This window comes from Ursus arctos, unplaced genomic scaffold (genome assembly GCF_023065955.2).
Source record: "Ursus arctos isolate Adak ecotype North America unplaced genomic scaffold, UrsArc2.0 scaffold_26, whole genome shotgun sequence".
NCBI lineage: Eukaryota > Metazoa > Chordata > Mammalia > Carnivora > Ursidae > Ursus > Ursus arctos.
Window position 1 is genome coordinate 11,092,994 of NW_026622941.1, and position 72,089 is coordinate 11,165,082.

Consider the following 72,089-nt stretch of genomic DNA (forward strand, 5'->3'; position numbering starts at 1 on the left):
TTTTTAATAAATGAAAGTTAAAAAAAGATAAGCTAAATTATCAGAACTGCCAAGGCAGCAGACATTTAGAGTTAATACTTACACAGTTAATGAAAACTCTAGGGAATGCTCTTTTCATCATTTTTCAAGGAAAGTTAACCAAACAGATTTTATTCATGTACCATGTATTTTATTTAATTTTATCTACCAATTACATTAATTATTGCATAAATTATAGAAAATTTAGGAATTTACAGAAGACCAAAATAAGAAAACAAAAATCATCTATAGTCCCACTATTTATGGATAAAAGACCTATCCATCTAGTTTACATATAAATATAATCAAAACAGATTAAGCCACATACCTCTGAATCTATACATATCTATTTTAAAATTTAACTTGAAATCTATGTAGAAACACATTAACAGTAAGTAGTTGAGTGTCACAAATATGCACAATCTCAATTTCTCCTTCATTCCTTTCTGTGTTTTTAATTTTAGGTGAGTGAAACTGTTTTATTTTATAATCAGACAAAAAATGGATTTATGATCAAAAGAATATGTATCAATAAAGCCAAACAAAATTTTTGTAAAAATAGCAGAAGATAAATCATAAAGGGAAACAAATGGGTTTAAGTGCATATAAATTACAAACATTTCCCCAAACACCAAAAACTAAGTTATTCACTAAACAGCAAATTAAGAAAAAAAGATCATAATACATATATGGCATAATGTTAATATATAAAGTATCAAAATTAGTAAGAAACATCATAAGGCATGAAAAAATAGAAAGAAAACAAATGAACAATTCCCAAAAATTATATCCCATTGGTTAATAATTCTGTACAAATGCTTAACCTCATTAGTAATCAAATATATGCAAGTTGAAAAGATCTTTTGTGATCAAAGTAACAACTGTAAGCATAATAATCTTGAATGATTTTGAGATTGAAATTAGGATGGGTTATTTTTTTCACTATCAAAATATTAGTTTACTATTTCTGCTGGGCAACTTATCAATTCTGCAAGGAATTCATGAAGTTCTTCCATACTGGAATTTTTCTTAAAAAATAATTTCAAATATTGCACTCTCTATATGCTAGTCATATTGGACCTTCAGTTCCTGCAATACCCTCTACTCCTTCTTGCTTCAACACCTATGCACATGCATGTTTCCCATCCCAAATCTCTCCTGCTCTGCCCACCTTACTCTTAGGCATTATTCAGATCTCAAAAACAAAAACAAAAACATTTCAACTTCAGGGGCACCTTCTCTTTTCCCAGGACCAAGTCAGATCATTTGTTTAGCACCCTTTAGTTTTTCTTTCCCAACTCCATAAATATAATTGTTTAAGTTATTACTTGCTATTTATTTGCTTTTCTACTAGAATATCTTATTCCTTATGCTAGCCTCTTGTTCAGTACTACATCCTAGCAGAGTTAGTGTTCAGAAACTATTTGAATTATAATTCAGAAACTATTTGAATTAAGCCCTATTTAGAAATCTTCTAGGCCTCAGGCAGTAGAATAAGGTCAATGCACTTTTGCAAGTAGCCAAAATAGGTTACTTGGTTCACATTCAGGGTTGGACATAAATATTCCCTTCAAAAATCAGCATATGAAATATTGAAATATTGAAAAATGTCTGTGAGTGTGAGTTTGTGTGTATGAACATAAATATGTCTAAAGCAGAACATCTCCTACTTCATACTGAGTCACCCCGGGTTCAGTCTTGTGTCCCTCAGCATAATTCAGTGACCGTGTTGAGTCCTTTGGATCTGTACTTCTAGCAGAGGCTTTGCCCAACTCCAGTTGGCTCATGATTCTACTTCACCTCCAATCAGTGGGTTTGAAGAATATAAAGACTCCTTCATCAGTGCTCTGATCTCCTGGCCCCCATGTAGACTCTGACTCCTAGCTATTTCCTACAGAACTCTCTATATAGCAGAAGATAAATCATATCTTGTAGTAGCTATGGCTACTACACTAAACACATGCCAATTACAAACAAATTAAGATTTAAACAGTGAAAGCAAAAGTGACCTTTTAAAGAATTAAAATTGCACACTCAAAAGATGCACCTCTATCTCTGACTCTTAGAACCATGTTCTAAATATCAAGACTGATTACAATTCCCTTTGTCTGGCTTTCTGTTTCTACAGGTCTTCTTCGTGAAAGGCTGTCAGTGGTTCAGGGAAGTCAGGTAAAGCACAGTGCAAACTCTTGTTTTAGGTGCTTATTCTCACCATCATGACCTTTACAGTGAAAATAGTCTCCAAGCTGGTTTTCCTCTAGGAGGTGTGTGGGAAGAAGAAATCACAAGGTTGGGAAGCTGACCGAGCCACTGAATTGTCATGTTGAAGGGTGAAACTTCCTAGAATGTTCGATAACACAGTTACCACCAATGCAAGTGTGCGTGGTGCAAGTACAACAGATCTTCAGGGGCTTCTTCACTAGATTATTCTCCTAGAACATCCATTTCTCCCCACACGCGTCTGTGCAGCTGTGAGAAGTCTCCCCACCTCACAGCACTTGAATTGCTGCAGGGCCCTCAAAGAGGCTTGCTTTAGCTTGCTGTTTCCTAGAATTAGGATAAATGAGTGACCCCAGGGATAGATGGCTGTGGTCACCATACCAGAAATAAACAGCAATTTGTTTTCTGGCAGAGTGAAACATGATATTTCTATGGCAATGCCTATAAAATACAAGATAAAGAGGATGATAAAAGATATCAAAACTTTCATTGCTTTCACATGCGCTTCTGTACTGGGGTCTCGGGGTCCAGTGACATTCAGTTGCATGCTCCTGTTGTGTCTCCAAAGGGAAATGATTAACAAGAAACATGTAATCAGGCACAGTGTAAAGAGAAGAATGACTCCTAGGTTGAGCAAAATCTGCTTAGTAAAGAATTTACTTCTCTGCATGTGGAGGTTCCAAGTTGCATTTCCACTCTTCATTCTACTCTCATTAATAATCTCCACAATTTGTGGAAAAGTAAATAACCATGAAATAAACAAGGATCCCATCAGAAGGTGAAGAACCTTATTGATTCTACCCTTCAACCAGAGAAAAATATGGTGGGAAAAATTTGCTATCTTCAGGAAATAGAAGACACTGAGGCTGGTGGCAAACCAGATACTTGATTGATTGAAAATTACCCATAAGTAACTAATATAATCAATTAGGTTACCAGAGGAATACATATCTGGAAAGAATATCTTTGTAAGTCCATCTGTAATTATTATCAATATCAAACAAATTCTGGAAGTAGCTAAACCAGTGAGAATAAAGCCAATCATAGAAAACTTTTTGTTCTTCACACAGTCAATACAGTTGACAAGTCCAATAAATCCATTCCCTAAAACGCCCAGTATTGATTCACTAACTGCTATAAAAATGAAGAGGCCTTCCAGTATGCTTAGCATATCTGCCGATTCCTAATATTGCTTCTGTTACATCTATTTTAGATTACCTGTTGCAGAATGAGACAAATGTTGGCTGCTTGAAGGAAGAATTATTTTCTTCTCTCTCATTACATAAAGACTTAAAAGTGCCCTAATAATGCCTTGTGATGGAATCTCAAATGTCTTCATGGGAACCACCTCAGTTTCATCTATAACTTAGCTTGTCTGGAGAACGTGTGTCCAGACTGAATGCCTACATATAATTTGTTAAGATGTAAATGAAAGTTTCTGTTTCATGGATGTCACTTGTCCTCCTGAGGCTATTTTGCATTTGTTAGCCTGACTTGTGGAGTAGGAGTGTCAAACGTATACCCACAGGAAACAAAACACAACAGAAACAAAAATCGGACTTCCTTTTTTAAAATACCAACCATAAAATCATCATTTATGTTGTATTTATGACAGTTTAAATACATATAAAGGAACAATAGTTTATGCAGGTGGCAAACTAACTTAGCCATTGTAGACACTTCACTCTGAATAATTAAAGGCATAAACATATTTTTGTCCTTTTCCTGATAATTCAGGCAAAACACATTTCAAGTTTCAGTATAATGAGGACAATAGATTATGACTCGATTATATAGAAACACAGAACAATTGCCACTTTGTGTTGGAAATGGACTGACCCAGCAGGCATAAAATCAGTAAGGACATAGCTGGAACTCAACAACACCATCAATCAACAGGATATAATTGACATATATAGACTACTTCATCCAACAACAGCAGATTATGCATGTTTCTCAAGCCCACCTGGAAATTCATGAAAATAGACCACCTTCTGAGCCACAAAGTTCACCTTAACAAATTTAAAGAGTAAAAATCATACAATATCTGCTTTCAGACCAGAATAGAATTCATAATCAATAACAGAAAGAAACTGGAAAATCCCCAAATACAGGGAGATTAAACAACACATTTCTAAAGAACATGTGGGACAAAGAAATAATCTCAAGATAAATTTAAAATACTTTGAACCAAAGAAAAATGAAACCACAACTTACCAAAATTTGGGGGATGTGGGGAAAGTAGTGCTTAGAGGGAAATGTATAGCATTGAATGCATATACTAGAAAAGAAGAAAGATCTAAAATCAATCATCTAAGCCTCTACCTTAGGAAACTAGAAAAAGAAGAGTAAGTTCAATCCAATAAGCAAAGGAAAAGAAACAATAAGAATTCGAGCAGAAAACAATGAAATTGAACACAGAAAATCAACAGACAACAATCAATAAAACAAAATGCCACTTCCTTGAAAGGTCATTAAAATTCATAAGCTTCTTAGGTCAACAAAGAAAAAAAAAGAGAGGACACAAATTACTAATATCAGAAATGAAAGGGTACATCACTACTAATGTCAGAAAGGTTTTTTATAAAAATCAAAATGAAATCTGAAGAGTAGAGAATTTGTTTTTAGTTAGCGTTGCTGAAGTTATGATTTGATTTTTATATGAATCAGAGTACCTACAGTTAAGACACAATGACTCAAACTCCCTATACACACATTCTGTCATAGATACAGATTTTTTTAATTAAATTTGAGCTACCAGGAAAATTTCCAAGGCAGTTCATCTTCATTTGACGCGTTTTGATATGAGACAGTTATTCTATCAACAAACATTTATAATTGCTCTGACATTATCAGATGCTATATAGGGATGTTCTTAGTACTAGGTGAACTCCTACTGAGAGCATTTTCAGTTTGTGGAGGAGGTTTGTTTCCCGTAACACCACCAAGAAACTCTCCAGACATCAAGAGTTCTATAATTCAACTCAATTGTCACACTATTTACTAGGAGATGTCGTCAGATTCCATAGGGTCAAGTCTCAATCCTAGATGACTACCTCCCTCCGCCCCCACTTCAGACACTAGTCACTAGCCTAGGCTGTTACCTGTGCCTCTGAACTAACTATAAATCAGAGAGCTTCTCATAACCTCCTCCTTGGATTTGATTAACTTACTAGAGCAGCTCACAGAACTCAGAGGAATATTTTACTTACTATATTACCAATTTATTAAAAAAGGATATGACTCAGGAACAGCTAGATGGAAGAAATGCATAAGGGCAAGGTTTATAGAAAGGGTGCAGAGCTCCTGGGACCTCTCCAAACGGGCCACTGTCCCTGCACCCCCAGGTGTTTACCAAACACTGAATCCTGTCCTTTGCAGATAGAGAATAATGATTAACACATGGGAGTGCTTCTTACATTATTTGAAAAGATAACATTTATTAAGCAATAAGTTGAACTCTGGGTTTTTCTCAATTAGTAATTAAGAACATTAATAGATTCAAGTGACCTTGATGATGAAACAGTTCTTGGACAGTAAATAAAAATTTTAATCAAACATTATTTTCAATTACATTATTAATATAAGTGCTCTAAAATGTTACTACTATTAATAATAACTAGAATTCTATGGACTATGCCAGAATCCAGAACTATCTGCTTTGGTTAGATGCTCAAATTCTTTGATAAAATATGAAATGTAGCATACTACTCTGCTTATATATTTTTTCTATTAAGTGTGTGGGAGAAGAGTAGCATATAATTATTTCATTTAGTTTTCTTATAAAAATGTGCAAAAATAAAAATATATTTGCTTGAGTCTGTATAAGGAAACAATCTATACACAAAACAATTAAAAGTAATTATTTCTGGAGTTGGGCTTCAGAGATTTCAGTTAGGGTTTATTCAAATTTACACTGAAGATGCACTTCCAAAAATATAAAAATGCCATAATATTGTAATGTAAAATAAATATGTATTTTTGTCTTCCATCCATGGTTCCTGGTTCACAGTTCCCAAAACCCTCAGAATTTCCTAAGCAATAAGAGCAGTGGAATCATCTCACATTCTAATATATAGTCTCATGTCCTCAGTTCCTGAAATGGCTTCAGAGCCATAAAGGAGAAATGAGTGTCCTGTTTTTCATAACAAGCCCCTCTCAACCACAACTGAGATTATGTAAAGGAGGTTACTTTGGAAAGCCCGTGAGGATAGGGGCCAATTGCAGGGAATCAACCAGAATTAGAGGGTTGAAACTTTCAGTCCCATCCCCTGATTTCTGGGGCAGGGGGATTGGAGATGGAGGTGGAGTCAATCACCAATGACCAATCATTTCATCAATTATGCCTATGTAGCGAAGCCTCCAGACAACACCAAAAGGATGGGGTCTGGAAAGCTTCCAGGCTGGTGAACCAGAATGCTTCCCTGTACCAGTGCCGGGTCCCAAATTCCACAAGGACAGAAGTTTCTTGTTCAGGACCTCATTCTGCATATCTCCCCATCTGACTTTTTATTTGTATCCTTTAATACCCTTTGTAATAAACTGGTAATCTGCTGAGTAAACTGGTTTCCTGAGTTCTGGTGAGCTATTCTAGCAAATTAACAGCCCTGGAGATGGGGATCATGGAAACCCCTGATTTATAACCAGTTGGGTCAAAGCACAAGTAAAAACCCAAGCCTGAGGCCGGCATTTGATTGGCAGTCTGGTGGTACTGAGTCCTTAGTCCATGGGACCTGATGCTGTCTCTGGGTAGAGAGTGTCAGAACTGAATGAATTACTTGATGGTGTAGGAAACCTCTCCCCCAACCACACACACAGTGGGATCAGGTGTCAGAAGCACTAAACACATATGCACAAGATTTTTCATAGGAGCATTGTTTGTAATTGCAAAATTTTGGAAACAAATATAAACATAAGAACCTAGTTGAATCCATTCTGGCACTATGAAGCTTTGAAAAAGAATAAGAAATAATTTTATAAATGGATGAAGCAATTTCTTACATATTATGAAATAAAAAAGGAAAGTGCAAACTACCATTTATATAAGAAATAGGGGAAAAGGTAATATGTACCTAGCTGTTTATTTTTTCTTTTCTTTTTTAAATTTTTTATTTTAAGTACACTCCATGCCATACATGGGGCTTGAGCTCACAACCTGGAGATCGAGTCCCGTGCTCTAAGGACTGAGCCCGCTGGGTGCCCCATATTTGTTTACTTTTTCAAAAATACAAATAGGAGGGGCAGTCCCCACAGCCCAGATGTGACCTGAGGAGGCGGTCCGGGTGGTAGGGCAGCCCCCTCCCGGCTGCCAGATAGCGGCGGACCAGCACCCCGGCCCGGACTGCGCCCCCCACTCCGCTCACCCCAGACGGTCACCCCCGCCCCCCCCCCACCTCAGGACAGCGACACACACATCTCAGACTCCTGCCCTTCATCCCCAGGACCTCTTCCATTCAGGCAGAGAGCACACACACCCCTGTCCTCCGCTCCTGGCCCTGGCGGAGGTGGTGCCCAGGAGAGCCACAGGAGCGCGCCTGGGGCAGGCGGCTTGGGGTCAGCTCCCTTCGCGTTGATCTTGGGGGCACACTGAAATCTGTCCATTCCTTAAAGCCTGGTTTCCTGTCCTTCCTCTCCACTGCTGAAATCACCCCCAGGCCCAGTGAATGTGGACCACCTTGGAAAGATCAAGAATTTTCCAAAGTTGGTGCAACATTTAAATCAATTTATGAGGGATGCCTGGGTGGCTCAGTTGTCAAGCCTCTGCCTTCGGCTCAGGGCATGATCCTGGTGTTCTGGGCTGGAGCCCCACATCAGGCTCCTCTGCTGGGAGCCTGCTTCTTCCTCTCCCACTCCCCCTGCTTGTGTTCCCTCTCTTACTGGTTGTCTCTCTCTCTCAGTCAAATAAATAAATAAATAAAATCTTTTTAAAAAATCAATCAATTTATGACTATGTCACACCTGCCATCCATTGGTGAACCACTGAACTGAGTGAGGGTGAAGGAGCAGAAGCCTATTCCTTGATTTTCACACAGCTTGTGGGGCTCTTTGCTTTTCCAAAACATTTAAAGCAGCATAATTAAAAAGAGCAAGTGAAACAAACAAAATACAAATAGGAAGAAGAAACAAGAAATAAGTGAAATTGATTACCTATAGGGGGTGATTTAAAATGAGATGGAAGTTATGGAAAGGGGATTACACTATTATCAGTGTGCCTTTTGTATAGTTTTGAGTCTTGATGCTAATGTTTTAGGCAGTAAAATAAAATAAGGGCTGGAGGAAAAAACCTAAAGCAAAATGCAATTAAAATACAGCCCTTACTTTTTCAAATTAATAATATAACCAACACTGAAGGGGAAAGAAGAGAACCAACCAAAATAACTTTTTTTTTCCAAAATAACTTTTGAACATATTTTTGGCTATATGTCCTCATATAGGCATACATGAACTGTAAAGAAGTACTGAAGTGTAGTTAGTACTCTTCCTTTTTCTTTCTTGCTCTTTTTTTCTATCTACAAGTGGTATACGTTAGCAAATCTGAAACTACTTTCAGTGTATTTTAGGATTGAACAAATGAGTATATATACTGAAAAAAAAAGGAGAGCCGTGTTTTTCATTGTGAAAGATAGGATTTATAACATGGAAAGAATAGTCTGTATTTTTTAACTGGATTAGAGACACCGGTATAGATTCGTCATAAACATACATATATACAGAAAGACAGACACATGGAGAGAATAATAGGGGTGTATGTGTGTATGCAACCAAAGCTTGGTTTTTAAATACACTTCTACATTAAAAGAAATCAGGACTTCCTGGAGAAATAGTAAATCCAGGGCGGGATTAGAAAAAATATGAAATGAACCTAAAATATTTTGTTATGCAAGAATGTAAGGAAATACTAAAAGCATTACGGGGACATGTCAAAAGGACATGACAAGAGTCAACTTGAAGTGGTTTTTACTTGACAAATCTAGACCAGTGCAGGCATTAAAATAAATCATGATAGTAATAGGTAATAATCCATTGAATAAAATATGAATCTACATTATACAATATGTCCATTGAATAAAATATGAATCATGCATCTATTTTATATATAAATGCATATTTATTCATATAAACAAATGAATAAATAAATGGGTGATTTCAAGTAAGTATTCCTTATGAGGCAAAATAAGTGTTCTTCTAACTGCTTATTAAGAGTGTATGACAGGTATATGGAAAACCCAAAAGAAGCCACTCCCAAACTATTAGAAGTTATAGAGCAATTCAGTAACGTGGCAGGATACAAAATAAATGCTCAGAAATCAGTTGCATTTCTATACACGAATAACGAGACCGAAGAAAGAGAAATTAGGGAATCCATCCCATTTACAATAGCACCAAAAACCATACGTTACCCTGGAATTAACTTAACCAGAGACGTAAAGGACCTATATTCTAGAAATTATAAATCACTCTTGAAAGACATTGAGGAAGACATAAAAAGATGGAAAGATATTCCATGCTCATGGATCGGAAGAATTAACGTAGTTAAAATGTCCATGCTACCCAGAGCAATCTACACTTTCAATGCTATCCTGATCAAAATACCGAGGAAATTTTTCAAAGAACTGGAACAAACAGTCCTTAAATTTGTATTGAAACAGAAAAGGCCCCAAATCTCCAAGGAACTGTTGAAAAGGAAAAACAAAGCTGGGGCCATCACAATGCCGGATTTCGAGCTGTACTACAAAGCTGTGATCACAAAGACAGCATGGTACTGGCACAAAAACAGACACATAGACCAATGGAACAGAATAGAGAGCCCAGAAATGGACCCTCGGCTCTTTGGGCAACTAATATTTGATAAAGCAGGAAAAAACATCCGGTGGGAAAAAGACAGTCTCTTCAATAAATGGTGCTGGGAAAATTGGACAGCTGCATGCAAAAGAATGAAACTTGACCATTATCTCACACCATACACAAAAATAAACTCCAAATGGATGAAAGACCTCGATGTGAGACAGGAATCCATCAAAATTCTAGAGGAGAACATAGGCAACAAACTCTACGACATCGGCCAAAGCAACCTTTTTCATGACACATCCCCAAAGGCAAGAGAAACAAAAGATAAAATGAATTTATGGGACTTCATCAAGATTAAAAGTTTCTGCACAGCCAAGGAAACAGTCAGAAAAACTAAGAGGCAGCCCACGGAATGGGAGAATATATTTGCAAATGACACTACAGATAAAGGACTGGTATCCAAGATCTACAAAGAACTTCTCAAACTCAATACACGAGAAACAAATAAACAAATCAAAAAATGGGCAGAAGATATGAACAGACACTTTTCCAATGAAGACATACAAATGGCTAACAGACACATGAAAAAATGTTCAAAATCATTAGCCATCAAGGAAATTCAAATCAAAACCACACTGAGATACCACCTTATGCCAGTTAGAATGGCAAAAATAGACAAGGCAAGAAACAACAATTGCTGGAGAGGATGTGGAGAAAGGGGATCCCTCCTACATTGTTGGTGGGAATGCAAGTTGGTACAGCCACTCTGGAAAACAGTGTGGAGGTCCCTTAAAAAGTTAAAAATTGAGCTACCCTATGATCCAGCCATTGCACTCCTGGGTATTTACCCCAAAGATACAGACGTAGTGAAGAGAGAAGGGCCATATGCACCCCAATGTTCATAGCAGCAATGTCCACAATAGCTAAATTGTGGAAGGAGCCGAGATGCCCTTCAACAGATGACTGGATTAAGAAGTTGTGGTCCATATATACAATGGAATATTACTCAGCTATCAGAAAGAACGAGTTCTCAACATTTGCTACAACATGGACAGCACTGGAGGAGACAATGCTAAGTGAAATAAGTCAAGCAGAGAAAGACAACTATCATATGATTTCTCTCATCTATGGAACATAAGAACTAGGATGATCAGTAGGGGAAGAAAGGGATAAAGAAAGGGGGGATAATCAGAAGGGGGAATGAAACATGAGAGACTATGGACTATGAGAAACAAACTGAGGACTTCAGAGGGGAGGGGGGTGGGGGAATGGGATAGACCAGTGATGGGTAGTAAGGAGGGCATGTATTGCATGGTGCACTGGGTGTTATACACAACTAATGAATCATCGAGCCTTACATCGGAAACCGGGGATGTACTGTATGGTGACTAACATAATATAATAAAAAATCAATTAAAAAAATAAATAAATAAAATAAAATAAAATAAAATAAAATAAAATAAAATAAAATAAAAAAGAGTGTATGACAGGGTACCTGGTTGGCTCAGTCAGTAGAGCACGTGACCCTTGATCTCAGGATCTTGAGTTCAAGCCCCACACTGGGCATAGAGCTTACTTAAAAAAATAAAATAAAAGTTGAAAACTTTTTTAAAAGAGTATATGTCAAAAGACCCTTAAATATAATGTCTCCTTTATACACATTAACAGTATATTTAGAAGACTACCTGTTAACAACTTGATTCTGGTATATTTTAAGAAATAGAGTCACTTCTTCTCTTCCCTCTCTCTCCTTTACATTCTCAAAATCCATACTAAAGACTCAGCTTTATACAGTCAGCCCTTTGTTTCCCTCTGTGTGGGAAGCTCTTAGTTCTCGAAAGACATGCAGCTGCTTCCTGGAGAATAAAATCTTCAACATAAAATGAAGATTTCTACCAAGTGCTGTCTTCTTGACTCCAAGATTTATAGCACCATCTGACATTAATCAGAAATCGTACCATTTTGTGGTGCCTGGGTGGCTCAGTCAGTTAAGCATCTGTCTTCGGCTCAGGTCATGATCCCAGAGTGCTGGGATTGAGCCCCACCTCTGGCTTCCGGCTCCATGGGAAGCCTGCTTCTCCCTCTGCCTGCCATTCCCCCTGCTTGTGCTCTCTCTCTCTCTGTCAAATAAATAAATAAAATCTTTTTTAAAAGAAAGAAAGAAAGAAAGAAAGAAAGAAAGAAAGAAAGAAAGATCTGACCATTTTTCTATCATGCTCTTATCTTGGGAGGATGACATAAGAAAATGGCAAAGTCTGCATTTTTGTGTACAACATAGTGGTCTTCTCCATATTAGCAGCATGGTTCTGATTTTTACTGGAGGACTCCTCCTTAAGGGTCAACTATTAGGTAGGATTTTGCATTATGAATATATAGATATTGTAAAAATAATCGAAACACTTTTTCATATGTTTACCTTTCCAGTCATGACTTGTAAAACAACTATTTCCAAGAAATTAATTGCTTTATTGCCCTCTTATCATATTTTCCCTCTTTCATGTCTATACTTTATGCCAGCAAAAGACTCAGATCTAAACAAAGAGCATTTGTCTTCATTCTCTATTTAACTTTTTATCATGAAAAATTTCAAACATAAACAAAGGCAGAGAGGAAGATACAATAAGTCCCATCACCTACTTTCAGCAGTTACCAATGTATGACCACTATACCCTTACCCATCCCACTCCCTGTGGATTACTTTGATATTATTTTGATATGATAGTTCCACATGCCTCAAGCTACACACTATGCTATTACAATAATTTCCAGCAGTAGTACCTGGCTGATATGAAAGGATTATAACAGCTTCAATGAATTCTAGACTATTTGATTTCTGCAGTTACATCAGTAGCAAAAATACTCTCAAATACAGTTTATTGCAAAAGATTATCAAAACATGAATTAAATGGCTAAATCTGTATTCCTCCAGAAACAAGGTGGTTATCTAGAGGAATTAAATAGTTTTAGGTAAAAGCACATTAATATGACATTAATATCCCTGAATGACAGTTTATATCACAGATCCATATTGGCCTCTGACATTTGTGAATGACTCAGTGTTAGTAATAGTGATTTTCAGTTTGTCTTGGAATATTTTTTTCTACTTAGCTTTTTCTCTCTGCCATATTTTATTATACCCACCTGTTCAATTTTGATTACCTGTGTTTAATTTTTAACATCTCTCTTCTCTAGGTCTGTGTGAGTGGAATGTGACTTACACAAACATACACAGATGTTCTAACAGCTCAGAGAGGTGACAGTTCCTCTTGATAGATGATGATAGATGATAGAGAGATGATAGATAGATGATAGCTTGATAGATAGATGATTAATAGATAGATGATAGATAGATAGATAGATAGATAGATAGATAGATGATAGAAAGATAGATAGATGATAGATTTTTGGGGGGGGGGTCCAGTTACTAGCTTAGAGGTCTGTTCAGGTCTAGGAAGAATTTAAATGATACTCAGTGAGAGACTGCATATATGAAAGGAAGAATCCAATGAAACAAGGAAGATTACACAGACTTCTTGCTGAGTTCTCTGATAGGCCTATCGATATAGCTGAAAGTGCCTTTCCTTTCAAACCAGGCTTTAAGTGCCAAAGAATCCCCAAGATTTTCCTCATTTGGCTGTTTCCAAAAATCACAACATATGCATGACCTGAAGGGTGGGGAATTCTTATCATACAACCAAATATCCAAACCAAGTCAGCTTGTTCTGTAGCAAAAAATGTCCCCAAAATGTCATTAAAAAGGCAAACTGATACAGCACAAAGAAAACAAGAAAGAAAAAGTTAGTTTTTGCCACTGTGAAATGGGTTTTCACGCTGGGTCTCTGGAATCCCTGACGAGCTCAATGTGCTTCATGTGTTTCCACAAAAAAAATAAAAATAAAAAAAAATAAAGGAGCAACAGAAAAAAGAAAATCAAGGAAAGAGAGACAGGAGGGAGGAAACTGGAGGGGCCAAAGCCAGGCCACCCCCCAGTGTGCCACTTTGGCATAATGATTATTTTAAATAAAAGTTACTAAAGAAACAAGCAGTGCAATAACACTCAGACCTTCCTCCATTTCCTTGAAAGCAGAAAATGAATCTCCCAAATAAAAAATATTCCCCCTGCGCTAAAGTAAAAACACATCCTTATCACCAGAGATAGGGACTTTAAAGCTGAGAAAGCTGTAGAAACAAACTTTTTTTTACTCATTTACGACTTCAGCCCAAATCCTGTTTAGAATTACTTATTAATTAAAACTCCCAACACCTGTTCTTGTCCTGTGAAGTTCTTCACAAATTTATTGTTTTTTTGTCTAAATTGTATAAAAAACTACCTGCTTTGGTCATTTCTTTAGGTCCCAATTTCATTATTGGGCTTCTATGAGCATGTAAACTTTATTGTTGTTGGGTTTTTTTTTTTCTGTTAATCTGTCTCACATAAATCTAATTCTTAGTCTAGCTGGGAGAACTTGAGGGTAAAGGAAGAATTCTCCCTCCCAAGAGGCCCAATAGTAAAGATAATCCTATAATTTAAATTTTTGTTTTTATTCGCATTGAACATCCCAGTTATATTTCTCTCCCTCCCTCCCTTTTTCTCTCACTTTCTCTTTGTTATTGTTTTTGGAGATGATATCAGAAGACATCAAAACTATATGGCAAAGGAAAGCTTATGAACAGGAAGGTCGCAGATACCAACAGAAGGATGAAAACTACCTCATTAATTCTCCATTTTAGCCAAAGGGAAAGTGAATAGGAGAAATCGGCAATCTTTAGGGGGAAAAAAGACAGTGAGACAAGTAGCTAACCAAGTGCTCAAGTCAGCATTCAGACACAAGTTAGAGTATGGTTTCTTTCCATAGTAACAAGGATCTTCTGATACAATAGCATTGAAAATAAATTGACGATTGTTAGCCACAATTGACTAATTCTTTCAAAGGCCAAACTAATAAGAATAAAGCCAATCAAGCATAACTTTTTATTTCTAATCCAATCAATGCAATTTGGGAGTCCAATGAATCCATTCCTTAAAATATCTATTACAAATTTCCCCTGTGTTACAACCATGAGAATTTTCTCCAATGTCTTTGACATGGCCATAAAGAGAAAAGTCTGATCTACAGTTTGTTGACTAATCTCCAGATGATTTACTAGATTAGGATATAGGTTTTGTTTAATTATACAATAGTATTCTACTTTTCTCCTCTATTGTGGCTCTTCTTAGCTATGAAGCCCAGTAATCTGCAATACGACTGTGGAATCATTCTCTACAACAGCCATTGAACATTTCCCACCAGCTCTGCTAAGGATATCCAGTCTTGGTCCAGATGTCAGCTAGAAACTGTAACATCCTATGTAAAGAGATGGTTGAAAGACCAGATTCTCCTTTGCTAATATGTAAATAAAGGCATAGATTAATTTTCACTCTTTTGAATAAAAAATTCCTCTCTTCTCTCAAGGAACTGCTTCATTTGATTTACAAAACTAAATTGTGAAATAGGTACCTCTGTTAAATAACAAAAAGTCAACTGAGTAAATGTGAAGATCTGTTGGCTTTATGAATCAATTCATGAATCAAACAAATAGAGGGGAGCTCCAAAGGACTACAGAAAAGGAAACGTTTTTAAAGGTAGAGAGGGAGCAGAAAAAAAGATATTATTAACAAAGAATCCATTGTTTTAGGCAAGGTCACCCTCCTAAGGGGAATGGAAATTTACTATTAGTAAATTTCCTAGTGCTGACCAGGAAATTCCCATATCGATTGGTTCAAGGCTACATTTCTGGGGGGGTTGAAACTTCAGTTAGGTTGGGTATTAAGTCTTGGTTTATTGACTTGTGGCCTTAACCTAAGTGATACCGTTTTGGACTTGTGGTTTTCTTTTTCACATCTCAAACACGGATTTTCACCACATTAAAATATTTCCACATGTAGGTAAAACTAGCAACCTCGGCATTACTGATTACTACCCACTCACAGTGCCGGTCACTGTGTTACAGAGTAAGGTACAGGGTTTGAAATCTTCGGAAAACTTGCAATCTAACCTCAGTATCATAATTCCCAAAGAAATGTTTTTGTTTTTTTGCTTTTTGGTAAAGATGTAGGCCTTTCAGGTCATCTGTCAGTAGCATTACAAATACTTTTTTTAAATGCTAAGTCTTTGCATGAAACATTAGTACCCAAACTATACATGCTAAAACTGAACTTCTCTTGTTTCTTCAAAAGCTTTCTTGGGAGTAGAGAAGAATCTTCAATTTTTTTTTTTTTATTCTTGAGAGAATAAGGGGACAAGGGAAAAAAGAGAAATGTTACCTAAAGTATGGAAATTTTTCCACAGAATATTAAGATTACTGTATGTTGGCAAACATGCTTAAAAACATGTAGCTAGGGGTACCTGGGTGGCACAGTCGGTTGATGGTCCATTTCTTGATTTTGGCTCAGGTCTTGATCTCAGGGTCGTAAGATCGAGCCACTAGTTGGGCTCCACACTCAATGTGGAGTCTGCTTAAGACTCTTTCTCCCTCTTACTCTGCTCCACCCCACCGTGCTCTCTCTCTCTCTCTCTCAAATAAATAAATAAAATCTTTTTAAAAAATGTGTAACTATATTTAGAATTTTCTATTGGTTATATTTCTGCTTAAAATACAAAATGCATGAGGGATATCTGTTCTGACCATTTGAAATTAACTAGAAAAATATTTTGATTTTTTGATGTCTTCAATGCAGTTGAACCAATAGTAATTACATGCCATTCCTATCCCTACCTTTCTGACTTAATTAGAAAATTAATAGTAAGAAGATTCAAATAATGACATAACTAACCCAAGGAGATCCTGTGAGATCCTGTTCTGGAGGCAGGAACATGTAAAGGTAGTCCTGCAAAGAAGCAGCTAGTTAGTTAGCTAGTTTGCTAGTTAGATGATGCGTTGGGACTAATTGAACCTTGGCGCTTCGACCTCTAAGAACAAACAAATCTACTGTAAAGGAGAGCCCAGCAACAATCCATAGACATGATCCAAGGAGAGTTTTATCATCATGCCTGTTGCTAGCAAAACACATTCAGAAGAGAGATGCACAGACCTTAATCATTACATGCCTTAAGGACTAGAGATAAAATAAGAGAATAATAGGGTATGGATGACACCCCCTTTTTCCCTGCACTGTCCAGTGTACCCAAAATAAATCTTTTTCTTTTATATTGTCCAGTGTTAAATTAGTCATTCCATAGACTAAGGAGAATTCACAAAGGCTAGTTCTTAATTTCTCAAACAAATCCAGCATCAATTCTGCAATTATAGCCCTAAATCTTTTGTAGGTCATCTAATCACAGAAGCCAGAAATCTGTGCCAGCCTGATTTTACTTTTAGTCACTACCAAATCCAGTCAATTTTATGATCTTAATAGCTCTCAAATCTATCCCCTTTTCACCAAGTCTGTGGCTACTATCTTAGTTCAGACCCTCATCATTTTTGCATTGTTCACTCTACTTACAATCTTATCCTTTTGTAGCAATTCTTGCCATTAAGTATGTAGAGATTCTTCCTTAGTGAAAACCCAGTCATTATTTTCAGGATAAATGCATCAATATTTTCATACTTTATTGCCAGCACTCATCCCCTTTCTGATTCTTGCAGACAGTGTTTTAGATACAATTCCTTCTGGAAAACTGTCCCTCCTCATCTGAACTTGGATTTGGTGTCCTTTTTTATCATCCTGTGTCTCTCTAATTATAGCATTTTTTGATGCTTTATTATGACTGCTTTCTGGACTGTAGCCTTCTGGAAGGAAGAAAAATTCTAATGTTTCATTGTCAAAATCCTCTTAGTAAATGCAAAACCTGACAAATAGTAAACGTTCAGTAAATATTTGCTGGACTGGAAAAAGAACAATCATAGAAAGTTCTAAAAGTACATAAAAATAGAAAAAAATTTGGGGCTCCTGGGTGGCTCAGTCAGTTTAAGCATCTGCCTTTGGCTCAGAGCATGATCCCAGGGTCATGGGATCGAGTCCCACATCATGCTCGCTGCTCAGCGGAGAACCCGCTTCTCAGCTCCCTCTGCCTGCTGCTCTGCCTCCTTGTGCTCTCTCTCTCTCTTTCTCTGTCAAATAAATAAATAAAATATTTTTTAAAAAATTAATAAAAATTAAAATACCAATAATGTGTTAATGTTTACACTGATTTTCTTCCAGTATTTTAATATTTAACTCATATAATCATACTATTTTTGCAATGCTGAGGTCTAATTTTTAATTACTAGTTTTAGAAGTTAAGGCCTTTTGTAAATTTCGTAAACTCTTCAAAACAATGATTCTAAGAGCTTCATAACATTACATCAAAGGCAATGTAATATTTTTACTTCAAGTAATCCCTTATTATGGGATACTTTTATCACTTTCTTTTTCTACTTTATTTTTTCTATTATATACAATACAGCAATAATTATCTAAGAACATGTAAATATTTCTCCACTTAGATGAAACTTCAACACGTGGGATTATGAGTTTAAATGTGTAAGCATTTTTAGGTTTTCTGATCCATATTTTTCAATCCAAATTGTTATCAGCCTATCCAAAGTATTACCACTAGTTAATAAAAAATATTTAATTTGAAAAGTGGAACATGGCGTTTTCCATCATGATGTGTCTGTTTATATTCACAACTTGCTTATTGGGGGAGGCTTAGTGGTTTTCTCAGGTATTTTCATCAGTTTCTCCTATATTGGAGTTATAGGCATATTTCCTGTATTCTGTATCAATCAGGCGATCAATCTCAGTTGTTATTTGTTTTTTAACTCTAGAAGTTAAAAGAGAAGTCATTAGTGTATATTTTAAAATTTGTCACCAAATGGAATATTGATCAACAACTATACTCTTCCCCTTCCAGACAAAAAGTCTTTAATGTCTCTTTACTCACAAACTCTTTATCCCACGATTTCTACTGTTGCAATAAATTGACACTTAGTTCCAGGTTATGACTATTTTAACTTTCTGTACAAGTTCATCAAACTGCACAGGCCTTTTAACAACTCCTCTCTAAACAAAACGTTTGTTTTTCTCATCTCAAATATAAGACAAAAAAATCATACTTAAAATTAGCGGGGAAACTAAAATGGATTTAGGAATAGAGTCAGTAGAAAAAAGCATAATACCTAAAAGGAAAGAAGAAGTATGAAATGTTATTGAATAACCCTGGAGAAGGTGTAAGTAAATGAATCTGTAAGTTATATACTTTGGAGGAAATACATTATGTTTTAGAGAAATCTATAAGTTCACTACGAGTCCAGTCAAAATCCCAACAGTGTATTTTATGGGATTTGAGAAGTTGATTCTGAAAATCCCCTAGAAGAGTAAATGTGGCACAGTAACTAAGAAACTGAAAAAGAAAATAAGAGGCCACAAACTGGCGGGCTGATCTGACAGTGACTATTTAAAACATAAATTTGAACATAATTATGAGGAACAGATACACAAGCTCATCACAATTAGTTCTACTACCAATGCCTTCATGTATTTATAGACATTCCTGGTCCCTGTGGACACTGGAGTTTGCTACCATTACATAAAGGTACACTGCTTAAAGCAGTTGAATGGCCACCCATTCAAATTAGTCAGATTCCCTACCTCACAAAATATATGCAATTAAATATGAGTTTGATTAAATATATAATTATACAAAAACATGCATATAAGCCCCCCCAAAAAAAACTAACAAAAAACAAAACCAAAAAAAAAAATGGGGAAATCTTTCTTAAAAATGGAATACGAAAGTCTTCCTAAGAGTTCAGTTCAAAACTCCAGAAACGGGGAGATGGGTAAAGTCGATAAAGGGAATTAAGAGTATACTTACTATGATGAACACTGAGTAATGTACAGAAATACTGAATCATTATATTGTACACCTGAAACTAATATAACATTGTATATTAATTATACTTCAATTTAAAAAGAGAGGGAAAAAAAACAAAATCCCAGAACCATAAAAGAGGCAAAAAAATTTGCACATTTAATAGTAAAATAATTCTACGAAAAATAATCTCATATGTAAAACTTTTAAAAATAAATAATTTATTGGAATATATTTGCAACATTTGAAATACACAAAGAGATAATATTCATAATTCACAAAGGGATTTGATGAGTTAATAAGAAAAAGTCAAATAAGTCCTGTAAAAAATGGGATAAAGTTCGTGACAAGACAAAAAACTAAATTAAGAAAAAATAGTGCAGTACCTCAGGTTCTTTCAAGGTGTAAAGGATGCCATTTTGCCAAAAACAAGCAGTCCATTTACTTAAGGAAATTCTGCACTCATTTCTGCACTTCTTTGTCTAAGATAATTTACCAGACCAAGGTTTTCCTAACCATGATGCTCTAGTTTTTAGGCAATTGGTGACTTTCACTTGGACCGAGAAAATTGACTTTAGTTCCCTCTACCTATTAAGGCATATCCTTGACTAAGGTCATAAAATCAAATTCCTACAAGTGCTGGACGGAAACATGAAGGTGTATTGTTGCTGAGGGGTCCTGGGATCAAGTCCCACATCGGGCTCCCTGCTCCTTGAGAGTCTGCCTCTCCCTCTACCTTCCCCCTCCACTGCTTGTGCTCTCTCACTTTCTCTCAAATAAATAAATAAAATCTTTTAAAAATAAAATAAAATTATAAAACAGTATGTTGGTCAAAATAAAAAAAAGAAGAAAAAAAAGACACAACAACAACAAAAACCACATACATGAGCTAAATCTTGCCCACTGATTTCACCTGCACATTTAGATATTAAAAATTAAGATTGAGGAAAATCAAAACAATGAAAGAGAAATACTAGATTGAACAAACAAAAGAACTAACCTTCAAGAGAATGCAGGAAATGCAGAGGACACAGAATTAAATTTAATATTAAATCAATATTAAATAAAACACACTTCAGGGGGGAGGGGGGTGGGGGAATGGGATAGGCTGGTGATGGGTAGTAAGGAGGGCACGTATTGCATGGTGCACTGGGTGTTATACACAACCAATGAATCATCGAGCCTTACATCGGAAACCGGGGATGTACTGTATGGTGACTAACATAATATAATAAAAAATCATTAAAATAAAAAAAAAAAGAAAAGGCTATCTAAAATAGATGGAATCTTGGAATGGGTGGTTAGGAAACTACAAATATCTCACTCTCAGTTTCTCAATTGTTGGGGAAGAACAACAGAAACCCCAGTAAATGTTCTAGAACTCAAGCTGGCAACAAACTTCCATAAGGAAATTATGCAGCAATGATCCTTACTTGTAGGAATAAATAAATATATTACCTCCATTTCTGCTGATAAAAAAAAATAATAAATAAATAAATAAATAAATAAATAAATAAATAAAACACAGTTGGGGGATCCATAGGAATTTGATAGGCTTTCATAAGTATACATCAATAATATTATCCTCTAATAATATGGCAAACAGAATACTTGGGAATTAAAGTCACACCCGTTTTTTAATTATCAGCAGAGTTGTACTGAATTAGAGAATAGACTCTTCCAAATACCAAGTTAGTGAACTGGAATTTCCAGCCTAATAATTAATGTAAAATATTTCAGAAGAAATAAGAAATAAAAATTCTGACAGAATAATGAAGAGACTTATAAAATAATAATATAAGTGTCTACATATTGTTATTTAAAAATAGAAGAGAAAAGATAAATGAGAAGAAATAATCAAATAATGGGGAAAAATTCCTAGCCAGTTAAAACTCTGGATTGAGAGGGTATTCCAAGTGCTAAACTGAGCACATGAGGTTTTAACAGAAAGAGAATACCCATCACTATAGTAATAACAAAAATGTAAAAAGCAAGTAAGCAAACTCCACACCTAGGTATATCTTGGAAAAAATTTATAAATGGCAACAATAAAGATCAATGCTTCCAACTTTCAGAAAGAAGGGCATCAGCCCACTAAAATGCTGCTTAATCCATGTAACACAGGAAAAATTTCAATTCTTGTGATCAAAATCCGAACTTAGGTTACTACAAAAGAGAGCCATAGTCTCTCACCCAGTTTGCTGCTGTTTCAGACATCGTATCTGTATTGGAGGAAATGAACACAGCACAAGCAATTGCTGATCTGTTAATGCTTTTTTTTTTCCTCTAGCACTGTAATAAAATATAACTGTGACTATAACAGCTTTTCTGAGTTCCTTGAATATTTCTCTGAGTCATCAAACATGAGGGTGGCCTTGGGGACCCCTGACATAGATGCCTACAGAAGAATGAGTCTGCATTAAAATCTCTGGTATGATTGACAGCTTTCCTTAACCAAAAGAGAGCTACAGGGGACACTAGCTATCCAAGTCTTTCGTAATCATAGAGAAACCAAACAGCGTGAATACTGGGGAGAAGAGCAGGAATCAGCAAATAAACAACCTTTCCTATATCAGGTTTTAGAGCTTGAATAGGATCTGAAAAAGGTGAGTGAGAGAAGGTTGATATTGAAGGACAGATGTAAGCTTTGGTTTTTAGTCTGGATTGGACTTAATGTGTGAGTGACTATACGGGCTGTGGGCTCTGCCTCAGGCTTTATCCCGGAAAAAGATATCTCAAAAAATGGGGTCATAGGAGCCAGGGTGAGAAAGAATAAATTTGCTTTCTGCTTTCATGCTACCAAGTCCAGCTTCCTAAAAATAAGTTGCATTTATATCTCACCTAGACAAAGCCTTTTTTATGTGCTGCCCTCTTAAAATGTCGGTATCCCGTATGTAAATTAAACTGCCCGAGGAAGGAACCAAAAGCAAGTGACCACTCATTACGCTAAGTGATAACTCAGACAGAGAAAGTCAAATACTGTATATCACTTATATGAAAAATCTAAAACAGCTGAGCTTGTAAAGACAGTGTAGAATGGTGGTTGCCAGAGGCTGGGTTGAGGAGATTGGGGATATGCTGTTTAAGGGTATACACTGGCAACTAGTAGATAAATAAGTGCTTGAGGTCTCATGCACAACACAGTGATTACAGTCAACAACATAACTTCTAAACTTCAAAGCTGCTAAGAGACCAGATCTTATTTGCTCTCAACACAGAAAAGAAATGATATTTATGCAACATGGTAGAGGCATTAGCTAATGAATCACAGTGGTAATCATATTGCAATATATAAATGTATCCACCCAACACACTGTATACCTCAAACGTCAGTTACATCTCAACAACAACAACAAAATTAGTTCCACCCTATTTGTTTTTCTTTTCTTTTTTTTTTTAAGATTTTATTTATTTAACACAGATAGAGACAGCCAGCGAGAGAGGGAGCACAAGCAGGGAGAGTGGGAGAGGAAGAAGCAGGCTCCTAGCAGAGGAGCCCAATGCGGGGCTCGATCCCCGGCTGGGATCACGCCCTGAGCCGAAGGCAGACGCTTAACCACTGTGCCACCCAGGCGCCCCCACCCTATTTGTTTTTCTACAACGTATTCTATAGGCCTTTAAAAACAACGTATTTCTGAAAAATAAATACACTTTTTTTCTCAGATCCCAATGGAAAGTTGAACAGTAAACTCAAATCCTCTTGCTTAAAAATGAAAACACCTATGAGAGAGAAAGGTGAAATAAATAAAACAAAGTTTTATTTACTGGGAGGAGGGGGAGCAAGTGATCTCTGTCAATACATGAGATTCCTGATGACCCAGTATTAATGAGTAATACTTACCACAAGACTGGCACCATACCTGAGGAATGAGAACCATGTAAAACTACTCTGCATTGTATTGTCTGTATTTTTTTACCCACGAATAGGGTACCCTACTGTACCCTATACTTTGAGCCTTGTATTTTGGGGTGGGGTACCAAATTACTTTATTTGAAGGAATGTTACAAATGAAAAAAGTTAAAAACATATGGGATGCTTCACGAATTTGTGTGTCATCCTTGCACAGGGCCATGCTAATCCCTGTATCATCCCAATTTTTAGTATATGCGCTGCGGAAGTGATCATGCCTTGTATTTTCTAAGTCAAGTGTTTTTCTCTCTTATTTACTTATTTGAGCCTACCTTTGGTACATGTTTAAGAAATAGTAGGGTTCTCATGGGCTCTGCAACTGGACTTCTAGGCACATATTCTGGATAGTAGCTGAAAATTTGTCGTACGTACCAGTTCATTCCATGCTCATTCTTTTCCAAATACAACCTTAAGTCATGAGTAGCCATCAGCCAGGTACAAGTAATAAGATGTCAGAATTTTCAAATATTCATTTCATGAATTCTGGGGTTTTTCTGTCTCTGACACTTGCTGCACTGAATTTTTTACATTTGTAATCTAGCCACAAGTAAATTTCTGTCTTCCCAAGTCTATTTTTGTTTCTCATCAAATTCCCATTGTCTTGGGGACATATTCTAATTTTACTATTAATTATATCATCATTCTTCTAATGGAAACACAGCAAAATCTTCTTCCTTTAACTTATTCTAGGCAGATATTTCCAGTAAGGTTCAGCGGCCTACCACAGGACAGAATAAAAGAAGTTGAGAGAAAGAAAGAAATGTACATGGAGTTCTATTCATGATCTTCATTCTTGAGAAAATCGCAGTCATTTCAGGCACGTTTTATGGGTTTGCGGGCTTCCTTAGGTTCCTGCACCGCCTCAACTTCCCCAGGACACAGAGAGAAGCCTGCTTCAATTTGCTGTTCCATAAAATCAGAAGAAATGGATGGCCAGATGGATAGGAAAATGCTAACATACTAGCAAATATTTTTGCCACCAAACTGTCTAGAATGACATAGGCCAAATATATGATAATGTTGCTCAAATAGTACATAAAGAAGAAGAGTAGGAATGAAATCATCGACTTTATGGCTCTCACATGGGCCTTTGTGACAAGATCCCCAGAACCTGCGCCCTTCATCTGTCTGGTGTGTTTCCATAAGGAATGGATCGAAAGGACAAAGGAAGCCAGAGACACTCCAAAGGGGATGACGAACATTATGTTCAGGAGTATATTAGAAGTTAATAAATCATATTTTCTCCCTGTGAAATTCGATGTCCGATTGCTTTCAATGTTTACCCTGGTTTCGGTCAGGTTCTTAAATACTATATCCTTAAAAAGCAGGGACAAGCAGAAAGAGAAGACCGCCCCCAGGACAATAACGAGAAGCAGTCCGTGAATTCTCTGTTTTATCCAGAAGAAAATGGGATTGGAAAAGTTGGCTATCTTAAGGAAGTAGAAGACACTGAGGCAGGCCGTACAGGTTGTGCAGAAATAATTGCATCCTGTCCAGACGATTTCAAAAGCCATCAGCTGATTATCATTGTACCGTATTTCCTCACAAATTATATCCACACCTATGCCTAGAATTATCATGCACAGCAGAAATATTCTGGAAATAGCTAAGCAGGTAAGAATAAAGTCAATCAGGAAGAACTTCCAGCTCCTGATCCAATCAATACAATTAACCAATACAATGAATCCATTTCCCAAAAGCCCCATTATGAATTCTCCAGCAAAAATCATCAGAAGTACATTCTTCAATGTGCTCGCCATGACTGCGGATGGGAAATCTCTGTCTTCAGTACTCCACTAATTTGTAAATTAAGTAATTTGTAAATTACAGATTTGTGGATCCAAAACTTTAATGTTCAATACATTTCTTTTTCCTGTACTTTGATATCCAGTGGCAAAGAAAAGAATGCCTCCGGTACTCTCCCAAAGTCTTAGTTATCTTTGGGAAAACCTCCCTCAAGATCCAGGCTAGTGATTTTCAAGGCCGGTATCGTATTACCTGCTGTCATGACACTGCTTATAATTTGCATGTAAAGCTATTCATTAGGATTTGAATCCTGGTTTGTTAAAACACAAACCAGAGAGAGATTTTTACATATTTTTTACAATGTTGTTTTTTCTTTAAGATTAGACATTTTTTGATTCATTCACTTTAGTTACAAGCCAGAAGTGGAAAGAAATCTTACCCTCTTATATAGTGCAGCAGATACAATCCATATGTTCTCAAGGTAAACAATAACTAGTCTTCAAGTAAGACGACTTGGCAGCACTGTTGAATACAGGCAGTTTATCCTCAGTTTACCTGGTAATTGGGTTTCTACAAAGGAAAAATAAATTTATATATTTATATAATATATATATAATATATAATATTTACATAATATATATATTATATATTTATGACAGAAGGTAGTTTTGACACTTTGGTGTCAGGCACTTGCTGAAGTGAGGCTCCTGTCCTCCCATAGAAACTGGGAGATACGGGTGCTTATTTTTAACAGGGAGAATTATGTGGAGTAATTCTTAGAAAATACATTGTAAGCCCTAAGGAGTGATTGCGGAAGCAGCCGAAAGGTCAGCAGCGTTCCTGTTCTCGGGCTGTTGAACGCAATGACCCAGTAGGTGCAGGATCCCGTGATTCCCAGGCGCAGGGCATAAAGTTAGGAGCTATGAAAGAATGTGACCTCCAGTGCCCCCTCTCCGCACCTGGCAATTGCCAGCCCACACATCCCGCTCCCCCCTTATCCCATGACTGCCTCCCTGCGTGCCTCCACAGAGGGGAGAATGCAAGCCTGCCTCGAGATACTTGCCATCCCTTCGCACTGCTTTCCCATGCTTGGAGGCATCTGTCCTTGCTTTTCTGATAAAAAATATAAAATAAAATAAAATAAAATAAATTAAAATAAAATAAAATAAAATAAAAATAAAATAAAAGCTCTGTGCAGGATTCAGCGACTGCTGCTTTCCCTTGCGGAGGCTGCCTTGCACGCCCGCTCGGACTGGTATCTGAGAATTTTATTTCAGTGCTTGATGACAGAATTAAACCTCTCATTTTAATTGGTATTTGCCCTTACATAGCCAATTAGGTTCCCTTAAGTCAGAGATTTTAGAGGCACGTCTTCCTAATCACCACATGCAGCAAGCACCTTATAGTCAGAGTTTATCTTTACAACTCACCTTACCAATACATATTATGTATAAAATACTCAAAGTTTATGTCAATACAGAAAATCTGCTGTCTAAAGCTACACCAGGATCTCTTGGAGTCTAGGGCAGTTTTGCAACATGGCTACAAACTCTTTAATCCTCTTCTCATTGAGAGCTGGGGTCTGCAACCCCTCCTCTGAAAGCTGACTGAGCTTGTGACTGCTTCAGCCAATGTATTATAGTGGAAAGATGTTACAGGACTTCTAAGGCTGTCCTAAAAAAGCCAGGCAGTTTTTACCTCAATCACTAGAGCATTTTCTCTTTGAGTCCTGAGTGTCCTATGAGAAGTGTGACAAATTTGAAATCAGTATGCTGTGAGGAAATCCAAGCCACATGAAGAGGGCACAGGTAGGCAATCTGGTCAGCCATTCGAACTGAGCCCAGACTTTTCATACCCCCACTCCAGTGACAGATCTGTGAGTAAAGAATCTGTTTGGTGGGGGCGCCTGGGTGGCTCAGTCAGTTAAGCATCTGGCTTCAGCTGCGGTGGTGATCCCAGGGTCCTGCTCAGCAAGGAGTCTGCTTCTCCCTCTGCTTCTCCTCCTGCTCGTGCTCTCTCTCTCTCTCTTTCTCTCTCTCTGAAATAAATAAGTAAAATATTTTTAAAAAAAAGAATCTGTTTGGTGATTCCAGGCCCTTCCATCTGAGTCATATTCAGCCGTCTGAGTACTCTGAGGTCGAAGCTCCAGACATTTTGGAGCAGAGACAAGCTGTCCTGCTATGCCTTGTCTGAATTCCTGACTCACAGAATCTGGGAACCTAATATAATAATTGTTGTTTTGTGCCACTGAATTTTGGATATTTTAAAGAGCAATAGATATCCAGAACGGAATTAATCAGCATATAGACAGAAAAAGTCTTTTAGGATTCCAATTGTCCATCTATCTCTCTCTCTTTTTTTTTTTTTTCAGATTTTATTCATTTGTCAGAGAGAGAGAGAGAGAGCACAAGCAGGGGGAGCGGCAGGGAGAGGGAGAGATAGGCTCCCCACTGAGGAGGGAGCCTGATATGGGGCTCAATCCCAGGACCCTGAGATCATGACCTGAGCTAAAGGCAGACTCTTAGCTGACTGAGCCACCCAGGCGTCCCTGTCCATCTCTCTCTTTCCCCCAATACAAATAGCATAATTTTTATGTTATGCAAAATTACATACAATTTTTTAAAAATAGGCAAAGGATGTGAATAGACATTTCTACAAGGAATATATACAAATGACCAATAAGCACATGAATAGATTCTCAATAGTATTTGTCATCAGGGAAAAGCAAGTTCAGACCATAATGAGCTACCCCTTCGCATCTACTAGGATGACTAGAATTCAAGAGTCAAATAATAACAAGTGTTGGCAGAATGTGGAGAAATGAGAATCTCATAAATTACTTTTAAGAATATACAATGGTGCTGCTGTTTTGGAAAACAGTGCAGCATTTCCTCAAGAAATGAAACATAGAGTCACCACGACCCAGCTATTGCATACCTAGGTATAAACCCAAGAGAAATACGTGTTCACACAAAAACTGGCACGTGAATTTTTATAGCAGCATTATCTGTAATCGCCAAATGATGAAAACAACTCAAAACGTTCATCAAAGGATGATTGCATCAACAAAATGTGTTATATCCATACAACAGAATATTGTGCTCCATAAAAAGGAATGAATTACTGAGCCGTGCTACAACATGGATGGAAACCTCGAAAACACGATGCTACGTGACGGAAGCTGGTCATAACAGTATGATTCTAATATGAACATTTAGAATAGGGAAAATTATAGATACAAGTAATAGACTAGTGGTTGCTTAGAGCTGGGGTTGGGGTGGGTGTGGGATGATGAGGACATAGGAAGGTGATAGCTAAATGTATAGGTTTCTTTGCGAGGTGATAAAAATGGTCTAAAATTGGTGAGGGGTTGCAATATTTATGGGTGTACTAAAAACCACCAAATGTACACTTAAGAGGTCCCTGGGTGGCTCAGTTGGTTAAGCGTCTGACTTTGGCTCAGGTCATGATCTCAGGGTCCTAGGATTGAGCCCTGCATCAGGGTCCCCATTCAGCAAGGAGCCTGCTTCTCCCTCTGCCTGCTGCTCCCTCTGCTTGTGCTCCCTGTCTCTCTCTCAAAAAATAAAATCTTTTTTAAAAAATGTACACTTAAATGGATGAGTTGTATGGCATGTAAATTATATTTCAATAAAAGTGTTTAAGAAAAAAGCAGATATATAAAATGTTTTCTTCATAAACCATGAGTATAATATCTGTGTATATTTTTCATAACGTTCTTATACATTGGAGTGATCCTATTTGCTTAGTTATCTTTAATTCTGACAATATAAATAAAAATTCTTTATTTCTGAGTTATGAATAAAAATATCAACAACCATATTCATTTCGCTTCTGTTAACTATTATTAATCATGAGGAAGCTTTTAACTTCTCCTGTGCAACATGATAGGATAGGCTAGGCTGTAGCATCCAAAATGTCAGTTTCGTACAAGTTTCATTTCTGGGTTCACTTATATAACCAATATAGCTCAAAATTGCAGGGTGCAGTAGGGACAGTTCTCTGTGTAATCTCTCAGAGATGCAGGCTAATGGGATATGTAACACCCAAAATGTGGCCTTCAAAGTTCCTCACTGGGAAAGAAAGGAACCAGGAAGCTTGTGCTCAACTTTTTAAATAAATCAGTCCCAAAGTGGCACATCGTTTTGCTTCCAGCCCCTTGGCCAGAACAAATCACAAACCCCATTCTCACTGCAAGAGCCTGGGAAATCTGAGATAACACAAAAAGCTTCAGCAAGGAGCACATGTCTCTGCCACGGCCCACACTTGTAGCCATAAAATATAATCTTTCTCCCCCTTCATTGGTATAGAACACATTTGACTCATCTCCCCAAGGAATAGAACCCAAGGACCGAAGTTCGAATATGTACAGTTCAAATTCTAGGAACTCTGGTCTGGAGATTTGATCTAGAGATTTATAAAGTAAAGTGAGGGATTTCCTGTTTTCATCCACTCTCCCCCACACACATCCAGTGTGCAATGGTGAAGTTGGGACAGACCAACTGCAAATAAACACACATGTTCATTGACAGAGCCTTCATAGTTCTCAGATTATGTTCACTTCTTTGTTTTGTTTTCCTTACACATTCTTCTAATAGAGACTATCTTAATGGTGCCATGGGAATCTGATCTTTGCAATGAATCATTTTTACCCAATTTAGAGACTTCACTGGAAGACACACTTTTAGTTTTATTTTTACCCTGAAGCACCATAATTACTGAAGAAATTTAAACAGTAAGTATAGAGCCCACATACTTCAACTGATTTCTGCCAATTGAAAGATTTTACTTGGTGTCAGAACAATTAGTTTTATCTTTGTCCTGAACTACTTTAATAAACCGAGAGATCGAACAATATAAAGTCTACATGCTTTATTTGAGATTTTGTTAATGAGATATTTTAAAAAGCTTTATTGACTTATGATTCACATATAATAAGTTGCATACTTTAAATGCACAATTTGCCGGGTTTTGACGTGTGTATACTCCTATGAAAACATCACCGAAATCAAGGTAATAAACATATCCATCATTTCCCAAAGTTTTCTCCTGGCCTTTGTAATTGCTCCTTGCTGACTCTTGCTGTTTCCACCAACCCCAGGCAAAAACTGATATGGTCTCTGTCACTGTAGATTAGTTTGCTTTTCCTAGATTTACAATGTATACTCTTTTTTTTTTTTTGTCTGGCTTCTTTCACTAAGCATAATTATTTTGATATCCATCCAGGTTCTTTCTTGCATCAGTAGTTCATTCTTTTTTATTGCTGAGTAGCATCTATTGCATATATACCAGAGTTGATCTATTCGTCTATTGATGGACATTTGGGGTTTTTCCAGTGTTTAGTTAATTACAAATAAAACTTCCATGAACACTCATTTCTAAGTCTGTGTATGGATGTACGCTTTTATTCTGGGGGCACTGTTCATGCCCCCAGGTATTCTGGATAAATACCTGGAAATAGAAAGACTAGGTTGTATGGTAGATGTATGCTGAACCTTTTAAAATCTGCCAAATTGTCTTTTTAAAGTGGTTGATCCATTTTATATCCCCCCTAGAAATGTATGAGAGTACCATTTGCTTCGTATCCATGCCAACACTTGGAATGGTATTTCTGAACGTCGTTTCACATGCTTATTTGCCATTCTGTTTTGATAAAGTGTCTATACAAATCTTTTACCCATTTTTAACTGGGATTTTACTTTTAAGAATTCTTTATATATTTTAGATACCAGTGAGTTGTGAATATGGATTCCTATTTTTGGCTTGCCTTTTTATTCTCTTAACAGTGTCATTTGTTTTTTATTTTTTAATTTTTGAATTTCAACTTTATTGAGGTATAAATGACAAATAATATTGTAGAATATTTTAGTTGTGCATCATGGTGATTTTACATACATATATATTGAAAGAGGATTTCTCCCATCTAATTAATTTAACATATCCATCATCTAACATACTTAACGTGCGTGTGTGTGTGTGTGTGTGTTTTCTTTTGGTGAGAATATTTAAGTTCCAGTAGCTTAGCACATTTCAATTATACAATGTAGGGTTTTCAACTATAGTCACCATGTTTTACATTAGATCCTTGAAACATATTAATCTTATAGCAGGAAGTTCTTACTCTTTTACCAACCTCTCCCTATTTCTCCAACCCTCTGGCTCCTAGCAACCACTTTCCTTTTTTTTTTTTTCCTTTCTTTCTTTATTTTTGTGGGGAGGGATGGAGAGAGAAGGAGAGAGAGAATCTCAAGCAGACTCCCCGCTGAATGCAGAGCCCGACACGGGGCTTGATCCCTCAGATCATGACCTGATCCAAAATCAAGTGTCAGATGCTTAACTGACTGAGCTACCCAGGTGCCCCACAACCACTTTTCTACTCTCTATTTCTATGATTTTGACCTTTTTTTTCTTTCATTGTTTTTGTTTAGATTCCACATGTGAGTGATAACAGGCAGTATCTGTCTTTCTCTGCCTGGCTTATTTCACTTATTTCACAATGCCCTCAAGTTCCATCCAAGCTGTTGCAATTGACCAAATTGCCTTCTTTCTAATGGCTAAATAATATTCCATTGTATGCATATACTACATCTTTTTTATCCATTTATCTGTTGATAAACACTGAGATTGTTTCCATATCTTGGCCATTGTGAATAACGCTGCAATAAACAAAGGGGTACAAGTATATCTTTGACATTCTTAACAATGTCTTCTAAAGATAAGAAAGTTAAATTATCACTTATTTAATATATCTAGGGGCGCCTGGGTGGTTCAGTGAGTTAAGCGACTGCCTTCAGCTCAGGTCATGATCCTGGGGTCATAGGATCAAGCCCCACATCAGGTTCCCTACTTGGCAGGGAGTCGGCTTCTCCCTCTCCCTCTGCCTCTCCCCACCCTCCATGCCCCCACTGTTCATGCTCTCTCTGGCTCTCTCTATCAAATAAATATAATCCAATTACAGTACACTTTTGTATCTGGTGCAAAATATAATTTTTTTTCTTTTGCGTATGGGTATTTAATTATTCTGACATCATTCATTGAAAAGATGATCTTTCTCCACTGAATTGTCTTTTCATGCTTGTTGAAATGAATTGTTAGTATATGTAACTCTTTCTTAATTCTCTATTCTGTTCTATTGTTCTGTTTGTGTATTTTTACACCAATACCACATTATCTCAATCTATGTAGCTTTGTAAGTCTTAATATCAGGTAGAGTAAATCCTCTATATTTGTTTTTCTTCTTCAAAGGTTTTGTTTGTGTTTGTTTGTTATTCTGTTTCTTTGCATTCCCATATTTTTTTTTTAGAATTAGCATGTTAATTGCTACAAGAAAAGTCTGCTGGAACTTGATTGAGATTGCACTGAATCAATGTGAGAAATGACATCTTAAAAAATACTGAGTTTTCCAATGATAGTCAGACAATGTAGTTTGTATAATTTCAATTATTGTAATTGTTTTTTAAAGCTTGTCTTATAAGCCAGAATATGTCTATCACAGTGAAGTTCCATGTGCACTTGGAATGTGCATTCTGCTATATTTGGGTGGAAATATTCAATTAATGGCCCTAGGTCAAGTTAATAGTGTTGTTTCAGTCTCCTACGTCCTTACTGATTTTCTGTCTACCTGCTCTATTGCTTACTTAATGAAGACTTGCAGTTCCCAAGTGGGCTGTGGATTTGTTTTTGTCTCCTTTCAGTTCTATCAATTCATATTTCATATATCATGGAATTCTCTAGCTAGATGTATACATATTTAAGACTTTTATGTCTTCCTAGGAATTAACCTTTTTGTCATTTTTAAATGTTCCACTCCCAGTAATTTTTCTTCTTCTGATGTCTGCATTATGTGATATTAGTATAGCTTCTTCACTTTACCTTTATCAACGCTTTAATGATATAACTTTTTCCATGCTTTTATTTTCAACCTATTTATGTCATTATATTAAAGTGAGGTTTTGTAGACTGCATATAGTTGGGTCTTATTTTTTATCTAATCAGCCTGACAATCTCTGTTTTCTTCCTTGGTTTGTTTAGGCCATTTATGTTAAATGTGTTATTAATACATTGGGATTTTTTTTTTAAAGATTTTATTTATTTATTCGACAGAGATAGAGACAGCCAGCGAGAGAGGGAACACAAGCAGGGGGAGTGGGAAAGGAAGAAGCAGGCTCATAGCGGAAGAGCCTGATGTGGGGCTTGATCCCATAACACCGGGACCACGCCCTGAGCCGAAGGCAGACGCCCAACCGCTGTGCCACCCAGGCGCCCCAATACATTGGGATTTAAATCTATCAATATATTATTTTTTTAGGTTCATTCCTTCTGGGTTTTGTTCCACTGTTCATCATTTCTCATCCTTAAAAAAAAATTTAATTGTTTTTAGCGGAAGGAACTGAGATGCCCTTCAACAGATGACTGGATTAAGAAGTTGTGGTCCACATATACAATGGAATATTACTCAGCTATCAAAAAGAACGAATTCTCAACATTTGCTGCAACATGGACGGCACTGGAGGAGATAATGCTAAGTGAAATAAGTCAAGCAGAGAAAGACAATTATCATATGATTTCTCTCATCTATGGAACATAAGAACTAGGATGATCGGTAGGGGAAGAAAGGGATAAAGAAAGGGGGGGTAATCAGAAGGGGGAATGAAGCATGAGAGACTATGGATTATGAGAAACAAACTGAGGGCCTCAGAGGGAAGGGGCTGGGGGAATGGGATAGACTGGTGATGGGTAGTAAGGAAGGCACGTATTGCATGGTGCACTGGGTGTTATACGCAACTAATGAATCATCAAGCTTTACATCGGAAACCAGAGATGTACTGTATGGTGACTAACATAATATAATAAAAAAACATTATAAAAAATCATCATAAAGGTTAAAAATATATATATTTAATTGTTTTTAACACTCAATTTTCTCTATTTACTTTTTGGTTTTAGTCTTCATACAATTACTTCAGTGGTTGACATAGAGATAGAATATTCTTAACCTGTCACAGCCTACTGAGAGTTAATGTTTTATCACTTCAGGTAAAATTTAGAACCCTTACCACTACATAGGACCCTGTGCTTTCCCATTTTACATTATAGTTGCCATATGTATTATATTTATATTAATTGAAAGCTCTGACAACAGAATTTTTTATTGCTTTCTATACATACATATTTAAAGAATTTAATAGAACTAAAATAGTCTATTCTCTATGACTATTATTTACCAGTCCTATTGCATTTTCCTTCATTGCTAAAGTTACAAGTTTCCTTCTGCTATCATTACTTTTCAGCCTTAAGATGTTCTTTTAGCATTTCTTTCAGAGCAGTCCTACTGGCTGCTAATTCTCTTAATATCCCTCCATTTGAAAATATGGCTACATCACCTTCATTCCTGAAGAATATTTTTCTGGGTAAGGAATCCTGGGTTGATAGTTCTTTACAAAATTATAGTTCTTTATTTTCAGCACTTTAAAGACATCACATTGTCTTTTGATGTCTATGGTTTCTGATAAGAAAATTGTCACTTGAATCATTGTCTTTTGTATATAATGTTTCATTTTCTCTGGATCCACTTGTTTTTTCTTAGAATTGGTTTTCAGCACTATAATTATGATTTGTCGAGGCATAGTGTTCTCTGAGTTTTTTCCATTTGGAATTTGCCGAGCCTCTTGGATCTGTAAACTTATGGCTATTACCACATTTTGGAAATTTCAGACCTTTTTTTTCCCCAAATATCTTTTCTACAGTACACCTTTTTCCTCCTTCTTTGAGACTTCTGTGATACCAACATTTGTCCATATCTAATCTGTGAGGTCCCAAGGCTAGTGCACAATATTTTTATCTCACTCTGGGCTTTCAGTCCCCCAAGGGATAAACTAGTGTCTTAGTCTCTGGAGATTGCTCCCTAAGTGTGTGTGTGTTGGAGAGAGGAGGGGAGTGGATCATTTGGGAGTTTGGAATGAAAGAATCACCTTGCCCTGGGTCAAATGCCTGGTTCCATGTTCCCAGGTACTTCAGAGCTCATGTTTGTTGGGGAGGGGAGTTAGAAAAGGACTGGGACACATCTGTAGGATATCACTACCAGCTCAAGTCACTTGTCAGAAACTGGTCTTATTCTGGAGGAGGTAGATGCAGAGGTTTTGGGGCGTCTTTAATGCTGTCAGGAAAGTTTCCATACTTTCTACCAAGCCTACTTTTTAGTGTTACTATATGAATCAATTAGTCACCAGGCAGCTGTACTTTAACTGCTTCTGATAGAAACTAGGCGAGTAAATATGGTGCCATGACGCATCCTGAAGGAGGTAGGTTACTCCTCCTGTTCAACACCATCATAACCCTTAATCAAGCTTTCTTCGGGGTGTGCAGATTCAATGTAACACATTGAGAAGTCGATTCTTACCTCCTCTGGGATAGGAAATAATCTCACATTATGGCTCATGCAGATAAAATAATCTCTTCTATGATTTATTGGATTATTGTCTCATTTGACTCCTATGTTTGCTGGTGTTATTTGGCTCCAAGCTCTTCATGAGCTTCTTGCTTCCTAAACTCCTGACTTCTACGCTTGGATTATACTTCATTGCACAGGAATTGTCAAGGAAATTTAATTTCCAAAAAAGAAAATGTTCTCCAGTGTGTGTGTGTGTTTTCTCCACCTTTAAAGTGGAGGCCTGTGCAGTGCTATACTTCACAGAACAAAACCGGCCATGAAGAGGTCAGGGCCGTAACTGGGTGGAGGCTGGGGGACGAACAGCGTGGTTGAGAGCATCGGCTCCAGCACCAGACTGCCCACAAGTTTGCTTCCTGATTCTAAAACACTACCTGTGACCTTTTGTAAGTTCCCTAACCTCTTTGAGCCCTGGTTTCTTTATCTAGAAAAGGAGAATAATAAGATTACCCTAGGTTTGGAAATTGGATAAAATATAATATATGCCTGTGGCACACAGTTAAGCACTTAATAAGTGTGAGCTGTTACTATTACTACTACTGAGAGTTTTCTCTCAATGGTATTGTCAACCCCCTGCTTTCTGAGGAACAGGACTCAACTGTGACCTTTTAAGTAAAGAAAAATGAGACCTAAAGGCCTCATGGGAGTTTGACCCCGGGATGGGAGTCTTGCATCTGCGATAAAGCCCCCCTCCAGGTAAGGGTTGTGATGAGTAACTAATCAGCCCAGGCTGATTCACGTGAGCCAACCCCACCGTCCTGTCTGCATCTCCTGGGAGGGGTCCTCCAGTCAGGGCTGCAGCCAAGAGCACATGGCGACTTACTACTGCTCCCTAGAGGACTGGGGACGTCACTAGCAGGAGCCAGGTCCGCCTGGCCAGGAAATACTTGATGTTAATGACTCCCCCACAGAGCCCTGATTTTTTCCCGTGCCTCTCTGAAAGGCAGATAAATGGTGCTCGTGGTAATGAATCAATGAAACCTAATTTTGCAAAGGACCTTGGCAGTGTTTCCTTGCTCCTTCTTTTTCAGTTCCTTCTCCTGGCATTCTCTTCAGGGGCGTTCCAGGCCTTTCTTATTATTACCATTTGGGAATGCCACCTTCAGAGACATGGAACTGAGGGTCCTATAAAAGCCCAGGGAGGGGCACCTGGGTGGCTCAGTCTTTAGGCGTCTGCCTTCGGCTCAGGGCGTGATCCTGGCCTTCTGGAATCCAGCCCTGCACCAGGCTCCTCTAGTGGGAGCCTGCTTCTTCCTCTCCCACTCCCCCTGCTTGTGTTCCCTCTCTCGCTGGCTGTCTCTCTCTCTGTCAAATGAATAAAATCTTAAAAAAAAAAAAAAAAAAAGCCCAGGGAGCTCTTGGTCCAACACACCCAGGGCCTGCCACCTGCCTCTTTAACCATGGAGAGGCTCTTGTGCTCCCTGCCACCAGACCCATGCTCAGGAAGACCTTTGTCCTCTCTTGCTGGTTCAGCCTGGCTGTGACTTTCCCCTGACATACCAGCATAAGTGGATCATTTGGAAGTCTTTTGGAGAACAGGCCTAATATCCTTCCTTTCTTGGTGTGGGCATGTGTAATGATGAGTACAAAGAGAAAGAGACACAGAGAGAGATCTGCAGTGAGTCTTGCAAAGTGAAAAAAGTGAAATTATATCGACTTCTTGTAAAGATGGGGATGGGTGGGTGGCTGAGCTCTGAAGCCTTGGACACATTGAGTGGCTAAGCTAGGATGTGAATTAGGTGCTTGAATTGACCTCATAATGGTAATAAGGCTGGGCCAGATGGGCTTAGGGTGGGTGACAGGAGAACTCCTGAGGGTTTACTGGGGTCCTGTTCACTCTTGGGCCCTAAGGAGGCTTTACTCTATTGAGTGCAGGTTGAAAAGTCCTAGGCTGTATTCTCATTTTACAGTAGAGTACAATTCAAAGTGCTTCAGCAGCTAATTCAGTCCCATGCAATGGAAATCAGTGGGTTTGGAAACCTGTGAATCACACTGAGAAAGGCAAGAGACTCGTGAAACATAGGTCGTCATTCCCAGCCCAGCAGAAACCTTCCACTACACAAGACAGCACTGAATAATCATAGAAACCAGTGAAACATAGGTTGGTGTTCCCAGCCCAGGAGAAACAGCAAGGCGGTGATCCAGGGCTGGGTGGAGGGAATTTGACACTGTTGGGGGAAGGAGCATTTTTTAACCATTTCTTACTTTATAAGAGTTCAGTAGATATTCATTTGAGTTCAATTTTGAGAGTGCATTTTATTTCAAAAGGGAACAGTTTACTTAGTTGTCTTGGATTAACACCAATAATAATTTTATTTCCTTCAGGTAGACATTTTATACCCAGGCTCCAAATTTTGACAGGGCCACAGGAAAGCATCAAGAGAACTAGTAGGCAATATATTTCTATATTACTGCTATAGTTAGTCAGTACAAATTTATTAGCTTAAAACAAAATAAATGTGTCATCTTGCAGTTCTGTAGTTCAGAAGTTGAAAATAGGTCTCACTGGGCTAAAATTAAGGAATCAGCAAGACTCTCTATTCCTCCAAAATGGAGGTTTGTCTTGTTCTGTTTTACCTCTTCCAGTGTCTAGAGGTTGCCCACACTTTTGGGCTCATGGTCCCCTTCCATCCTCACAGCAATGGCTGGTGGAATTTTCTCACATCATTTCACTCTGACACTCACTCTTTTGCCTCCCTTTTCCACATTTAAGTATCCTGGTGATTACATTGGTCCCAGGATAGTCTCTCTATTTTAAATTTAGTTGATCAACAACCTTAATTTTCCTTTGTCTTGCAATTTAACATTTTTAAGTTCCAGGATTAGGATGTGGACATCTTTGGGAAGCCATTTTCTTCCCACCACAGACAAGGTAGGAGGAAATCTTACTCCTCTCAACTTTGTTTCATTGCGGGATAGAGATGGTTACCCATGCTTTGGTAATGTTTAAACTAGATTTTTGGATGAGTTTATGCAAAATGAGTTGGTACTGCATGTATTTGTTCCTTGCGGTATATATATGCAATAGTATAAATGGCGAACTAAAATGATAGAAATTTACTTTGAAGTTGCCATGCATTTAAAACCTGGAATAGTGAGTCCCTTGCAGTGGTGTACAGACTTTGGAATGGGAAGATGTGAATTCTAGTTGCAGCTCTACTGCTTCTTATGGGTTAATCACATGCAAACCTCAGCTTCCTCTTATGAAATGAGACAGTATACTAAGTCAATTTGTAAGATTCTTTTTGCTCCTTACTATATTTCAACAAATAATACCACAATGTTAGGAGTCATTAACTTACAGAATTAACTAATCAGCTTATCTCAGAGAGCAATATCCCATGTCCATCAGTGCTTTTAATACAAGGAAATAACCTCTCACTCTTATAATGAGCTTCTACCAAAGAACATCAGATTTTAGGATTCCTTCTCCTGGCTCCAGCAGGTGCCTTGTCTCAGTGCTTTTCTCCTAAATAGAAAGTTACTTTAAAGACCGCCACTTTAAACTACACAAAATGTAAATAAAAAATTTTAAAAAAATAATAAAGGCCTCCACTTTTTTTATGACTAAAAAACTACTTCTGTTCCACCAATCACTATTTTTCCAATTTCTCTTTCCAATTTCCTCTTAATCTCTAGTAGATTTTAACATGGAATATTATGATAGAGCATTAGGATGATTAACGAAAGTTAGAAGAAAGTGTTAATGGACTTAAAATAAGCACTATTTATCCAGGATAGAAAAAAAATTTACTTGAAGTATAATTGACATATAACATCATATACAAATGTACAACAATGATTGACATTTGTACACATTGCAAAATGGTCATCATAATCCATCTACTTACCATCTGTTACCATACAAACCTATAAAAAATTTTTTTTCTCATGATGAGAACTTTTAAGATTTACTTTCTTAGCAACTTTCAAATTTGCAGTACAATACTCCTGGCTACAGTCACCACGCTGTGCATTACATCCCTATGACTTACTTATTTTATAACTGGAAGTTTGTACCTCTTGATCCCCTTCACCAATGTCACCCACCCACCCCATGCTCCTCTGGCAACCACCAATCTGTTCTCTATGAGGTTTGTTTTGTTTTGATTGTTCATTTGTTTTGTTTTGTAGATTCTAAGTGAAATCATAAAGTATCTGACTTTCTCTGTCTGACTTATTTCACTTAGCATAATATTCGTAAGGTACATTCATGTTGTTGCAAATGGCAAGATTTCATTCTTTGGTTTAGTGGTGAAGTAGTACAACATCTTGCAGTATAGATACATACATAGACATATATATCGTGGAATACTACGACATGCAATCACTGATGGACACTTAAATTGCTTCCATATGTCAGCTAGTATAAATAATGCTGCAAGGAACATATAGGCGCATATGTCTTTTCAAATTAGTGTTTTCATTTTCTTCAGATAAATCCCCAAAAGTGGAATTCCTGGATTGTATGGTAGTTCTTTTTATAATTTTTTGAAAGACCCCCTTCCTGTTTTCTATAGTGGTTGTGCCAATTCAGATTGGCACCAACAGTGTTATGAGGATTCCCTTTTCTCCACATCCTTGCCAACATTTGATATTTCTTGTCCTTTTAAAAATAACCATTCTGACAGGTGTGAAGTGATATTTCATTGTGGTTTTCACTGGCATTTCCCTGATGATGAGTGATGTTGAGGAGCTTTTCATGTGCCTTTTGGCCATCTGGATGTCTTCCTTGGAGAAATGTCTATTCAGATCCTCTGTCCATTTTTTAATCAGAGTGTTGGGTTGGTTTTTGTTGTTATTCTTATTGAGCTGTATGAGTTCTTTATATATTTTGGATATGAACCCCTCACTGGATACATGATTTACAAATACGTTCTCTCATTCAGTAGGTTGCCTTTTTATTTTGTTGATGGTTTCCTTCATCATGCAGAAGCCTTTTTAGTTTGATGTAGTGCCATTTGTTTATTTTTGTTTTTGTTGTCATTGCTTTTGGAGTCAAATCCAAAAAAAATATATCACCAAGAGCAATGTCAAGGAGCTCACAACCTATGTTTTCTTTTAGGAGTTTTATGCTTTCTGGTCTTAGATTCAAGTCTTTAATCCATTTTGAATTAATTTTTGTGTACAGTGTAAGATAGTGGTCCAGCTTCATTCTTTTGCAAGTGACTGTCCAGTTTGCTTAGTACCATTTATTAAAAGATATTCCTTTCCCTATTGTGTATTCTTGCCTCCTTTGTCATAAATTAATTCACCTTATGGGCCTGGGTTTATTTCTGCACTCTCTATTCTGTTCCACTGATCTATCTGTACATTTTTATGCCAATACTATACCATTTTGAATACTACACCCTTGTAATATAGTGTGAAAGCATGGAGTAAGAGGCTTTCAGCTTTGTTCTTTCTCAAGATTGTTTGACTCTTTGGGATCTTTTGTGGCTACATATAAATTTTGTATTTTTTATTTCTGTAAAAAATGCCATTGGATTTTGATAAGGATTACACTGAATCTATAGATTGCTTTGAATGATACGAACATTTTTGCAATATTAATTCTTCCAATCCATGAGCATGGGATACGTGTATTCTGCTGCTTTGGGATGGACTGTTTTATATATATCTGTAAGTCCCTCTGATCTTTTATGGTAAGTCTGTTGGCAGCAAGTTCCCTTAGTTTTCTTCCATATGAGGAACTGATTTCCTCTTCAGTACTGAAGGATATTTTCACTGGGTACTGCATCCTGGATTGATAGTTCTTTTCTTTTAATACTTTAAAAGTATTCTGCCATGAAGACTCCCTCCAGTCTTCATGGTTTCTAATGATACTTCCACTGATATCCAGATTGTTTTCCCCCTATAAGTAATATATTATTTCTCTCTCATTGCTTTCAAGACTTTTTCTTCATCTTTGATTTTCAGAAATTTGACGATGATGTCTCCTGGTGTAGATTTCCTTAGGTATATCCTGGTTGGTGTTTGCTCAGCTTTTTTAACCTGTAGGTTTATGTCTATTGCCAAATTTGAAAAGTTTTCAGACATTATTTCTTCGAATACATTTTCAGCCCCACCCTCTTTCTACTCTCCTCCTGGGATTCAGATGACAAAAACATTAGATCATTTGTTATGGTCCTTCATGTCCTTGAAGCTCTATTCATTGTTTTTTTCAATTATTTTATCTTGTGTTTTTTGGGTTATATGATTTCCATTGATTCATACTCAACAGCACTGACTCTTAACGTCTGTCACTTCCTTTCTGCTATCGATTAAACCTGTCATTTTTAAATTCCAGATTTATATTTTTCAGTTCTAAAATTTCTATTTCATTCTTTTGTATAGGTTTTATTTCTCTGCTGAGAAAGTATTTTCTTTCCATGTATTTGGAAAGTGTCTACTTTTACCTGTAACAACTGCTCCTTGCTCTTTGTCTGATCATTTCTATATTTAAATTATTTGAAAGTTGGCATTGGTTGATGGTTTTATCTCTTGAGAATTGCTCCATTTTTTTTTACATATACAGGGATTTGCTCTCTTCCTAACAGCCAAAAAATTTTATAAGGAAAAATTTGGACATCAGGGAATAAAGGCACTCACACTAAATCTTGATCTACCCACTGGTAGCAAATGGGAGGGGAGTTTGTCCCACTAACACATTTTCCTTCTTGCAATTTCCCCCTGGATGATTCTCTCTGGCACTTATGAGACAAAAGTATAAGTATGTAACATCATACTATAAATACAGATGTAAAAATAAAAACAACAACAAAAAAAATAAGTGCATTGAGCAGTCCCAAAAGGTCCTACTCAACAAAGTCCAACTTTCTTTTTTTAATGTAATGTTTGTTCAAACCTTGTCAGTTGAACTCAGTTCTTTTTTTTCTTTTCCCCTATAAGAACAGTAGAGTTAAAATATCTGCTTGTTTGGGGCTGATAGGAGATCCTGATATCTTCTGGCTGCAGATTTGTGGAATGCAGGAGAATGGGACTAGATTGAGAAGAATGGCTAGAGCATCTAGGGAGGCTCTTTTTCCTCTTGTCCCAGTGTCTGCCTCATTTTCAGTGCATCTCGCAGTGTCTGTGGAGTCTGTGGGCTCAGGGTTTCTTTTTTTCTGTCCCCTCACATGTCACTGTGACTCCATCATATATCCCTCAGTACCAGTGTTTATTCCTGTGTGTAGCACTTTTCCTCCCACTCCCCCAGAACCGAGTAGAATGGTGACTTGAGCACCTGTATTCAACAGCACCATGAAAGTTTGCATTCTTACCCTCCTTGGTATTTTGAAACATATTTTGATGGGTTCATAGGGCCTTGGGGCAGAGAAATCTCAACCTCAACCCAAATTCTTAAAGAAGCTGAGGTCAGAGTAGACGGGAAGAAGGGATTGAGGAGATACAGATAAAATATCTCTGTGTCAGTAGCAAAACATATTTACTTTCAAATTCAAACACTGCAGTGGCTGCTTGTGGCTCAACTGAATAAATATCCAATGTTTCAGGCCTACCCAAAGGTCTGTACCAGATTTGGGAAATCCTTAATCCTTCTATCTGTAGCAAAGAGCAAAAACTAAAAGTGCCATTTGGGTGGGATGCTTGTTTCAATCCCACCAGCTCGCTTAACCACTTTACAATCTTACACATTAATAAACAACAAAATGGAAAACCCTTTACTGACTAAATGACTATGTAGTTTGATCAATGTGCCAGCTATCAATTCCTGTGGACTTCCTCAAATACAATTAATCAGTCCACAGAGCCCTCGATCTTCTCTCTGGAAGGCCATGTCTTTGCCACTGCTCCAACCTTATTGACAAAATTATTGTAAGCTAATAAATTAGCCTGCCACTTGTAGTACAGAAGACATTAGACTATTTATTATTCAGAGAAGCCAGAGGAACATCATAGTACTGGTTCCCCAAGCTTCAATCTCCTCAAGGAGGTAAGATGACAGCCAAATATCACACGTACATGCAGTAAAGTGCACCACCAGAGGAATCCTGAAATCAGGAAATTCTGATCTTGTAAACTCTGATCACCATGGGTGACCTATGTATCTTCCCTTCTGGGGAAAGAAAGAGACCTTATCTTGACACTGGAATGTAAGCAAATTTCTCTGGGGAGAGAAGGAAGCTCTATCTCTAAATAATCTGCCATCTGACCAAGAGGGACCTGCCATTTTAAAATTCCAAGCCTTTGTGCCAGCAGCAGGTCTAGAGTGAGGCAAGAGAGGCATCTAGGGGATAAAACATAAGGAAGTATTTAATCAAGGACTAAGCATACACTTGAAGGACCCTGAGACCAAGCAGCTTGTTAAGACTTACACCCTACTTGCCTTGCACATCTCCCTCTAGCCCTGGTCTTGCTGTTAGATAATCAAGCATACTCTTTATTCAGAAAGGAAGACCAAGGCCATGCAGAAATACAATAAATTCAGGGAGATTTTCTCCCAATACCTGTCACCAAGAACAGGTTTACATGAGGTGGTCAAGACTGTGGAGTCTACTGAATCACAGCATCTATCATGGTCTGTGACAACAACATTAAATTACCTATCCTCTAGTCATCATACAGTCAACCTAAGGTTGCCTGTACCCATATTTCTAGCACTAAGGAAGAAATATTTGTTACTTGGAGAGGGGGTGAGGAAGTTACCCCTTTCAGGATAATTCTGCTTAATTTCTGCCTCTTACATTGCATTGTTAGTCATTATTCAGTTTGGAAGAGACTGCTCACAAAATGTGCAACTATTGGAGGCATTGGGCATCAGCTGTCAACTGAGTCTTTCCACCTAGTATCTATTTAGAGATTATTTATTCTGAGCATCCTTGCTAGCAAGAATTTGTCAAGTTTCTACGGGTTTCTCCATGAAGTGCCACAGGTTTTTCCTCTAGATTTCAAGGTCACTTCACCATTTCTAGGAACTATCTGTATAATCCTTTGGGAAATTACTGGTTTGAGTGAGTTACCTTGAAGGTCAACATAAAATACTCCCAGGTATTTTATAAAATACTCCAAGGAAGCATGGGAAGACTTCTAGTAACTGGAATAAGTTCTTTCTCTTCCAGTACTCTAGTTTCTTCCTTTAAATGTCTAGTTTTCAACAGGACTGCTAACTACAGATAGGGAATAGTATTTTCAGCTAGCTTTCCTTCTTCTTGGTATCATCTGTCCATCCAATTGTCCAAGACCCCAAGTCTAAATCTATTTCTTCCCAAACTTGCTAAGAGTGCTGTAAATCTTCAGCTACTTTATAGCACAGATGTTGAAGTTTTCATCCCAACATCAAATTCTTGTGTTTTTTCATCTCTCTCTCTCTCTCTCTCTCACTCTCTCTTTTGCCAAAAAAAGTACCTTGTGACTATGATTTGTGGGTCTTCAAGGCAATCTGGCCTCTGCCATCAATCTATGTTAACATATAGTCTGTCAAAGCCAACTCAGGCAAATCAAATAAATATCTCACCCCATGCCAACATTTACTAGTGACTAAAAGAAGACAGGCAAGGGGTGCCTGGGTGGCTCAGCTGGTTAAGCATCTGACTCTTGATTTCACCTCAGGTCATGATCTCAGAGTCCTGGGATTGAGCCCTGTGTCAGGCCCCGTGTCAGGGTCCACTGTGCTGAGCATGGAGCCTACTTCAGATTCTCCCTCTCCCTCTGCCATTCCCCCTTCTTGCTCTTTCTCCCTCTCAAAGAGAAGAAGAAGAAGAAGAAGAAGAAGAAGAAGAAGAAGAAGAAGAAGAAGAAGAAAGAAGAAAGAAGAAGGGAAAGAAAGAAGAAAGAAGAAGGAGAAGGGAAGAAGGAGGAAGGAGAAGGAGGAGGAAGAGGAGGGAAGGAGAGGGAGGAGGAGGAGCAGGTGGAGGGGGAAGAGGAGGAGACAGGCAAACACAGATATAACATTTTTTGCGGGAGGACCCTAAATCTATCGAAAGTAGCTTTTAAAAAAGTGTCTTTTTCTCTCACATTAAGATGTGTTTTAGTTTTCAACTGAGAGAAGAATTCAAAGAGGTAAGTGGGACAGGAGGAGAAGCTCTGTAATGGAGTAACACCCACAGTCTGAGACCACAGAAGCATGTGTGAAGGACTGGCAGGGAAGTGAGTACTCTTGTTTTATAACAGTTATGTCATTTTATGGTTTAAGTTCATGCTTATTACTTGACAGAAATGCCAGAGTGGCATTGGAGTATCCTGTATCATGATAAAAGAAAGGAAGAAAAGTAAAAATTAATGAATTAAAGAAAATATTTGGAAAATCATACTGAGAGCTTCGGAGAGATAGTTGTACATCCCTGAGATTTCAAACAAGATTTCATTTCCCAGGAAAAGACTGCCAAGAGCAATCTACTTACGAAACTATGGGGGCTAAGAAATAAAGAGACCCCTATAAAGAGGCACATGGCTTTACAGATTTCTATTCCCTACCTCAAGGAGAGAAACTATTTTGTAGACTTGCCACCAGCCGGTTCTTTTAACTGGAGGCCATCACAGGAGTTCATGGATCAACAATCAATGAAGAATAGTGCAAATCCTTCCTATCGCAACGTAAGGCCTGGTTAGGAGCGAATGGGAGCTGGGGCTAGGTGTGCAGAAACGAGGGGGCCCCGTGATGGTAAGTCAGGCAGTGCAGAGATGAAGATGTCAGGTTATAGTATGTGGAAAGTACAGTATCGAGTATTTATTTCATCTTTTCAGTTGTAACCACTGTTATTGAGTCTGTGCTTTTCACTGGTATGTCTTTCTAAATGAAACAGGGTTTCCCAGGCTTGGCATTATTGACATTTTCTGCCAGATAATTCTTTGCTGTGGGGGCTATCGTGCTCATGCTAGGATCTTTACCAGCATCCCTGGCCCTGTATAGTTACCAGATAAAATATCAGATGTTCAGTTAAATTTGGATTTCAGATAAGCAACCAAGAATTGGCATTGTCTATCTAACTATCAAGTTTTCGTAGGTCCCAAACTGGTCCTGTATAGTATTTATACTAGCCCTATCCCAAGAGATACTAATAGAAAAGGGATTTTTTAAAAAATCTGATTTGAATTTAACTGAGCCTCCTATATTTTTATTTGCTAAATCTGAGAAACTTACACTAAATGCCAGTAGCATACTCCCAATTGTGGTGACTAAAAATGTCCCCAGATATTGCCAAATGTCTCCTAAGGGGCAAAATTACCCTGTTTTGAGAACCACTGTCCTAAAAGGATTATGTACTTTGCAGATGAGGGCCTCATGGACTAGTCTCCAGATACTTAATTTTTACTCACCCATTTAAAAACCGCTTTATTTTCAGCCTGCAATATCCAGGTCACCTTTCCAGGCTTTATCTTTCATTCTACTAATGATGCTATAATTGGCTCTTGAAATTACTTTCTGCAATGTTGATGATTTGTCTACTAATTTTATTGCTGAGAAGTATACCTCTTCCTTGCAATATCTTCTTTGCTTTTTTAAAGAAAACATTGTAATTATTCTTCAAATTCTACTTCCAATTATTTTATTTTAAAAATGATTGTTTTTCTTAAATATGCTATTCTATGCTTTTTCTGTCTTGCTACTTTTTACTTGCTTCCTAATTGTATTTAAGAGGAGTGTTTCTTATGAAATTTAATTCTGTAATCTGAGTAGTTGTCCCTGATTTGTTTTTCCTTTGAAACATTTATATTTCTTTGCTTGCTTAGTGGCTGTTATCAAATGAACTTCTGATTTCCACTATCTTTTAAAATTCTGTTCATTTTCTAATGTTTTTCCTTGCCTTCTTTAAACAGTCAACCAACTGAATAAAATTCAAATTCTGTTTCGAGGATTCAGAGTCCAGAGTCAATAACAGCGGTAACAACTGAAAAGATGAAATAATTTTTTTTTTTTTAATATTTGAGAGAGGGGAGGGAGGGGCAGAAGGAAGAGCAGAAAGAGAGGGAGAGAGAAACCCAAACAGACTCGTCTCAGAGCACAGAGCCCATGTGGGGCTGGATCTCATGAATATGAGATCATGATCTGAGCCAAAACCAAGAGTTGGCCGCTCAACTGACTGAGCCACCCAGGGGCCCCTGTAACACTTCTTAATAGTCAGGGTGCCTTAATGCTCTTTACTGAAAACATTTAAAGAACAAAGCTTGTATTTGGAAATAACTATTAATGAGATGTTACTTTCAATTAACTTTATTTTTATAGTCTCAAATAAAGTTTTTGTTTAACTGTAGGCCCTATTATCTATTTGTATTTGGGTTTTCCTTCCTAGTTTTAAATTGATCATCATTTTTAGGAAATAAATCTGTAGGTGTTTGTGCATGTAAATCTGTTTATACATACACATCGATACACACAGAAGGATATATTGCAATCCTTCATGTATTTCTATTTTATCGGATTATATACTCATCCAACATATTAATAAAATTTAAAAATGGAATGGTCTATCTTCTATAGTGCCTAATATAAAATGCATTATCAATATATTATAATTTTACTATTAAATATATAATTCCCATATCTAATGCAAATAAGGTAACAGTTTTTTTCTTTCAACTTAAAACAAGCAGTACTTTCAGTAATGCTCAATAACAAATCATAGAACACAAAGATAAGTAGTGGGCGAAAGGGACATATATGAAGTTCCCCTTTTCTTCTTTATGTTTTCCCCTCAAAACATCATCACTCATATCAGATCTACTTATGAGAATGAGGTATTGTCTTCTCTCAGGCATACTTCACCTTCCCCAGGACACAGTGGGGGAGGCCTGTTTCACTTTGTTTTTCCATAAAATCAGTACAAATGAATGGCCAGGAGGACAGGAAGATGCTAGCACATTGGCAAACATCTTTGCCATCTCATTATCTAAAATAGAATGGGTCAGGGGTGCCTGGGTGGCTCAATAAGTTAAGCATCTGCCTTCAGCTCAGGTCATGGTCCCAGGGTCCCAGGATCAAGCCCTGCTTGGGCTCCCTGCTCAGTGGGGAGTCTGCTTCTCCTCTTCTTCTGCCCCTCCCCCTGCTTATGTTCTCTCTCTCTCTTTCTCTCTCTCAAATAAATAAGTAAAATCTTTAAAAAATAAAATAAAATAGGTCAAATGGCGAGATCTCATCCTTTTTATGTCCAAGTAATATTCCATTGCATATATATATACGACATCTTCTTTATCCATTCAACTGTTGATGGTGAGCATGGCATAATGTAGAAACTTGTCGTACACCTGAAACTAATGTAACATATATGTCAACTCTACTCAAATAAAAATAAAACAAAATAAAATAGGTCAAAATTATCATGGTATTGCTCAAATAGTACATAATTAGAGTAAGAATGAAATCCTAGCTTTTGTGGTTCTTACATGGCTTCTGAGCTAAAATCCCTAGAATACGTACCCTGTAGCTTCACCGGCCTCCTGTGGCTCCATAAGAAGGGGATTAGAAGAAGTAAGGAGATCAGTGACACTATAAAGAAGATTATGAACGCTGTATGAGCACTTTAAAAAATCACATGTATTCTCTAGAAAACTGCATGTCAAGGTTTTTTCCATTTTTTACCCATGCTTGGATCAGTCTATTAATTAATATTTCCTTCAAAAGTAGATACATGTAGAAAGAGAACATCACCTCCAGTACAATAGTGGGGTGTACTTTGTCAATTTTCCATTTCATCCAGGGGAAAATGGGATTAGAAAAGTTGGCTATCTTCAGGGAAAAAAAGACACTAAAACAGGTAGTACAGATTATGCAGAAAAAGTAGGATCCTGTCGAAGGAATGTCAAAACTTAATATCAGATTCTTTAAGATATTTTTTCATTGCCCGTATTCAAAGAGATAGCTAAAATCAATACCCACAGAAACACATCCTGGAGTTGACCAAGCAGGTGAAAATAAAATCAATCAGGAGACCTTCTGCTTCCTTATCCTGTCAATGCTGTTTACCAGTACAGTTAATCCATTTCCCAAAATCCCTCTTATAAATTCTGACAGAAATGATTATAAACAGCGTTTCCACCATGACTGACATGTCTGTTGATAGGAAGTCTCTGCTTTCAATCAACTATTGACTGATCGATTTTTAACTGCACTATTACAGATTTATGGGTCCAGAGCTGTGATATCCAATGAGTGTTTTCTTTCTGTTTTATTGATAGCCACTGCCAGAGTCTGGAAAGTCCCAAGGCATACTCCAAAATAATGTTCTCAGTGAAATTGTAAAATCTACACCCATTTTTCTCAGATTTTCAAGACAGATATTATATTCCCTGCTTCTACTGGCACTGGTGATACTTTACATGTAGAGCTTTGCCTTGGAATTTGTATAATTTGAATCCCCATTTGTTAACATGCAAAGTGGAGATAGGTTCTCTGTTACAGTTTTGCAATGTCATCCTTAAAAATTCATTCATTTTGATACCTTTATTCACTTGACTCATTCATCACCCTGGGGCTAGAAATCCCAAGCTATATCTAAAGTTTATAATCAGCATATATATCTTCATTAGCAACCTCATCTGTATTTATAAAATACTCAGGTTTTAAGAAAATGCAAAAAACTTGCTCTCTCATGTTACACCAAAATCTTTTCAGAATCTGTGGTAGTTTTAAAATTTGCCACAAATTCTTTGACACTCCTTCTATTGACATTTGGAGTATATGTCCTCTCTTCCCGGTTTCTGACTACTTCAACTAATAAAAAGAAATAACAGAAATGACACTATAGTAATTCAGAAGCTCAGCCATAAAAAGCCATCCGACTTTGTTCCCCATCCCTGGGACGTTTACTCTTGGAGCCATAAGTCACACGCAGGTAGTCCAACTATGCTGAAGCCACAATGCCCAAACCGCATGGAGAGGCTGCCTATGTAGCCAACAGTCTGATCTGAGCCCAGATTTTTAGTCTGAATTGAATTTTTGTTGGGGTTAATGTAGAGCATGAAATCAGCCATAATATCTGGCTTGCTAAAATATAACACGGAAGCCACTGAGGGCAGGGAAGGTTTTGGAGAAGGGTGTAGGCCTTTGTAATGCCAAGGCCGACGTGACCACTCTGCCTCTGGAATGCTGCGGGAGTTTCCTTCCCGAAACTTTCTAGCCCAAACAGCCGCCCTGTGAGCTAAGAGATGTAGGTACTGTCCCTTAGGCTAAGTTTAGCAGAACTCATGGAACATGCAGATTAGCATGTCGTATCTTTCCCAAAATCAGATCCTCCCAGTTTCAGTAAGACCCCTTGTCACACATCACGTGCTTGAGGAACAGAGATAAGGATTGGTGATTATTCTGAAGGACAAATAAAAGCAGGAGCAAAGAAGAGCAAAGGGTCTTCGCCTCTGAGCCTTGACCCCCTTGCCTTCTCCTCTCTTTTCACAGCAAAGTTTAGAGTAATCTTTCGTCCATCGGTACAAGGATTGCTGGCCATTCCCGGCAAATTTTAGCTGAAAAAGTATTCTTAACACATCTACTTTTTGTTTTACTACATACAGTTGTTTCTAATATGATGTGTATTCACTTTTTGTCTGTTTATCGATTTTTCACAAAGAATTCTTCGGTTTACCCTCACCTATATTTTGCTTATTTTTCTATGTCATTTATCTATTTTTTCGTTATTATGTACAAATTATAAAGTAGTTGAGAATGCTACCTTGGGAATCAAATTGCTTGTGCTAACATTTTTCCCCCTTTTCTTAGGCAAGGTACTTAACCCTTTTTATTCCTCGTTTCTTTATGCACCAAATGTGGTATAATTGTTTTCAAGATCAAAAATGATAATATATGTAGAGCACTGAGGATAGTTTTTTCTATACACTGAAACTAAGTAAATGTTATTCTATTCCTAGCTTCTATTTTTTTAAAAATAATTTTGTCATTCACTTCTTTTTTTTCCACTGTTTATTTCCATTAAATGCAAATTCACTGAGCATAAGAAATAAAAGATCATCTTACATTTTACATCAATATTTTGCTTAGTATTTTAAAAATTACATATTGACAAAGTCTTGAAGTGAGATTCACATATTTTCTCCCATGTTCTTAATGTACTTCAGGCCAAGTGCATGGAGGGGCCTTTAGGGCTAGCATTATATATATAGCCCAGAGTTTGAGACTTTTCAGCAGTTCATTTTAGACTATGTTTCTTTAAAATCATTTTCCCCTGGCAACACCTAGATGGCTCAGTTGGGTAAGTGTCCATCTTCAGCTCAGGTCATGATCCCAGAGTCCCGGGGTCAAGCCCCACTGTCACTCTCCCCGCTCAGCGGAAAGCCTGCTTCTCCCTTTCCCTCTGTTCCTCCACCCCACTCATGCTCTCTCTCTTGTTCACTGTGTCTCAAATCAATAAATAAAATCTTCAAAAAATAAAATGAGATCATTCTCCTTTAGCGTTTCATACCCATTTGAATCTGCATTTCCTTTTCACTATACTATGGCATTTGGCTTGCCTCCACATACACGCATTAACCTCTTGGCATTTCTATCTTCTTGAGTTAAATAGTTGGCCCATTCATCTTTTTAAACTTTTTTAAAAATACATGCATTCATAAATATGAATTTTCTAATTTAGCTGACATTTTGAGGCTTTGATTTAGATAGTGCTTTTGCTCTTGTTCAGTTCTAAATTTTGGATTGAGCCCAACATGTTTGTTTGTTTCGTTTTGTCTTGTTTTGCCTATGATTGAATTAGTGAGTAATTTACTTTCCAGATTACGGAATATCATTACTATTAATATTATTATTACAATTATTTTACTAAAATATTGAGCTGTGGTGATGAGAATATATTTTGTGTGACAGCCATTTTTTCATTTATTGAGAAATTTTTGGCCTATTACATTATCATGCTTGCAAAAATTAATTGTTTCTTTGAAATGATTGTGTATTCTCTGCCGGCACAAGACTCTATCAGATTACACTTAATTGTGTTACTTAATTCTTCTTGATCTATCAGCTTTTGAAATACTTAGTATTTCACTATATACTGACTCAGCATTTTGTTCATTTTTAAAAACTGGATTCATTTAATTTGGTACTATATTTTTAAAAGCACTCATGCCCCTAACCATTATCTTTTGTGTACTGTTGTTTCCTTTTATTAAATATTTCTCTTTCAATAGTGATGACTTTCACCTTAAAAAATTATTTCATTGTTAGAAATGCCGACTTTTGTTTGGTTGGTACATTGGTTCAGAATTCAGCTTCATATTATAAAGCTAAATAAACGAGAAAAATCATCTAGAAGTTTATCATCTAACAAATCCCAAACGTTTTTGCTTTTAACATTTTGGTAAAAAGTCAAATAGTTTCCACATCAAGATGTACAAGATAATATTAGGGTTTTGTGATTAACCAAGAAGGAAAGAATAAACATTGGAAAGCATCTAGCAGTCCTTTGGCCATTTGCATTCTTACATCTTTATCCATGCATTTTCAACCATTTTTCATTTATTCCTTTTAGGTTTGACTCTTGCATGGGATAAAATACATAAAATTTATTAATATATGAAACATTTAAGATCTTATTTTATAAAATATCATATATATGTACATCTAACATGTTTGCTAATCTAAAACTTGAGTGTTTCTGCCATGCAATGACTAACTTGATTCATTTAGTCATGCCTGATAACTGTAGACTCATTTCTAATGTCTTTCTTATGGTCTTCAGCCGTGCTTTTTCTTTTTTTCTCTAATTCTCTTTGTCTGCTTTGTCTTGGATTGATGGAACTGACATTATTCCTTTTTTCCAGCTATTTCTTCAGGCGTTTACTTACTTTTACTATCTTTTATTAAGTAAAACACACTTAACACATGTAATGTGTCTCTTTTTCTAATCATACCTGAGTGAAACTGCTGTCTCTTTTCAGTATGGGCAAAAGCCTTGGCATGTGTTAAAATATCTTTGCACGTGCTGCTTCTTCCTGTATGTGTTAGGTAGATGCTTTTTGCTTTATTAACCAGCTTTACTGAGGTAAAATATAACTTGTATGGAATAAAATTTAGCCATTTTGAGCATGCAGGACATGTTACAGAGAATTTTAATACTAGCTTGTTTTAAACTATGGAATATCGATTGCATTACAACTAACACACAACCAGTGCTTGCTTACGATTTCTCAGCCTATTTTAACATTTTGTTTGTTCAGCATTGCTCTTTCTATCCCAGTTCTTCCTTTTTAACTTATTTCTTGTCTTTGCATTAGTCTGCTCAGGCTGCTGTAACAAACTGCCAGATTGGATGGCTTACACAACAGATATTTGTTTTGTCACAGCTCTGCAGGCTGGAAGTCCAAGATCAAGAAAGCATCAGGGTTGGTTTCTGGAGAGAGCTCTTCCTGGCTTACAGACAGCCCCCTCCTCACTGTGTCTTCACACTGCCTTTCCTCTAAGAGGCCTGTGTCTCTTCCTCTTCTTATAAGAACACCAACCCTATTGGATTAGGGCCCCACCCTTATTCACATAACCTTAATTACCTCCATGAAGGCTGTATCTCCAAATACAGCCATAATTTGGGGGACTTAATTCAGTCCATAGCAGTCTTATTGAAGTAGATCCATTAGTAGCATTTAGTAGTACAGGTGTGTGTTGTGAGTAGCACCAGCCTTTTTTTTCACAGTCTTTTTTATTTGGAAATGATATTATTTAATCCAATCCCCAGGACAAAGTTTCAGCTAAGAATTAGGGATTATAATTACATTGTTCAACACTTTGAAACTATGAATCAATTATCTTCTGACATATTGTTTTTTGATAAGATTTTTCATGCTCTTCAAATTGATTATTCCCCCTTTGGAAATTACCTCTTATTACTTTGTAATTTCTGAATTTCAATTTGCCTTTGATGGTTGCAGTTTCTTTCAATATATTTCAATGTGAATGTGTATATGATGTTCCACTGAATTTAGAAAGGACTAGAAGATGTATCATTGTTTTGTGTACTACTATTAACATGTATTATTAGTTTAATTGGGCTGAGAAATCATCTTAAACAAAAAAACATGTTTGATACTTTTCACACAGGTTTTATTTGAGTACCACACACAGAAAGATAGGAAGCAAAAGATTGTCTTTAAAGAGATTTTTTAAAATTTTTACCCCATAGCTGAAGTCAGCATTATGCTTTGGTGAAACACCAAAAGACTCTCCATTTACATACAACACGCCAGTTATCACCACAATTATTTAACGTTTTGAATGTTGGAGGCATTTCGTAACACCAAAAATAATAATTACTATTATAAATAGTTAAAAAGAAGTAAAATAATCATTATATGCAAACGATATCATTTTCTGTCTGCAAAAGTCAAGAGAATGAGCCTTAAAAGAACACATGTGACAATTTAGTAAGGCCGCTGGCTTCTAACTCCACAAACACGCAAATAAAAACAACGACCTTTTTGTAGACACATTAACCAGGTACTAAATATCACAGGTAAAATTAAGAACAATTACTATAAGCACCAAATTTACATATTATTATACGCTTTTTCCACTAGATTCCAGATGTGCCCTGTTCCTGTTGATACTTTGTCTGAGTTTGGGGAGGAGCCCCACTCGACTGTGGCTTCCCCTAGCTCTGTGCTTGCATCCTCATGCACTACTGGGTAAGTCATGTAATGTCTCAGGAATTCAGTTTCTTCCCATGAACAACAGTATTATGCACATGCGAATTATTAACAAGTAATGAAGTTTACAGATTAAGAGACATGTAAATACCATAGCTTCCTCTTTTTAGAGGCTACCTGTTACATATGCTCACTTTTCATTTTATTTTGTAGCTAATTTTTTTTATTAAAATGTCTCCAAAATGCACATAGAAAAGATGTCTGACATATATTTATTCAGTGAATAGATGAATGAATGAATGACCCTCATCAGGAGGACAAGAAAATCTACTTCAAACACAAAGCCTGTACTTTGAAGAGACTCCTTTGTGAATGTAAGCCTTGAGTCAAGAATTCTTCATTTGTAAAAATATACAGGTTCTAGCATACTCAAGATTTAACAATATTGAACAGAGGACATGTGACCATGATTCCCTCTCTTTACTCCGCCCCTTAAACTTAATTTATTCTAAATTTTTCACCTATGTAGCTTCCATTGCTGTCATACAACCAATATTAATAACATATACACGTATTTAAAGTTCATACTAATTACATGTTACTTACTCAGGAATTACTCTAAATTTCTGTACTATAATCTAGTTGTTTTCCATTCACCAGCAAAACAGAGGTACTTGATAAAATATAACAAAAATACCAATCTCCCAGAAAGTTATATACAATTAAAAGGCTATCATCAGCCAATCAGCCAAGATTTGATAATCCTACACATTAAAACTAAAATGCATTGTGTTACATATTTAAAAGCTATGTTGGCCAATACAATTTATTTGCAAATATAAATTATGTATTCTTAATAATGGTAAATGCAATCCAAGAATTCTTGATTGTGAAACTAATAATATGAAAAGGATAATTGGAATTAAGCAGCTTCCTGATTCTGAGAAATTTCTAAAAAATTTTTATTAATTCATCTGTTTGAAAAACAAAATGGCAAGAGCACTGCGTTAAATCAAGCATGAGGCCCCTCTAATGAGAAGTCCTGTGTAACTGCACAAGCCGTACATTCAAAAAGCCACCATGACTGAAGGGCATGAGTACATGTGAGTAACACAAGGGCAGACTGAATTGGACACAAATTTGTGTGCTTTCTCAGATTCCATTCACTGTCTCCTATTCTTTTGGTCAGCACCATGCCTGAGCCAGATTATCCTCCATTTTGGATTTGAAAGCAGCACTACACTATGGAGTATGAAATATGACTTTCAAAATGACCACCAAGGGGCAAGATGAACAGAGGTGTTAATCTCACTTTGGCAAACCCTGGCCAATGGGAAATAGAAGACAGGAGTGAGCTGATCAGATACACCCCTCTCTCCTCTCTCTCTCTTCCATGGACTAATGCTACATGTGGTTCCTCCTTAGAACCCTTGTGGAGGGTCACCTGAGTGACTCAGTCCATTAAGCATCTGCCTTTGGCTTAGGTCATGATTCCAGGGTCCTGGGATGGAGTCCTGCATCAGGCTCCCTTCTCAGTGGGGGTCCTGCTTCTCCCTCTGCCTGCCTCTCTGCCTGCATATGCGCTCTCGCTCTCTTGCTCTCTCTAATAAATAAATAAAATCTTTAAAAAAAATAGAACCCTCCTAGAAAAGTTGTGTGCCATGTGCACACATAGGCTGACTACTATATTGTCTCTCAACACATTGTAAAAGGCTAGCTGCCAGAGTAACACCACACAGCACATCCTTCTACATCTTCTCTTGTCTCATTTCCATATGTTCTCGCTATTGCTGTCCCAGACTCAACCTTCGCAAATAAATGTCATAATTTTGAGCCCTGACTTTGATTCCAATTTTAGAGGCTCCAGACTAAGACAGCCATTGAGTTATACAATTATTATTTGTTTACTTTATGTGAGTTTATAATATAACAATAAAAATTGTACTTTGAAAGGATACAGAAAATATTATATCAAAAACAACATTTTAGTAAGGCAGCTGAGTTAGTAAAGCAGTTACTAACTCAGTTTTAATAAATCAAATATGATTTTTGTGTATACAATACCCAGCTACAAAAAAAATCATGTAAAAAGATAACATTTACAATAGAGAAAATACAAATGTACAAAATCTTTCATATCCTTTTTATTCTTTTTTTTTATTTTTTTTAAGATTTTATTTATTTATTCGACAGAGAGAGAGACACAGCCAGCGAGAGAGGGAACACAAGCAGGGGGAGTGGGAGAGGAAGAAGCAGGCTCATAGCGGAGGAGCCTGATGTGGGGCTTGATCCCATAACGCCGGGATCACGCCCTGAGCCGAAGGCAGACGCTTAACCGCTGTGCCACCCAGGCGCCCCTCATATCCTTTTTAAAAATTATTGTGATAGATACTGTCTAACTGTGGCATTCCACCATGTTTCTACTTCACACATATGAAATGGCCATGCCAAGGCTATATTCTGGTGATATTTTCCCTAGAAAATATGGGATAGCCAGTCTTCTGCTCTGAGAAATGCTTCTTCTTGGATAAGCCCGCCACCTCGGTATGAAACTTGAGCTTAGAATTCATGGCATCTGCAGGTTTTGGGATAGATTTTATTTTTGTTGGTTCCCCAGCTTTCATAAAGCTCATGCATTCATTCATTTACTTATTTGTTTAAAAATCATGTTTTTAAAGATTTTATTTATTTTTGAGAGAGACAGAGAGGGGGAGAGCACGAGCCAGGGGGAGGGCCAGACGGAGAGGGAGACAAGCAGACTCCCCGCTGAGCAGGGAGCCCAACTCCAGGCTCCATCCCAGGACCCTGAGATCATGACCTGAGCCAAAGGCAGATGCTTAACCGACTGAACCACTCAGCCGCCCCTAAAAATCATTTTTGATCAACTCTTCTACGGCTGGTTTGTAGGTTTTGGGAATCAGCAGTAAATAAGATCCTTACTTTTTGAAAGTGTATGTTATATGAGGAGAGACAGATGATAAACAAACAAATACAGCAGATGTGGAAATTATTTATCTTAAGATGTAGAAAATTGTAAAACTGCTTAACACCAAGAATTAACAGTCATGTAGAATTCGGTTCTTGAGCAATATTACACATTTCTTTCCTATAAGTAGAGCTTGCTATCAATGAGTATGCCAACACATATTCTCCCATTTCATCGTTTTCAAAAGATTACAGTAAAACATCTTTTTAAGAAATCCCCTATAATTATTACATAGACTTAACAGGTCCATTTAATGTATGCAGAAAGGTGTATTGAATTATATACCATAATTTCTTTACTATTCTTATAGTGTGTATTTTTTTCAATGAAGAAGATTTGAGTCATCTTTACTGAAGTTTTAAAAGAATCTTAAAAACAGGTGTTTGAGATGTTTGGCAATTCAAGGCCCAGAGGTGGTTTAAGAGAAAACTGAAATATTTGAAATCAGACCTCAACTTCAAAAACAGTTTGTTTTCATTCAAAAACTAGAAGAAATGACTTTCCTCACTGCCTATGGAAACTCATAACAGCATTAAAAAGCGGTCATGAGCATGTTTCTTTCATCTTTATCTTTGTTGTAGAACTCAGTGTTTTCTAAGCTTTTCGCCTACTTCTTTAAATATTCTTCAGTAGAGTTTATTGTACACATATATAAAATTTACTTGCAATATGTTTGTCACTTATGAATTGCACCATGTACACCTTTCTTAATCACAGCCCTAACTGCTCTTCATTAACCATGAAGTAAGAATTTATGATGGAATAACATCTACCCCAAACATTCTTCCTCACTGTGTGATTGAGAACTGAATATCCTTCCCATGTGAAAGACTGGAGACCCAAACAATGAAATCTAAGCACATTGTGATACAAATTACAATAAAAAATAGCAATGACATCCTGAGATAACTTGTCAGTTCTGAAATGAATAAATGTAGATCATAAATTTTTTAATTGGAAGATGATACATAGAATATGTAGGTGAAATACACATAGCTTCATAATTCTCTGGAATTTCTGACAATATTATGCATGATTAGATTGTTTACCTGAAAAAAAATGGTGAGGGTATATTATTTCCGATCTGTCTTACATTTTTCATATATACATGTATATAGTTTTATGTGATAAGCTTAGGTAAGACTTTTCTAAGTAAAACTCTGAAAATCACTCAATTACATACCCCACGGAAAAACCAGTAGGAGGTATAAAGTCTACTAACCTACTTTAGTTAACTTTCTACTGGAACATACGCAATGCACCTCTTACTGATCTATGGAGTTGAGAGTTTCTGTTCTTTCAGCCAGTACTTCCCCTGGTATAAAACAGACAGAAAGGCCTGTTTTAGCTTCTTGTTTCCCCAGATCAGGATAAATGAGTGGCTTGAAGGATACACGAATCCAAAAGCTTGGAAAAGCATGAAGAATAGTTCATTCTGCAGCCCACTACTACTCCAGACTGTGACAATGAGAGTCGTGAAGTGTCCAGCTAATAAAAAGAGAAAGGAGATCACAGTCTGCATGGCTCTTATGTGGACCTTGGTGCTGGGATCTTGGGATCTTTTACCACTGGATTGCATCCTCTTGAGATGCTTCCTCAGGGAAAAGATTAACAGCAGAAAAGATGTCAGGGATATAGCAAAGGGTACAAAGTTTGCTAGTGTGAATATAGTCATACTCGAAAGGTGTAAAATGCCCCCCAAATTGGTCTGCCTGGTGACGTTTCCTTCGTAATCCTTCGTCTGTATTTTCTCATACATGCTTACCCCTGCAATCTGAAAAACCAAAAAGAACAAAGACCCCAACAGGATCACAACAACTGCACTTTTAACTCTCCACTTCAGGCGAAGAAAAATAAGGCTAGAGAAATTGGCTATTTTGAACAAATAAAATAAACTGAGGCTAGTAGCAAGCCAGACGCTAAAATGATTGCTTGCCGTCCACGCAACATAAACAAGAAGTCTTACTTCGAAGATGTATAAAGCTGGATTCAACACGGCTGCATACCAGTTCACTAACATTACCCAGAGGAAACTGATTCTGGAGATCGCCAGAGCAGTCAGAATTCGATCAGCTGAGGACATCTTTTGTCTCTTGACCCAGTCAGTGCAGTTCACCACTGCTATGAAGCCATTGGCAAAAGTTCCTAGAACAAATTCTGTTACTATGAGGATGGAAAAAAGGCCAGATAGTAACGTTAGCATGTCTAGAAAGAAAAACGAACCAAAAAGCCAAGTCTAATGTCCCTAGCTGTGATTTCTTGAATATTCTGACCTTATGTTCTATAGGCTGCTGATCTCTGAGTGTGCAGTAAAGTTCTTGTTTCTTTTAAATTCTGCGACCAATGTCAAGCAGGAAAGCACCAGGGTATGCTAATAGATGAGCTCAATACTATCTTGAAGAAAGCCATAGTTATTCCTCAAACAGCTCAAATTAACTTGTCTTCATACACCTTATGTCCTTGCTATGGGCTGGATTACCCATAATGGATGCCGAAATGAAAGCCGAATTCTCATTTGCTAGCATGCAAATAAAGCCATATTGTCTTTCAATGTTTTGCCATTTTTTCCTGTTTAACCTCTTCATAATTTGTGTTCATTGACTCTATCTGTCGTATAGTAAAATTGAAAAACCCAAAACAGAAAATATACAGTGAGTATCCAAATTGTTAGATAAAGTTTAGCCATAAGTAAGATTGTCATCATTATGGACTTATCTTTTTGAAGGTTTATGGATTTTTTTTAATGTCACAATTATGTAGAAAGAATTCAAGCTTTTCCTATCAAATCATCAAGGGTTTGGGGGGCAATGCCAATACTCCCCAAAAGCTGGTTGCTGATAACTAACATTTATGCCTACTTCTATTGTTCACAAGTGCATAAGCACACATGCGTGCGTGCGCACGCACACACACACACACTTCATGAATAGAGGAATTATTGTCCTATAATTTTCTTTTTTTAAAGTAAGCTCTATGCCTAACATGGGGCTCGAACTCACAGCCCTGAAATCAAGAGTCACATGCTCTACTGAGTTAGCCACCTAGGCACCCCCATCCTATAATTTTCAAAATGGAAAATGTTTTTCAGGGAGATCATCCAGGTTTAAATCCATCTTTTCTCTCATTCAGGCTTTTCAGCCCATTATTTGTAGTTACTAAGCATATCGCTCATGCTTAAGCCTTTGATAAAGTTTCTCTCGTAAGCCTATTTAATATTTAACTATTATTTAATAAAAACATTCAGAAATTTTCTAAATATCCCTTGGAAACTTCAAAAGAACACGAGCTTCCACTATAGAGTCTGGACTTCTCTATAAATATTCTGTTTTATTTTCTGTTTAATTCATTTTTGACTACTTTGTATTTTAAGATTACTAGATGTTAAAATTAGCCTCTACCCTCTGATTTTATTCGGTTTCAGTTTTTATACTATAATATAATTATTTTTAGCAGAGGATCTTAGAGTCAGACCGCCAGAAAGGAAAACCCAGATTCTTTGCATCATATGTTTCTAATCTATTTTAAAATTACTCTCTAAGCGTCTGCTTTCAGAGCAGGTTGTGATCTCGGGGTTCTGGGATTGAGCCCCCACAATGGGCTCCCTGTTCAGCGGAGAGTCTGTGTCTCCCTCTGCCCCTCCCCCTGCGCTTGTACTCTGTCTCTCACTTTCTCTCTCTCAAATAAATAAATAAATAAAATCTTTAAAAAGAATTACTCTCTGCCTCAGTCAAATCCTCAGATAAAATGCAGATGATTGTATCCTCTTCAGGCGGTCTTTGTGAAGAGTTAGATTATTTGTTCAGAGGGCTTTGCCTTTTACCTGCCACAGAGCAGGCATGGAGGACGGTTACTCATCTGATCCCGTGTTATTCCACGCTTCACAGTTACCCTGCAAGAACTTCCGTTAACAAATACGATGTAGCAGGTTGAAAAAGAAAGACTTCCTCCTGTTAGCAACTGAGATTAGGGTAAAAAATTGTCAGAATTATGTTTTAAATACATCACAGAGCTGTGCAAGGAAGGAGAAGCAGTTGAACTAAAATCCAGCAAGAGGAGAATCTTTTTAGGTGAAGAGATGATGTGTATAGTCAATGCAATCAAATCCTAAAGCTTTCCTGCAGGAAGTGAAAACCATTCCTAAATGTGTATAGAAATGCAAAGCACCCAGAATAAAGAAAGAAATTTTTTAAAAAAGGACAAATTTAGAAAATTACAGTTCCTGATTTCAAAGCTTGCTAGAAAGCTGCATTCATCAAAGCAGTGTGATACTCCCAGAATGACAGACATATATGAATCAGTGAAACACAACTGAAGTTCAGAAATCAGCACTAATATTCATGGTTAACTGATTTCAAAAAAGGTATCATGTCAATTCAATGGGGGAAATGATCTCATTTTTCTAACAAATGATGCTGGGAAAATTGGATATACACATGAATGAAATTGACTTTGGACCCTTATTTCATACCATATGCAAAATTTAACTAAAAATTAATGTAAGAGCTAGGCCTATACAACTTTTAGAGTAAAACATAAGAGGGATGCCTGAGTGGCTCAGTTGGTTAAGCGTCTGCCTTCGGCTCAGGTCATGATCACAGTGTCCTGGGATCCAGTCCGCATCAGGCTCCCTGTCCCTAGGGGAGCCTGCCTCTGCCTCTCTCTCTCTATATATATGTCTCTCTCTCTCTCTGTTTCTCATGAATAAAAAAGTAAAATCTTAAAAAAAAAATAAAACATAGAAGAAAACTTTTATAAACTTAGGTTGGACAGACCTTTGAGATAAGCACCAAAAGCATGATACATAAAACTTAGATATTAACAAATTGAAGTACATCAAAACTGAATACATTTGCTCTACAAATGCAAGTCTGATGTCATGATTGCAGAGCTACAGTAATTAAGTTAACATGGTACCGTGGTTTGTTTATACAAGTAGGTCAGTGGATTAAGAAACAGTATCTAGTGATAGACCCACACATGTCCGGTCAGTTCATTTTGACAAAGGAACCAAACAATTCCATGGGAAATAAAATTCTCTTTAATTATTGATGCTTGGAAACTGAATAATGGTATGGGAAAAATGAATTTCAATTTTTACCTCATGCCATATAAAAATTAATTTGAGGTGACCTGAGATTTAAATATAAAACAGTAATGCTCTAGAAAATAATCGGATTATAATTCTGTGACCTTGGGATAAGCCAAGATTTCTTAGCTGGAACATATACATGCACACATGCGTGCACACACATACAAAAAATACAAAAAACTAAACAAAAAAGAAAACAGTGATGAATTATATTTCATGAAAAGACACTATCAAGAAAATTAAAGGGACACCTGGGTGACTCAGTCAGTTAAGCGTCTGCCTTCTGCTCAGGTCATGATCTCAGGGTCCTGGGATTGAGCCCCACATCAGGCTCCCTGCACAGGGAGGAGCCTGCTTCTCCCTCTGCCCCTGCTTGTACTCTCTCTCTCTGTCAAAAAATTAAATAAAATCTTTTTAAAAAATTACAATGTTTGCCACATATATATATTTATACAACTCAATACAAAGAAAACAAACATCTCAATTTAAGGAAAATTAGCAAAAGATTTCAAAAGACCTTTAACAAAAGAAGATGCAATAAACCAATAAAAAGGTGCTTGACATCATTACACATAAAAGAAATGCAAATGTAAACTACTTCAAACTCACTAGACTGCTAAAACTAAAGAAACTGACCATGCTAGATTGTGGCTATGATGTGAAGCAACTAGAATTCTCATATATTTCTGCTGAGTATAAAATAAGCCACTTCGGAAAACTGATTGACAGTTTCTAATAAACTTATAGACACATCTAGAAAGAAACCTGTATTTATATGGAAGTTTAATATACAATAAAGAAGACATTTCAAACTAAAAAAAAAACTTATAGACACATATTGCCAACAATTCACTTATTCCACTCATGTTATTTATTTACCCAAAATAAATAAAAATATATGTCCACAAAAAGACTTTAACAAGAATGTTAATACCAGTTTTACTCATTAGAGTCCATTACCGCTGGAAACAGCTTAAATAGACATCAACAGGGAGATGAATTAACAAATTGTAGAATATCCATAGACTAAAATACCACTTAGCAGTGAAAGAAATAAACTTAGCAATATGAGTTAGTTTTAAAAACACTATGATGATTAAAAAAGAGCTGGGCAAAAAAGAGTATATACGGTATGATTTGTAAAGCAAGCAAAACTAAGATAGAAAGCACAAAAGTAGTTGTCTGGAATCTGATCAAAAAAGGACATAAAATAATTTTTGAGGGTGGTAAAATTGTTCTATACTTTATCATGGTCATTGTTTCAAGGAGGTATATAATAGTTAGAGCTCATCAAATTACATACTTAAAATGGGCATATTATACTATATGTAAATTATACTTCACAAAAGTTAATATTAAAATAAATAAATTTGGGGCACCTGGGTGGCTCAGTAGTTAAGCGTCTGCCTTCAGCTCAGGTCATGATCCCAGGGTCCTGGCATGGAGCCCCGCATCAGGCTCCCTGCTCAGCGGGAAGCCTGCTTCTCCCTCTCCCACTCCCCCTGTTGGTGTTCCCTCTCTCGCTGTGTCTCTCTCTGTCCAACAAATAAATAAAATCTTTAAATAAATAAATAATTTTTTAAAATGAGAGCAAAATAGATATTTTCAGAGAAACAAACTCCTAGCAATACTTCACCAGTGGAAATGCTGAAGGGTGTTTTTCAAGTAGAAGGAATCTGACTCCAGATAAAAAGTCAGAGATATGGAATCAGCCTTACTGTCTCCTGTTTTCCCCATCCATGAATTAAATAAATCATTGACACATTCCAACTTTACACTTTTAGGAGACTCATGTTCTCAACTTTAAAAAGTTATACTTTGACTCTTTTCATGGCCAGAGGATGCCCAAGTGGGCTCCCATGCTGGAACCAGCGACCTACACCATGTGGCCCAAGAAAAGTCTGTTACGGGCTCTGCAGGCCCAGGCGTGGGCATGTCTTGTCCATGCTCTAAGTAAGTCCTAAGTGGCCATAGAATTGGATTTTTACCAACTCTATGTTTCTTTTCTCCTCAATCTGTGTTTCTATTTACGATTCTGAAAGTTGACCGAGTTTGGTTCTGGTTCTAATTTGTGCACTGCCAATACATTATTTCTTATTTGTGGCAGCTGTGGCATACAGACCCTACCATGGTCCCCGTGATTACTGCTCCCTGATGTTCACATCCTGCATAGTTCCCTCCTTTTAAGTGTGGCTTTAAGTGTGTGACTTATTCTTAGCTTGCAGAACATGGCCACCATGAAGGGATGTTGCAGGTACTCAAGATTCCAAATCAACTGATTTTGAGTTCATTGAAAAGGACACTATCTTTCATGGGCCTGATGTAGTCAGATCAAGCTTCAACAGAGTGGCTGGTTCTCCAATGAGTGAGAGACTCTTGCTGGCCTTAAAGAAGTAAGCAGCCATGCAATGAAGTACCTATCAAAAGGGCCACGAGAAAACGAATTCCGCCAACAATCAGTATGCACTTGGAGGTGGATTCTTCTCTAGTCAAGCCTGCAGGTAAGGATGCAGTACCATCAAAATGTTGATCTTTACTTGGTGAGATCCTGAAGCTGAGAACACAGCTTGCCCAGACTCCTGACCCAAAAAACTTTGACACAATGAATGTTGTGGTGTTTTTTTTTTTAAGTTAAGTCACTAAATCTCTGGGAATCTGTTGCACAGCAATAACAAATGGATATAGTGACAGTGATTCAGAATTTAGCGTTTTGGTCTATTTGATAGAGAAGATCTCTCTTCTATCAGGTGAGAAATGCTCCACAATTGCTTTGCTAGTTTTTTGTTTATCTGTTTGTGCAAGAATATAGCTTCCTTCTTCTGGAAAGGAGAAAGTCTGTATTAGTGAATTTTACATCTGTACCAGTGAAAATAAAATTCTATGTGTATTCTGTCCTGAGGCTGATGTTATACAAAGAAGCAAGCCCTCTGCGTTTCTGTTTGCAATTGACAAAAGCCTTTGCCTGTTTTTATTAGTATGAAATTTTTGTCTGTAGAATAGATTATAAAGTCTCTTCTATGAAGTGGCAGTGGCAGAGAGGAATGCTGTTTGGAGGTTTTGGCAGACCCTTATAAGAGGATCATAGTGTAGTCCCTTAGGATTTTGGAGCAAAGCCCTACCATCCTCCAGAGCTCACTACTGTCCTTTTGAGAAACAGTTTTTGGCCTCCTACTGGGCCTTAGTAGAGACTGAATGCTTAACCATGGGCAACCAAGTTACCATGTGACCGAGCTTTCCATCATGTGTAGGTATTATCTGACCCTCTAAGCCATAAATTTGGACATGGACAGTGACATTCACCACAAATGGAAATGATATGTATGTGATTGGGCCTGAGCAGCCCCTAAAGGCACAAGAAAGTTACACAAGAAGTGGCAAATGTCCATGCCCCCCACTCTGCTACATTGTGTCTCTCTCACAATCTGTACTATGGCCTCATAGAGAGTTGTCTCTGATCAGTTGCCAGAGGAAGAAAGGACTTGAGCCTGGCTTACAGATGATTCTATCCAATATGCAGGTAACACCCAAAAGTGGACAACTGTAGCACTACAACCTCTTTCTTGGATATCCCTGAAGGACTGCAGTGAAAAGAAATCCTTCCAGCAGGCAGAATTCCAAGTAGTGTACCTGATTGTGTATACCTTTGCTTAGGAGGAGAAATGGACAGATATTCAATTCTATACTTATTCATGGGCTATGGCCAATGGTTTGACTGGGTGGTCAAGGGCTTGGATGGAACATGATTAGAAAACTAGAGGCTGACCTATCAGGCAGCAGCTGGGAAAGTATGCAATTAAGCCTCTTAGGGAATCACTAGGAGATGAGCTTTTTGCCTGCCCCCTCTGTGCAAGGCTCAGGGAGGATAGCCACAAGGGGTGGTTGTGCACCCAGTTGACAAGTGCTCCTTTGTTTGCTATGGTCCTGTGGGATTCATGAGCAAGCCCTGTTTGCTTTCAGAGTTATGTGATTTGGAGCCTTCCACCATTCTGTCAAGTCAGCTACTTCAGGAAGATGAGAACATGGTCAGATCAGTGAATTCCATGAACAGGAGACCATTGCCACACTACACTCATTGTGAAGTTAGTTCCTTGATCAGAAGAAATGTAATGTGGAATAACTTGATGGTAGAAAAGGCTTTCTGTAAGTGCATGGATCATAGTTTTGGCAGCAGCGTTGTATACAGTGAAGGCAAATCCATATCCAGAGTAAGCGTCTATTCCAGTAAGAACAAGACATTGTCCCTTCCTTTGATTTTATCTTAAATTTTGTATGGAACCACAAAAGACTCCGAAAAGCCAAAACGCTCTTGAGAAAGAAAAACAAAGCTGGAGTCATCATACTTTTTCATTTCAAACTACATTACAGAGGTATGGTGATCAAAACAGAATGATACTGGCATGAAAACAGACACAGAGATCAATAGAACAAGAATAGTGAGTGCAGAAATAAACCCACGTATATATGGAAAGTTAATTTTGGACAATGGCACCAAGAATATACAATGGGGCAAGGAAAGTCTCTTCAGTAACTGGTGCTGGAGAAACAGGATATTTACATGCAAAAGAATAAAATTAGACTCCAATCTAACACCATACACAAAAATTAATTCAAAATGGACTAAAGATTGACCATAACTCTGAAGCCATAAAACTCCTAGGATAAGCTCCTTGATATTGGTCTTGGCAAAATGATTTTTTAGATTTGACACCAAACAATGGCAACAGAGATGAAAATAAACAAGTGAGACTATCTCGAACTAAAAATCTTCAGCACAGCAAAGGAATCCATCAACAAATGAAATGAGAGAAAATCACAGATCTGATGACAGGTTAATATCCAAAAGGTACAAGGCACTCATACAGATTAATTATATATATATAGGCAAAGTTCTTAAATAAACATCTTTCCAAAGAAGACATACAAATGGCCAACAGGTACATGAAAATGTGCTCAACATCACTCATCGATAGGGAAATACAAATCAAAACCACGATGAGATATCACCTCACACCTGTTAAAATTTCTATTGTCAAAATGACAAAAGAGATAAGTTCTGGAAATAATGTAGAGAAAAGGGAACCCTTGTACACTTAGTGGAAATGTAAACTGATACAGCCACTATGGAAAACAGAATGGAGGTTCCTCAAGAAATTAAAAAGAGAACTACCAAGTAATTCAACATTCCTTTTTCTGGATATATATCCAAAGGAAACAAAATCATTATCTCAAAGAGATACGTGTACTTCCATGTTCACTGCAACATTATTCACAATAGCCGAGGTATGGAAATAACCTCAGTGTCTGTTAACGTATCAGTGAATAAAGAAAATGTGATAAGTCTATATACAATGGAATATTATTTTGCCATTAGAAAGAAAGAAATCCTACCAATGTGACAACCTAGATGGACCTTGAGGGCATTATGCTAAGTGAAATAAACCAGAGAAGATAAGAAATGCATGCTTCACTTATATGTGGAATCTAAAAGAAAAAGTAAGCCCTTTGAAACAGGAAGTAGAAAAGTGGTTGCGGGGGCTGGAGGTGGAGGAAATGAGAAGAGGTTGCTAAAATGGTACAAACTTTCAGTTAAGAGATGAGTAAGTTCTGAGGATGCAGTATATAGCATGGTGATAATAGTTGATAATAGTGAATTGTATAATTGATTTTGCTAAGAGAGTGGATCCTAAGCTTTTTCATCAAAGAAAAGGTAACCATTTGAAGTGATGAATGTATTAATTTACTTGATTGTGGGAATTCTTTCATATATAAAAAGATCATGTTATACACTTTAAATGTTACAATTTTATTTCTCAATTTTATGTTAATAAAGCTGGGAAAATTTTAAATAAATAATTTTTTAAAATCAAACTAAAGGGTCATGAAAATATTTTCCACACATGATTTCAGAATTTTTATGAGCCATAATTGCATTATGTTTTCTATTATTCCTCTATTTGAGTGGGACCATTTGTTACAGTTATATCTCAACCCTACATACCACATCTTTGCCAGGAAAACAACTTGTCTTTTAAATTTTCTGATGATCAGATTAAGAAGAGATGTAACCAAATAGGATATAGATTATAAGATCCTGGAATCCAAGAATAATGCTTTAACAATAAGACTTTGGGTGATGCTCAGATAGGAATGAGCATATTTTGTATGTGGAAGGAGCCTGAATCATTTAACCAAGAAGGTAAACTAGGATGGATTGCCCATTTTCCTGAAATTATTTAATCCTCACTGTAGCTATACCCTTTGAATAGTAATCTTCCAATATCTGCTACCATGGGCAGAGTGACTGTCTTGCTCCTTGGCTTTGAGCTCAATCATGTAAAATTGCTTTGATGAATTGAGAATTTATAGATGGGACACAGTAAAGATTTTAAATGGCTCCTCCACTGAAATGGCCAGCCCCCTCTTGCTCTTCTTCAATCACCATGAGAACATGCCCAGGCTAGTGAACTTGCCCCAAGAGGAAAATGACACTAATGGAATCTAATTTTCCTGGCAATATCCAGCCTAAACTGACAAGCACCCAAACTGTACCTGGTTCCCAGATATATACAAAGCTCATTTAAAAATCATTGAACCAGAGCACCTGGGTGGCTCATTCCATTAAGTGTCTGCCTTTGGTTCAGGTCATGATCCTGGGGTGCTGGGTTCAAGCTCCACATTGAGCTCTTGCTCAGCAGGGGGGTCTGCTTCTCCCTCTCCCTCAGCCTGCCATTCCCTCTGCTCGTGCACACTCCCTCCTTCTCTCTCTCTTTCTCTCTCTGTCTCTCAAAATAAATAAATAAAATCTTTTTAAAAAATCATTGAAACAGCTATTTCTTTTAATATAACCTACTGTTTTTCTTGGGCTATTTATAAGATTTTCTCTTGATCTTTGGATTCTTATAGTGTTTATAAGTTAAATTGTTTTTGTTATCTTGTCTGAGGTTCAGTGGTTTCTTAATCAAAAGATTGAAACATTTTATTAGTTTTGGGAAAATCTCACCAATGTAATTTTCCACCCATTTTCCCTCTTCTACATTCTAGAAGTCCAGACTGTGTTAGACTTTCTGACTATAACCTTCATGTCTCTTACCTGCTAGCCTGTTTTTTCCATTTATTTGGTTCTTTATGCTTCATATTGGATAGTTATCTTCCATTCCACTAATTCTCTGTTCCACTGTGTCTACTTGGTTGTTAAATATCTATATTGAATTTGTTATCTCGATTGCTCATTTTCTCAGTCTTACTGTTTCTGTGATAAAAACGATCTCTTGCTCTGCTTCTAAAAGCATCTGCTATTGGGAAACTGAATAACTCATAATACTATGATCTTAAAGAAAGCTTTTTTCTTTTTGGTAGTGTTGAGAAGAAAAATGATAATTCCCTTCTTATCCCAAACGTTGACCACAAAATAGAAAATTGTGGCCTAGTCATTCTCCAAGTTGAAAGGAATTGGTAATGAATATGATGTGAGTAGCTTTTCTTGGATGGCAGCTTATCGACATGTTGCTGGATCATCACCAGAGGTTCTCATTATGGGGAAATTCAAGGAGCAGAACTTGGATCTCCAAATTCCACCCAAATAGCAAAATATAATGCATCATCACAGGGACACCATCCTACTCCAAGACGTAATTTTTCAATAGTCCCTTTACTTCTAATGTTAGAAATGGGTCTCTGTGCATTTACTTTGCAGTTTTAAAATCAACTGTAAATAATTTGCTCAAGTAATACACTTGAATTAAAGAACACTCAATTCATACAGGTGTTCAGCTGGACTTCAGCTTTGTTATTTACTAAAGTAAGTTACCCACAATGATCTTTAGGAAATTGCTTAGACATCATCCAACTTACATGTGTAAATATTTCAAATATAAGTCATTAAATGAGATATATAATGATGTTGGTGTTAGTGTTGGTGGCAGCGGTGGTGGTGGTGGTGGTGGTGGTGGTGATGGTGGCTGAATGGGAGAACTCTAACTGATAGGTGTTTCTTCATCCAGTTTTCTAAGTGGCAGAGTTCACTATGATAGCATAATGCTACCATTCTTCTCCATGGCCTTATAATACTTACATCATTCTCAGAATCAAGGCTTGTTTGAAAAAAAAACCTTACCTATTACTTAATCAAGAGTAACTTAAAACCAACATATTTATGGTAATTTACTTGCTAGGTTTTCCTTTACTTTTCTAAAAATCACTGCAAAATGACTTCAAGCAAAACAAATTGCACTTTCCTATGGACATGTATATAGCTTCTATATAATTATACAGAGTCTTTCCTTCATATTTTTCTAAAGATTTTAATTTATTTATTTGAAAGAGAGAGAGCATGAGCTGGTGGGGGAAGGCAGAGGGAGAAGGAGAAGCAGACTCCCCACTGAGCCTGATCCCAGGAATCCGAAATTATGACCTGAGCCGAAGGGAGACGACGCTTAACCAACTGAGCCACCCTGGCACCCCCCCCTTCATACTTTTATAGCATCATTAGCAAACAAAATTCTTCCACCTGCTTATTT

General features: G+C 37.1%; 3 protein-coding genes and 1 pseudogene across 3 annotated transcripts; all 4 read right to left on the reverse strand.

Moving 5' to 3' along the window:
- Positions 1 to 2,169: 2,169 nt before the first annotated feature.
- Positions 2,170 to 3,409, reverse strand: TAS2R10 (taste 2 receptor member 10). The gene has a single exon (XM_026502419.4). It carries the CDS (start codon positions 3,407 to 3,409, stop codon positions 2,438 to 2,440), a length of 972 nt encoding a protein of 323 aa, XP_026358204.2. The 3' UTR covers positions 2,170 to 2,437.
- Positions 3,410 to 23,884: 20,475 nt separating this feature from the next.
- Positions 23,885 to 23,984, reverse strand: LOC113258124 (U6 spliceosomal RNA; annotated as a pseudogene).
- A 612-nt stretch (positions 23,985 to 24,596) lies between these two features.
- LOC113257411 (taste receptor type 2 member 8-like) lies at positions 24,597 to 25,532 on the reverse strand. Its single transcript, XM_026501581.3, has one exon. The coding sequence runs from the start codon at positions 25,530 to 25,532 to the stop codon at positions 24,597 to 24,599; it is 936 nt and encodes a 311-aa protein (XP_026357366.2).
- Positions 25,533 to 59,757: 34,225 nt separating this feature from the next.
- On the reverse strand, positions 59,758 to 60,687 carry LOC113257410 (taste receptor type 2 member 66-like). The gene has a single exon (XM_026501580.2). The coding sequence runs from the start codon at positions 60,685 to 60,687 to the stop codon at positions 59,758 to 59,760; it is 930 nt and encodes a 309-aa protein (XP_026357365.2).
- Between the last annotated feature and the right edge of the window lie 11,402 nt (positions 60,688 to 72,089).

Excerpts from the sequence above, each read along its gene's own strand:
- LOC113257410 (XM_026501580.2), bottom strand. The coding sequence starts at position 60,687 with ATGCTAACGTTACTATCTGGCCTTTTTTCCATCCTCATAGTAACAGAA.
- TAS2R10 (XM_026502419.4), bottom strand. The coding sequence starts at position 3,409 with ATGCTAAGCATACTGGAAGGCCTCTTCATTTTTATAGCAGTTAGTGAA.
- LOC113257411 (XM_026501581.3), bottom strand. The coding sequence starts at position 25,532 with ATGGCGAGCACATTGAAGAATGTACTTCTGATGATTTTTGCTGGAGAA.